Source organism: Neoarius graeffei, chromosome 17 (genome assembly GCF_027579695.1).
Source record: "Neoarius graeffei isolate fNeoGra1 chromosome 17, fNeoGra1.pri, whole genome shotgun sequence".
Taxonomy (NCBI): domain Eukaryota; kingdom Metazoa; phylum Chordata; class Actinopteri; order Siluriformes; family Ariidae; genus Neoarius; species Neoarius graeffei.
Window position 1 is genome coordinate 64,579,661 of NC_083585.1, and position 72,089 is coordinate 64,651,749.

A 72,089-nucleotide genomic window follows, 5' to 3' on the forward strand; every position below is an offset into this window, starting at 1 on the left:
CATCTCCTCGGCGAAGGCCGGGGTCTGCCGGTCAAATTCAGCTGTCCCCCACAGCCAAGCCTGGCCGGTCAGATGAGTGATGACATACCCCACCTTGGCTCCCTCCATCCTGGGCTGCAGAGAGAACTGGATACAGCAGCTGGTCAGGAATGGCCGGACCTGGTTTGGGTCACCATTGAAACATTCCAGATTACCGGGAGCCAGAGCAGGTGGGATGGTGAGAACTTGCAGGAAGCTGCTGCTGATTAAGCTGGCGTAGAGATGCAATGTCACCTGCCATCTGGTTTATTTCTCCCTCTGTATGTTCCAGCTGCTGCAGGGCAGTCACTATGCTGGTCAGGGAGGGCACTGGGTCCATGATGGTCAGATTGTTCTGTCAGGAGAAACAGACAAGGACCCAAGAGCACAAGTTAAATGTTTGAGTTTTATTGACAACAAGGGAAAGGGAGGATGTGTGAAGTTCAGTGGCAAGAAGACTGAGAGGCAGGGATGGCTGGTGGGAGCAAGGTGGTGATGTCTGTGGTCTCCCATCCAAGCACTGGCCAGGCTTGACCCTGCTTAGCTTCAGAGATCAGACAGGATCAGGTGTTGTCAAAGCAGTGAGGCTGTAAGCTAACAGCACTAGCTGTTCAGGCAGTCTCCCAGTGAGCAGTCCCTCAGCAGAAAGACAAGACAGCACAACAGGCAGGAGTAGGGAACAGGCTGGAACACAGAGTCACAGATCAGGTAGCAAGATAAGGGACAGAAATGCAGGGTCAGGTTACCAGGACGGAAGAGTTGATGGAGTCGACGTCTAGAAGACGATCTGACACTGAAGCTAGGGAGGACAGCAGCTTAAATACACACAGAGGAGGAGCAGGTGATGGGCAACAGCCAATGACAGCCACTGAGAGTTAATAAGAGGAAGTGTATGCGGGAGTGGCCGGTAATGCTGAGTGGAGAGGAGTGGAGATGTTACCTGACGAGAGGAAACCCACAGGTAGGACCATGACACTGGCACCACTCAGCCACCCGGTAGAGTGTTGGATGAGTATTCGACGAGTCAAGCTGCAGTCCACGAAAAATCAGCTGGGAGGCTTGTCATCAACTGATCTTCAGAAATGGCACTCACTCTGTCCTTAAGACTGGATCTGTTTGATTTTGCAAACAGGACTTTAAGAATTTGTCAGATCTATTTGTTGTACATCATTGGCATCGCAGTCTCGGAAGACCATGGATTTCTTGTGCCTGGAGTTAGGTTTTCACACAATGTCTGCTGTGGCTGAGAAGACCAATCCGTGAGAGGCAGACTTGGCCGCAGATGTCACATGCGTAGATCAGTTCCGTTGATGTTGGTGTCCTGTTGTTGCTTCCTCCTTGTCCTCTTTGCTTCCTGGTGACGAGCCAGGGTGGTTTCATATTCTAGCAGCCCGCTGCGGAGTGCCTGCTGCCACTGAAGGTGGTTCTGAGCTGCATTTTCCCAAGTGACAGGGCTGATGTTGAAGCACTTGAGGTCTTGCTTACAGACATCCTTGTAGCGATGCTGGGGGTGACCAGTTTATCTCTTGCCAGACGACAGTTTCGTATAGAAGACGTCCTTCGGGATTTGTCCATCGTCCATCCACTGGACATGGTCCAGCCAGCGGAGACGTCGCTGCCTCAGAATAAAGTACATGCTGGGAAGCTGCACTCTCTCCAGGACTGCTGTGTTGGTGATCCTATCCCTCCAGATGATACCCAGTATACGCCTCAGGCAGCGAAGGTGGAAGCTGTTTAACTGCCTCTCATGGTATGAGTATGGTGTCCAGGTTTCACTACCATACATGAGTGTGCTGATGACACAGGCTCTGTACACCTGCACTTTTTTATGGACAGGGAGTTTTCTGTTGTCCCATACTCTCTGTGAGCTTCCCAAAGGTAGAGGCAGCTTTTCTGATGCGGCCGCTGAGTTCAGCATCGAGTGACAGGTTGTCGGTAATGGTGGACCCGAGGTAGGTGAAGGTGTTCACGGCTTCCAGAGTGTAGTTTTTGATGGTGATAAAGGGGGGTTTTACAGTGCCTTGTCCCATTGTATTTGTTTTAGTCAGGCTGATGGTCAGGCTGAAGTCCTTACAGGCTTGGGTGAACTGGACCATGAGAGTTTGCAAGTGCTCCTGGGAGTGTGCTCCCACTGCTGCATCATCAGCAAACAGCATGTCCCAGAGGAGGAGGGAAAAGAAGATTCCAAACAAGGTGGATGCTAACACGCATCCCTGCTTGACACTACAGCAGATTTTGAAGGGGTCTGAGGTGGACCCATCGAACTGTATGGTACCTTGCATGCCAGTGTGAAAGAACTGGAGGATGCGGAGGAGTTTTGGGGGGCAGCCTATCCGTTCAACCAGCTGGAAGGGGCCATTCCTGCTCACTAGGTCGAAAGCCTTAGTCAGGTCAATGAATGCCATGTAGAGTGGTTTTCTCTGCTCTCTACACTTCTCCTGCAGCTGTCTCAGAGAGAAGATCATGTCAGTGCTAGATCTTCTTGCTCTGAACCCTGCCTGCGATTCTGGGTAGATCTTCTCCGCGAGAACCTGGAGTCTGTTCAGCACAACTCTTGCAAAGAGCTTACCGGTGGTGCTGAGTAGAGAAACACCATGGTAGTTGTTACAGTCACTCCTGTCTCCCTTATTCTTATACAGGGTGACGATGGTGGCATCCTGCATGTCCTGTGGTACAGCACCTTCACTCCAGCACAGACAGAAGAGCTTGTGGAGTTTGTCGAGAAGAGCAGACTTCCCACATTTTATGACTTCAGCCTGTTATCCCATCACTGCCTGGTGCTTTACCACAGATTAGGCTGTTGATTGCTTTGCTTAGTTCATCAGTTGTTGGCTCCATATCAAGCTTTTCCATTACAGGTTGGTGCTCTACATGACAGAGGGCAGCATCAGAGACAGTGTTGTCACTGGCATAGAGCTCAGAGTAATGCTCTACTCAGTGGTCCAGTTGTTTAGAGCGGTCAATGATGATTTCTCCTGAGGCTGATTTCAGAGGAGCGATTGCATAATGTTAGAGTCCAAGCACCTTTTTGATGCTGTCATACATGCCTTTGATGTTACCAGAGTCAGCAGCTGATTGGATGTTGCTGCAAAGCTGTAGCCAAAAACTTCACAGCATCGTGAAGTTTGCTGGAGTTTCCTCCTAGCTGTCCTGAGGGCATGCAGGGTCTTGTTAGTCGGCATGCATTTATAGTTGGTATGAGCAATACGCTTTTCTTCCAGGATCGGTGCCAAAACAGTGGCTTTGAACCAGTCATTGGACCTTCTCAACCATTTGCCAAAGACCATCAGGGCCATGCTGTGGATGGTGTCCCTGAAGCCATCCCAGAACTGCTGAGTGTTGTATAACACTCATACTAAAGCATAACAATCATGTAGAGCTGGGCGATATGGCCTAAAAATTTTTTTTGATTTTTTCACAAAAAAAACGATTTTTGATTTTAATCGATTTTTCCCCCTACTAAAAATCAAACTACAGATGACAAAGAAATGGTTCAAAGCAAGTTTTACCTTTATTTTGTTTTCACTTAAATTTCCCCTTGGGGTTAAAGTGCAACCAGAAACCAAAAAGAAGTCAAAAAACAAGCTTGTAGATGAGATAACATCGCGATAGCATCTGTGATTGCCTTCCAACGTGCCCCATTCTTATCATAAGGCACACAGTTCGAAAATGTGTCGTCAGCTGTAAAGATGGACAACAAAGCCACGTGGGTACATGCCAGCCACTGCAGAAGAGTACCTGAACCAACGGACAAGCAGCACAAGAAGGCCCTGGTACAAGAAGGCGATTAAGACAGCATCCAAGAAGCCCTCAGGGGGCCTCGTCGCACCGTGAGTGGACACTCTGCTATCAAGAGGCCCTTAGAGGGACTAACAAACACAAGAAACGACACATCAACACACACAGCCACATGACAGACTGTGCATTCCAACGCATTCTTCATTCTGTACCTAATTGTGAACCTCATACATGGTATAAGTAGTATTTGGTAGTTTGTCCAGTGACGGAGATTAATGCACATATTACAGGAGCAGTGTCTGACACCACAGGTACTCCGGGGGCAGACTTCTCAGCTGGAAAAACAAGATAGAAAGAGATCAAACTGTTAACTGGGTTCATGACATATTAACTGATAATACCAATCACATGGTGATAGCTGAAAGAATCCATTCTGACTACACATACTCTAGTGTATGATACCTAGCTGATTTAGGGGACAGGACTAAGTGCCTTAGGTGTAGAGACTTGTACGGTATAGAAAACACCCAATACCACGTAGTTCATTAAAGGTCCCATGGCATGGTGGTTTGTTGATGCTTTAAACGGGCTCGTGGAGGCTTCCGGATGTTATATCCACAGCCTTTCTCGAAATGAACCCTCGGCACATAAATATAGCCTCCTGGGAGAAAGCCCCATTTCAGCGCTTTTCCCAGTGCGTCGTTTTGCTAATGAGAAGCAGGAGGTGGGGAAGGGTAGAGGGTGGGGGCGGACCATGGGGGGAGGGGGAGGGGCTTGACCAAGCTGCGGCCATGCTAGCTGTGTGTGAACAGTAGCAATGGCAGGACAAGCAACAGTCCAAGCTTTCGCTTTTGACCCGGAGTCCGACCCCGAAGCAGAAGCGCAAGCAGTTGAACAAACTGTAAATCACCGACTTCAGCAGGACGTATCAGAATGGTGAGTTTGAAATGTTATGTCTGGAAACGGGAATTATTGGGTTGGTTATGTTTCCCGTTATAAAGTTCGCGATCAAACCGAGTCTGTGTTTACACAAAGGTAGTGATTTAGGCTATATCAGTTTAACAGAGCATGCTGCATGCTCTTTAGTTTTGTAGCGCAGATTACCTGGCTAACTGCAGGAAGTGGTTAGCTGCACAGCTAATGTAGCCATTGCTAGGCTAATGCACCGATTTTAAAACATGGCAAAATGACCAGTTATACACTTACTTGTTCGGTGTTTGTTGCTGATGTGGCAGGGATGCTTGGTATGGACCCAGGCTTCAGTGACAGTTGATGTGCAAAACCTGCCCTGTACTGTCCCAAGTTGTGGAAACATTCCTCAGGAAAATGCTTCCGACAAACATACACCGTCTTAGGTAGACTCGACGGCGTATTATTGAAGTAAATAAAATTAAGCCACTGCATCTTCAGGGGCTCTCCCGTTGGCAGTAAAAACAGACTCTTTTCTGTGTTGTCACATCCATGGACAACGCAATTTCCATGTTTCACTCGCTTAGGTGATGCTATGTTGTTGTGTCCTCTATGGTCTCCTCACTACAACTGGGCGGGCAATCCATACAGTGGGTGGGAATCCGGAGGGGGGGGGGGGGGGGGGGCGTGGGGATCATCTCCCTTGCTGACGTAGTAAAGGGAAGAGCTTATCAACGCACCGTTTTGACGCGCCATTCTCAAATGTTGGGCATAGTTTGGTTTACACATTATGAAATTTCTAGCCACTGGGGTGACTTAAGAAGGTCAGAGGAACTCATTTTAACGTTAAAAAACCTCAGAAAGTGAAAATTTCATGCCATGGGACCTTTAACTGACTACTGCCACAGACTGGACAGTAACCAGTAGGTGAACCCTGTATGACAGTATTATAGATTTAATGTTATCATTTAAATGATAAGAGGGGGAATTGTAGAGTAAATTTTAGTGTCACACTGTCTTGTAATTTTCCTTTTCACAGAGCATTTCCTCTTCAAGGACTAACGACTCAGAACATTCACCACTGCAACATGTTAATCTTATCATGCGCATTATGTGCATAGCAGATGTGCATACAAACCAGCGATTAGAGAGGATCCAATCAGCTTTCGAGCTGATCATGCTCCCGGAGCATGATCAGGGCATGTACGGTAATTGCAATAAATGTAATGCAATAGATGTCTCCTTTTTATCTAGTAAAGAGTATATATAGATTTGAGAACAAAGGGACGGTATGAGTGGTGTGCTGAACCCTCATCACTATGTGTCTGTTTCTGCAATAAACCTTCTTTAACTTACAAAAGGACAAGGCTGGTGTTGGTGTTTGTCATTTTTCAACGACATGTGTTGGAAAGATCTTCAGGAGCAGCATCAGGGCCATTTCTGATTTTAATTTTAGTATAATGTGTTAAATGGGTTTGAATGTACTTACACACACACACACACACACACACACACACACACACACACTTTTCCCCTTCTGCGTTTTCATTTTATCCTTGGGCATTTTTTGATCATTTCATTTTTACTGCTTGACCATTTGGTAGTTTATTAGATTATTATGGTTTCAGAATGGGATCAGAAATTTAAACATAATGTAAGTAAACTGTGCAAATACTACAACAAATTCAATATAAAAGATGTTTTTAATTACAGTTACAGATAATGGATGGATGGATGGTCAGATCAGTTAATCACTTCATAATCCTGTTCATGAGAGAGAGAGAGAGATGTGTTCATTGTTCATTTAAACTATCACTGGTAAGATTGTTCAAGTCTATATGCCCTGTAGGAAATACACACACACTGTTTCAAATCCCTTCACACTGAATAGCAATTTGCTAACATAGCCAGGCCCCTACTGACACATTACAAAAAAAGGGCTCTCTCTTTAAAGCCACGCCCACTCTCTCTGCCACACAGAACCAGGAAGTTCATTTCAGAGAAAACAAAACTCAGCAGAAAGTTCAGAGTCTTTCTCTCTCTCAGTACAGGAAAATGGCAGAGGCTGGTATTTCAGTAGATCAGTTCAGTTGTCCAGTGTGTCTGGATTTCCTGAAGGATCCTGTAACTATTCACTGTGAACACAGTTTCTGTAAGGTGTGTATTAATGGCTGCTGGAATCAGGAGGATGTGAAGGGCATCTACAGCTGCCCCCAGTGCAGAATGACTTTCACTCCAAGGCCTGTTCTGTGCAGGAACAACATGCTGGCTGAAGTGGTGGAGAAACTGAAGAAGACTGAACTCCAAGCTGCTTCTCCTGCTCACTGTTACGCTGGACCTGGAGATGTGGAGTGTGATTCCTGCACTGGGAGAAAATACAAAGCCGTCAAGTCCTGTCTGATGTGTCAGGCCTCCTATTGTGAAGCTCATCTTAAACCTCACTATCGGTTTCCTGCCTTGAAGAAGCACAAGTTAGTTGAAGCCTGTGCAGAGCTCCAAGACAAGATCTGCTCTGAACACGACAAACTGAATGAGATCTTCTGTCGTACTGATCAAAGCTTCATCTGTTATTTATGTATGATGGATCAGCACAGAGGCCATGATACTGTTGCAGCTAAATCAGAAACAAATGAAAAACAGGTGAGAACTGGACATCATTCTTCTTTTCCAAGTTGTTTTATAAAATTCTATTTCTAATCTAATTTCTATTCAGTGGATTTAATTGGTTCTCTGACTGTCATTCTCTGTGAAGTAAATTTTTATTTCCAGTCAAACAGTAATATGTAAAGAAATGTTAAAGAGGTCAGACCAGTCAATGTGCTTTAAATAGCCAACACCCAACAACCTTCTTCCAGCATTTTACAGCTAAAGTGCTCACGTGACTGTGTTAAAGCTCTGTAACTAGATATCATATTTCATAACATTTAATGATCTACAGATAAAAAAAAAATCTTTATCTTTCTGAATGGGGTGGCACGGTGGTGTAGTGGTTAGTGCTGTCACCTCACAGCAAGAAGGTCTGGGTTCGAGCCCCGTGGCCTGCGAGGGCCTTTCTGTGTGGAGTTTGCATGTTCTCCCCGTGTCCGCGTGGATTTCCTCGGGGTGCTTTGGTTTCTCCCACAGTCCAAAGACATGCAGGTTAGGTTAACTGGTGACTCTAAATCGACCGTAGGTGTGAATGGTTGTCTGTGTCTATGTGTCAGCCCTGTGATGACCTGGCGACTTGTCCAGGGTGTACCCTGCCTTTCACCCATAGTCAGCTGGGATAGGCTCCAGCTTGCCTGCGACCCTGTAGAACAGGATAAAGTGGCTAGAGATAATGAGATGAGAATCCAGATGTGCACTGTGCATGTCTCCCCCCTCTAAACTCACTGAGAAATAAAAGGGAACAGTGATGACGCGCACTGCTCTCAGATCAGTCTTCTTCTGTCAGGTTTTATGGCAGTTTACAAGCAAAGTGTATTACTGCCATCTACTGGACTGAGATGCAATCAAATGGATGTCATTTCAAAGAAAAAATTGAATAAAAAGGAAAAACAACACAAAACAACAAACTACATCCTATTTGCTAATTTTGTTTCTTTGATAAATGTTATCATAGCACAAGTGATGTTTTCTGATCTAGGCTCACCTAATAAGGTGTTTAAAGAAAAGGCTTTCTTGACTGCATTCACTTCCCTCTTCAGTTTTTCTCTTTGTCTGTAGAATTTTAAGCACCTTAAAAGAACATGATCTACATCCTCTCTCACTCCACAAAGTTCACATTTTCCAGATGGATGTTTGTTTACAACATATAAGCTGTTATTTAATCCAGTATGGCCTATTCTCAGTCTTGTAAACCAAACCTCCTCCTGTCTGTTTGGGTAACTAGGTTTGCTACTTGAGATATCTTTTTGTATATTATATAAGTGTCTACCTTTCTTCTCCTTATCCCATTCAGCTTGCCATATGTTAACTTTATGTTTAATGAGTACTTTAAAGTGCATATCGTGGGTAAATTCAGGAGCAAGATCAATGTAGTTCTCCTATTTTATATTAAACTTTGGTCAAATATCTGTAACATTCTGCATTCTCTGCATTTTTTTTTTAACCTTGCGCAATACCAGAAAAATTCAGTTGAAATCAAGCCATTTGAGGCGAATTGGTCTGCCTCTGAAAACTTGGCATTTGAATTTTCCGGGAAACATTGATTTTCGTGACATCATCTGCGTGACGCCTCCCTCTGAATCCTACATCAGCGCTGGTTTGTTTCTGAGAAAATGACCTGGTGGTTTTCTGCAAGTTTCTTCAACGTTATTGTGTAATTATTAAAATGGTTAACAGATGTATTGTAGAAGGGTGTAGCAACACCAGTCGTAATGGGATTAGTACTTATCGTTTTCCAAAAGCTTGGACAATGAGGGAGAAATGGGAGCGCTTGGTCTACACAGGCTGTGCACTGAAACCGCACAAGCTCTCGCAGCCTGCCGGCGCTTCCGCAGGTGACGTCATGATTCTGGCTCCAGACTCCCTTGGGATTTTTCCAGATGCATTTTGTTATTTTTTTTTTCTGCTGTAGACAGATGGCCTTGTGCAAAATTCCCCTTCTGGATGAGTGTGTAAAGGGACATACTTTCATATAAAAAAGCTAAATTGGTCCAGAATATGCACTTTAACTTCTGATCTACTGAGTGGAATACTTAACTGAACCTCCTCTTCTTTGGTTGCCTCTTTTGCCAGCTTGTCTGCTTCCTCATTGCCACCGAATCATTTATGGGCTGGAACCCATGCAAACTGGATTAATATTCCCTGTTGACTGATTGCAAATAAGATACTATTAATTTCATTCAATAAGTCCTGTCGACATGACGATTCTCCACTTTGAATGGATGTGAGAGATGACCTAGAATCAGAACAAATAACTGCTTAAGGGGGCCTAGCTTCTTCTATTCACTGTAATACAATAATAATGGCTATCATTTCAGCTGCAAATATAGATAGATGATCTGATGTTCTCTTTTTAATAGAGATTTTGTAATCAGGGATATAAACTGCAATACCTGTTTTACCCTCTGAATCTTTAGATGCATCTGTATAAACCTGTGTTGTATTATAGTACCTACTTCCTAAATATTGCGCTACGTTCTGATCCACTCTTCCAGATTTAGCCATCTCTTTGGTTTCCATGATCACCGTAGGGGAGCAAAACAACCAAGGTGGAGTTGTTACCAGGGGCACAGTCTTACTACAAATGATATCGTCTATTCCCAATTGATTTGCTAATTTGTTACCATCCCATCCAAAGCTACAAATCTGGGATCTACCATACTACCAACACTCATTCAGAACTTTTTTAGTTGGGTGTGATGCCTCATGTCCATTTAAATTAATCCAGTAAGCCATACTCAACTTAAGACGTCTGAGGCTTAAAGGCATTTCTCCTGATTCTACTTGCAACGCTGGAATGGAAGAAGTTCTAAATGCACCACAACATATCCTGAGACTTTTAGTCTGCATTCTATTGAGTTCATTAAGCAATGTCTTAGATGCTGAAAGATACACAATACAGCCACAAGATGAAACTGATCTCATCAGTGCAATATAAATTCTTTTAAGGGACATCCCTGAGGCTCCCCAGTTGTACCCTGATAAACATTTCAAAACATTAATGCCCTTTTTGCATTTTTCAATTATTTTCTGAATATGTTCCTTAAATGTTAACTTGACATCAAACCAAACTCCCAAGTACCTAACAATATTAACTTGCTCTAAGGACTGGTTATACAACTTAAGCTCTAGTGTGGGACTTACTCTTTTCTTTGAAAAACAAATAAATTGAGTCTTTTCTACAGACAAATGAAAACCCCACTCACATGCTCATTTTTATACCTTGTTGATAGCTCTAATATTGCATCTTGCATTTTAGTTCTAATATCAATATTTTGTCCTTTTATCCACAAAGCTCCATCATCAGCATATAATGCTCTATTGATTCTAATGTCATCTATTTTATTAAAAACATCATTAATCATAATGTTGAACAGTACTGGACTGCATACACTACCTTGAGATGTTCCATTTTCTATTGAATAGATGTTAGAGAAGTTAACCCCAACTCTTACTTCTTGTTACAAGCTGGTCTAGGTCAGCAAGCAACAATGGTGGTGAACAACCTCGAAAATACGCAAGGCGATTTAAAATGAGACAGTGAGGGATTTATTATTTACAAGTGCTAATAAAATAAAAGTGGTAGAATAGTAATTTTTTTCAAAACATAAATTTATTATTTAAAGTCCAAAGGTCCGAATATTAAGGTTGGCAGTCCCAAAAGCCAACCCTCATGAAAGCACCAACGGACTGACGGACGCAAGTGGCAAGACAGCAACGGTGTATGAGCGTGCGAAACCCCAAGCCCTCTCCCCCCTCTGGCAGGTGGAACTCCAGGTTTTATATAGGCATTCCTCGATTGGCAGCAGGTGGGGGAGGAGGAGCCAATTAGCCCAGGCTGCAATGCACCTGGGAAAGGCAGAGACACACAACAGGAGGAGAAAAATGCACATACATACAAACACAGACGTAACACCCCCACCACCAAAAGTTCAACCTAGGTTGAACAAAAACACTACCATTATATGGTACTAGAAAAAAAAAAACTTCACTCCATGTTAAGCAAACAACACACTAGACACGGGACAGAGCATCGGCCATAACATTTTCTTTTCCTTTCTTATATTGGATGTCCAGGTTAAAACCTTACAGGTACAGGGACCAACGCATCAGACGCTGGTTTGCATTCCGCATCCTGGACAGAAAAACAAGGGGTTGTGGTCAGTATAAATAATCAAAGGAACTGTGGTTGAGCCAACATAAATCTCAAAATGCTGTAACGAAAGTAACAGTGCTAGAGCTTCTTTTTCGATGGTACTGTAATTAAGTTGGTGTTTAGAAAACTTCTTAGAAAAATAAGAAATGGGGTGATCAATTCCATTCGCATCTTCCTGTAGAAGTACAGCTCCAGCACCGGTGGCACTGCTGTCAACCTCCAGTTTAAAAGGCAGCTGGAAATTTGGAGCAGCCAATACTGGCGCACTACACAACAAAGCCTTTGCATTTTTAAATGCCATCTCACAATCATCAGACCAATAAAAGTCACAACCATATTTCAACAGATTGGTTAAAGGCAGAACGACATCAGAAAAATTCCGACAGAAGCCATGATAGTAGCCTGCCATACCCAAAAACCTGCGCAGCTCCCGTCTCGTAGTTGGTGTGGAAAACTGCAAAATAGCTAACACTTTCACCTCTAGAGGGCGAACTTGACCCTGGCCAACCTGTTTCCCCAAGTATGTGACGGTAGCTTTGCCGAACTCGCCCTTTGCGAGATTCAAGGTTAAAGACGCATCCCTCAACCGCCCAAAGACGGTACAAACGTCTTCTAAATGTTCAACCCACGAGGATGAGTGAATTATGACGTCATCTAAATACGCTTCACAGTTAGAAACACCAGCAAGCACTTTGTTCTTCAGATGCTGGAAAGTAGAGGGAGCATTCTTTAAACCAAACGCCATTACAGAATATTGCATAAAACTGTCTGGTGTAGCGAAGGCGGAAATTTAGGCAGCTCTGGGTGTCAGCGGGACTTGCCTATATCCCTTCAAAAGGTCCAACTTCGTCACAAAAGAGGCCGAACCCACCCTATCGACACAGTCTTCCATGCGTGGTAATGGAAAGGAATCTGACTTAGTAACGGCATTGACCTTCCTATAGTCAGTGCAAAAACGAAATGTGCCATCCAACTTTGGGACTAAAAGACAGGGTGAGCTCCAGGCACTAAAACTTGGCCAAGCTAGACCATGCTCAACTAAATAGGCAACCTCGGATTTCATGACAGCACGTTTAGTGGGATTTACACGACAAGGATGTTGCTTAATTGACAGATGGCCTTGTGTATCGATGTCATGACAGTACATTTGTTAAGGAGGGCACATCAGAAAACAACTTAGGAAACTGCAAAATAAGGTGTTGCATGTCAGTCGCATAAGACACAGGCAAATAAGACAAAAAGGAAGGCAAATCAGTCAATATCTCTGAATTTTTAAACCGAGCACAAAACACAGGCACATCGCCCAGGTTGAGGCCATCCTCTTCAGACAGAGGAAGAGAGGCCACTGCTGACACTGTTGCTACGGTTACAGGAGAATCACTGCTTTCACCTTCTCGTGTCACATAAGGTTTCAACATGTTGACATGACATACCCGGGTTTTACGTCCCCTGTCGGGAGTTTTCACGACATAATCAGTTTCACTGAGTTTTTTCTCAATCTCGTAAGGGCCAGAAAATTTTGCGGACAGTGACGAACCAAACATGGGCAATAAAACTAACACTTTATACCCTTTAACAAAAGAGCGCTGCACAGCCTTGCGGTCAAAACGTTTCTTCATCTTACTCTGCGCAGAGGACAGAGCCTCCCGAGCACGCTCGCAAGCTCTGTGCAATCATTCTCGAAACAAACTCACATAATCAAGGATGTTACTCTTCTTTGTAGATACATCCGACTCCCAGTTTTCTTTAAGCAGCTTCAGAGGACTGCGAACTGTGTGACTGAACACAAAGTCTGCTGGACTAAAACCAAGAGACTCTTGCTTTGTTTTGTGAGCAGCAAACAAAAGCAAGGGCACTCCCTCATCCCATTCTTTCTCAGAACCAAAACAATAGGTGCGCAACATTGACTTCAGAGTATGGTGGAATCTTTCTAGCGCACCCTGGGACTCTGGGTGATGTGCACTAGATACTGCATGCTGGATGGACAGCTTGGTCAGCACCTGTTTGAATAAACGAGATAGAAAGTTAGAACCTTGGTCAGTTTGAATTACATTTGGGAGACCAAATGTAGAGAAAAAGCGCAGAAGTGTCTTCACAATGGGTTTTGCCTTCAACGAGCGCAAGGGGAAAGCCTCGGGATACCGAGTGGCAGCATACATTACGGTTAACAAAAAATGGTTCCCAGACTTTGTCTTGGGCAAGGGCCCGACACAATCTACAATTACCCTTTCAAACGGCTCACCAATAATTGGAATTGGACAAAGTAGTGCCGGGGGAATACACTGATTGGGCTTTCCAACCACCTGACACTTGTGACAAGAGCGACAATGTTTTACAACATCAGCTTTCATACCAGGCCAAAAGAAATAATGCAAAACACGATAGTAGGTCATCGTTACTCCTAAATGACCTGCAAAATCATGATCATGTCCCAGTGTCAACACATGTAAACGATATTTTGTAGGAACAACTGATGGACAGCATTGAATTCACCGTCTGCACGATGTGGTGGACTCCATTTTCGTTTTAGCAGACCATCTTCCCAATAGAAGCCAACCAGGGGCGATTTCTCAGAGACAACAAGGGAAGCCGAGCTTCCCCTAAAATTCTCTCCCCAAACTGCGGCGTCTACGACGCTGAATTCTCATTAAAACAATAACTTGCATAACATAATATATGCCCAAGATTGTATTTATGTTCATAACTATCCTGTAACTTATTTGAATGATGTCTGACGAACTTGCAGTTCGCTACGAGAATCACCTTTGCTACCAGGCTGTAACCTTTCTTATTTCAATGGGCTCTATGGACTGGCAGCAGTGTTGCCAGATTGGGCGGTTTTAAGTGCATTTTGGCGGGTTTTGAACATATTTTGGGATGGAAAACGTCAGCAGTATCTGGCAACACTGACTGGCAGCCGGGAATCCGTTGCAGTCTACGAGACAGCTCTGAACAGCCAATTTCGGCTAGTTGTTATTGGTTAAAATCAACAAAATCATCACTTCCAGGGAAGCCGGGCTTCTCTGGGACTAAACGAGACAGTGGGAGGGACAAGAAGCCGGGCTGATAAAGGATTATTGGAGGTAGTGTTTGAAAGACATGAGGAGGGCGGTACTTCGGCACGGAACACGGAAGTATGATCAGTCAGTCCCTAGCGGATGTCGAGAAAGTGTAGTCGTGTGCCAAAGTGCTGTCCGAATTTCTTTTCATATAAACGTTTCTTCTCATGGATGTCTCTGTACATTACTCTGTAAATAAATGTAAATATTACTCGTTGTGCTCCGTTAACTTTCATCCATTCTATCAGTTTGATCATTCGTGAATTCACTTGTTTATTTCATTTGTAGTTCAATCTGGTTGTAGGTTAGCTTGAGCCTTATTGGGATCTGCAGTGCTAGCTGCTAACAGAAATTGGTAAAGTCTCTGGAAAGCACAACCAGCTGGTATGACAGGGTCACAGACCATTTTCTGGAAAAGGAGCAGAGGGCAGAATTTGTGTATAAATAGTGTTCATGTTCATGAATCTGAAGTGTATATATTGTTCAGTAATGTTAAGAGAATGGTGGGCTCTGTGTTATAGGTTATACCTGGGTATAATATTCAAGGTTCTGTGTGTTGCATAGCCTACCTGGTTATGAATTTCCAGACTGTGTTGCAGAAGATGTTCAAGGATGTGTTGCACAGCTGGATGTTGTGTTAAAGACTCTGTGTTGCATATCAGGGTATGATGTTCAAGGCTCTTCATTGAATAGCCAGTGATTTTTGGATGTTTGATATTTTTGATTAAGGATATGAGGCACTAGCCTGGCAAGCCAGACTATAACATGAAATGTACAAGCAAAAATACTTTCTGCCACTAGGTAGGGTTGTCTAGTTCACTATGCTAATGGGGCACACCTTTCTATGCTTTGATATCCGGCCTACAGGTTTTACGATGAATGCGTAAAATGGGTTTCCCCTGTTTTAAAAACCAGCAGCCGCCACTGAAGCCAACAGACATGCTATCCACCTCATCCTTACTAACAGCAGCATCATGGCACTTGGCCAAATTAGGGTCTTTCACCTGCTCCTGCTTAATCAACTCATTGTCAACAGAGAGTGACAAATCACCCTCCACAGGCTTACCACAGTGAGTTGGGAGCGGCTCAGACACAACAGTCGCTAATTGGCTGCTGGAAGATGACTCAAGCAAGCCATCTGACATGAAGGTATCAGATAAATCAACAGCCTCACCGTATTTCCGTGCTTGAGCTCGGGTAACCACACATGCTGGAAACACCTGAGCAAGGCTTTGATCGTTATCACAGTCAGACTGAAAGGATGGGTTAGCAGTCACTTCAGGAAGCAGTACTTTCCCACCAGCTAAATCGTTCCCCAAAACAAAATCAACATCCTTCACGGGAAGTTTAGAGCGAATACCAACTTTAACAGGACCCGACACTAAGTCATTAACAATATGCACATTGTGCAATGGAACACGAGTAATCCCCAGCTCAATTCCCTGAACCAAAACATCAGAGCCACAATAAGTGAGGTCAGAAAAAGGGAGCACAGACTCACAAATAAATGACTGGGCGGCACCAGTATCTCGAAGTATTCTAATTGGGATATGATCCCCCTCCCGGCCAGTGAGTGAAACCACTCCCTTCGAAATAAACGGATCGTACAGGTTGTCATCTGCACTCTTAACATGTACAAAGCCGCAGCCTTTTGGTTGTCTCTTTGGAGAATGTTTTCTTTTCTGCAAAACTGGACACACTGCAATAAGATGACCAGACTCATGGCAATAGAAACAGTCACGTGTTTCAAATTGAGATGATTTCTTGCTGGCAATATTACTATTGCCATTGGTACCATTATTGTCAGACCTTCTAAAGGCTCGCTTCGGACTAGAAAGCTGAGAATGACGGGAGGAGCTAAAGACAGACTTGTGAGTCAATGTATATTTATCAGCACAGACAGCTGCCTGCGCCAAAGTTGTAACCTTCTGGTCATTGATGTACGTAACAATTAAATCCGACACACAATTCTTAAACTCCTCCAACAGAATAATTTCACGAAGCTGATCTTTAGTCTGAATTTGCAAGGAGGCACACCAACGATTGAAAGAGTTCTCCTTTTCTCTTGCAAACTCCACAAATGTCAAATTATCTGACTTTTTTAAACCTCGAAATTTTTGCCTATATGCCTCTGGGACCAGCTCATAGGCACGCAAAATTGCAGATTTAACAGTGTCGTAATTAGAACTTTGGTCAACAGTCAATGCAGAATAAACATCTTTGGCCTTTCCAGTCAATACGCATTGCAGCAACAGTGTCCACACAACAGAGGGCCATCTTAACATTGCTGCAACGCGTTCAAAATGTGCAAAATACTTTTCAACCTCAACTTCGCTAAATATTGGCACCATATGAATATTTTTCATGACATCGAATGCGGTGTCATGCTGAGGAGTAGGGGGAGGAACAACGGCATCCTCATAACCATCAGCAGGGAGAGTCACCTGCGCAGACCGAACAGAAGATGACGGAACAGAATGTGGAGGAGAGGCAGGAGGAGGAACCAGAGGAGTGCTGGGCTGCCTTGCAGCCAACTCCAATCTAAGTTTTTCCAATTGGAACTCATGGGCCGCTTGTTCTCTCTGATGTTGGAACTCCCTTTGCCTTTCATTCTCCATAACTTCTTGTTCCAACTTCTTAAGGCCAATCTCACGATCAACCTCTAACCGTCTAAGTTGGACTTCTTTATCAAGCTCCAGTTTTTTAAGAGCGCGTGCCTCACAGTCGGCACGAAACTTTTCCAAGCTACCCCCCTCGCTACGCAACTTTGAACCAGGTGTACCAAACGAGCGAGATGGAGAGGTTGGGGCACTAGAAATCTTAACAAAAACACCCTGCTCAACTAATGCCTTTTCCACAGCTGAAAATAAAGTGTCTTTTAATCTTTTATCATCACTGGTGAGATGCACTGAATAATGTTCCGCAATCTCCAACAGCTGATCTTTCGTACACTTTAACAAAACATCCCTTAAAGGATTTTCACAAAATTCATCTACTAAAGCCATGGTCCCAACGAAAGACCGTCAAAAGGGAACCACAGAATTACCAAAAACCTACGCCACAGCTGACTAACACTTTGCAATTACCACAACTTAATCAAACAGATTACAAAACAGGGCAGTCACCACCAAAAAATCTAAATAAATAAACAAGCGAAAAAAAAGCAAATAAACAAAATCCAAACACTAGGGAGAAATTAACCAACCACTCTTAAACAGTCAAGGCACGACTGCGGAAACTCTAGTCCTACTTACCTACCCAAGAAAATACTAATTAACCTCATCTAGTCTTCAGAGGCGTACCGTATCAACTGAAGGCGACTTTAAATGCTTAACGCATAGAAGCTGAATCAACTTGATCCAACTCCTTGCAGCGTACCTCTTCCCGGAGTAACCTCCAAAACAGAAAACAAAAAAAATAAAAATAGTACTCCGATGAAAGGATTTCAGAACCCAGCTGGAGCACACTACCTTAGAGTTCCTGAAATAAGAGCAGTTGGTTCCTCCACACAAAAAAAAAACATCGGACAAGCGCCCAATTGATAAATTGGGTGTATAGGACGAGTCCCCAGTTGGTAAATTGGGTTTAGGACGAGCCCCCAATTGTTACAAGCTGGTCTAGGTCAGCAAGCAACAATGGTGGTGAACAACCCCGAAAATACGCAAGGCGATTTAAAATGAGAAAGTGAGGGATTTATTATTTACAAGTGCTAATAAAATAAAAGTGGTAGAATAGTAATTTTTTTCAAAACATAAATTTATTATTTAAAGTCCAAAGGTCCGAATATTAAGGTTGGCAGTCCCAAAAGTCAACCCTCACAAAAAGCACTGACGGACACAAGTGGCAAGCCAGCAACGGTGTACGAGCGTGCGAAACCCCAAGCCCTCTCCCCCCTCTGGCAGGTGGAACTCCAGGTTTTATATAGGCACTCCTTGATTGGCAGCAGGTGGGGGAGGAGGAGCCAATTAGCCCAGGCTGCAATGCACCTGGGAAAGGCAGAGACACACAACAGGAGGAGAAAAATGCACACACATACAAACACAGACGTAACACTTCTATTGTTCTGTACTTTAGGAAGTCTCTAATCCAGTTAAACATCTTGCCACCAATACCCATCCTATTCAGCTTAATTAACAACCCCTCCTTCCATAGCATATCATATGCTTTCTCTATATCAAAGAATGTTGCTAAAACTGATTCTTTATTGACTTGTGCTTTCCTTATTTCATTTTCTAAACATACAATAGGGTCCACTGTAGTACGTCCACTACGGAACCCACTCTGGTGTGGGGAGACAAGACCTCTTTTTTTCAATTTCATACACTAGCCTTCTAGTGATCATTCTTTCCATAATCTTGCATAAATTAGATGTTAATGCTATTGGCCTATAACTTTTAACTTCAGTTTTATCCTTCCCAGGTTTTCCAATCGGAACCACTACAGAATGTTTCCAACACAAAGGCAATCTACCTTGCTCCCAAATCTTTTTAATAAGACGTAAAATTACATATATGCTCCTCCTCTCCTAGAACTGCCACCTTATTGTGGTGGAGGGGTTTGTGTGCTTGAATGATCCTAGGAGCTATGTTGTCGGGGGCATTATGCCCCTGTCAGGGTTTCCCAAGGCAGACAGGTCCTAGGTGACAGGCGAGACCAAGAGCAGTTCACCAAAAACCCCGATGGAGAAAAAAGCAAGGACCGTGACGTCGCCCGGTATGACGCAGCCGGGGCCCCACCCTGGAGCCAGGCCCGGGGTTGGGGCTCGTATGCGAGCGCTTGGTGGCCGGGCCTTTGCCCATGGGGCCCGGCCAGGCTCAGCCTGAAGAGGTGACGTGGGCCCGACCTCCTGTGGGTTCACCACCCACAGAGGTAGCAGTAGGGGTTTGGTGCAGTGTGGATTGGGTGGCAGTAGAAGGCAGGGGCCTCGACGACCTGATCCCCGGACACAGCGGCTGGCTGTTGGGACATGGAATGTCACTTCGCTGGGGGGGAAAGAGCCTGAGCTTGTGCGGGAGGTTGAGAGGTACCGGCTAGAGATAGTCGGGCTCACCTCCACGCACAGCTTGGGCTCTGGAACCCAGCTCCTCGAGAGGGGCTGGACTTTCCACTTCTCTGGAGTCGCCCGTGGTGAGCGGCGGCAGGCTGGTGTGGGCTTGCTTATAGCTCCCCAGCTCAGCCGCCATGTGTTGGAGTTTACCCCAGTGAATGAGAGGGTCGCCTCTCTGCGCCTTCGGATTGGGGAGAGGGCTCTTGCTGTTGTTTGTGCCTACGGGCCAAATAGCAGTATAGAGTATCCGGCCTTCTTGGAGTCCCTGGGAGAGGTACTGAGGGGTGCTCAGACTGGGGACTCCATTGTGCTACTGGGGGACTTCAATGCTCACATGGGTGACGACAGTGACACCTGGAGGGGCGTGGTTGGGAGGAACGGCCTCCCCGATCTGAACCCGAGTGGTGTTTTGTTATTGGACTTCTGTGCTAGTCACGGTTTGTCCATAACGAACACCATGTTCGAGCATAGGGGTGTCCATAAGTGCACGTGGCACCAGGACACCTTAGGTCAGAGGTCGATGATCGACTTTGTAGTCGTTTCATCTGATCTCCGGCCCTATGTCTTGGACACTCGGGTGAAGAGAGGGGCTGAGCTGTCAACTGATCACCACCTGGTGGTGAGTTGGATCTGCTGGCGGAGGAGGAAGCTGGACAGACCTGGCAGGCCCAAACGTATGGTGAGGGTCTGCTGGGAACGTCTGGCCGAGCACTCTGTTGGGGAGGTCTTTAACTCCCACCTCCGGGAGAGCTTTTCCCAGCTTCCGAGGGAGGCGGGGGACATTGAGTCTGAGTGGACCATGTTCTCTACCTCCATTGTGGACGCAGCTGTTCGGAGCTGTGGCCGCAAGGTCTCCGGTGCCTGTCATGGCGGCAATCCCCGAACCCGGTGGTGGACACCGGAAGTAAGGGATGCCGTCAAGCTGAAGAAGGAGTCCTATCGGGCCATGTTGACCTCCGGGACTCCTGAGGCAGCTGACGGGTATCGGCAGGCCAGGCGTACTGCAGCTCAGGCAGTTGCGGAGGCAAAAACTCGGAACTGGGAGGAGTTCGGGGAGGCCATGGAGAAGGACTATCGGTCGGCCTCGAAGAAATTCTGGCAAACCGTCCGGCGCCTCAGGAGGGGGAAGCAGTACTCCGCCAACACTGTTTACAGTGCGGGTGGGGAGCTGTTGACCTCGACTGGGGAAGTTGTCGGGCGGTGGAAGGAATACTTTGAGGATCTCCTCAATCCCACCGTCATGTCTTCCACTGAGGAGACTGAGGCTGATGACTCAGAGGTGGACTCATCCATTACCCAAGCCGAAGTCACTGAGGTGGTTTGCAAGCTCCTCGGTGGCAAGGCACCGGGGGTGGATGAGATCCGCCCTGAGTATCTCAAGTCTCTGGATGTTGTGGGGCTGTCTTGGTTGACACGCCTCTGCAACATCGCGTGGCGCTCGGGGACAGTGCCTCTGGAGTGGCAGACTGGGGTGGTGGTCCCTCTTTTTAAGAAAGTGGACTGGAGAGTGTGCTCCAATTATAGGGGAATCACACTTCTCAGCCTCCCAGGGAAAGTTTACTCCAGGGTACTGGAGAGGAGAATTCGACCAATAGTCGAACCTCGGATCCAGGAGGAACAATGCGGTTTTCGTCCTGGTCGTGGAACACTGGACCAGCTCTATACCCTTCATAGGGTGCTCGAGGGTTCATGGGAGTTTGCCCAACCAGTCCACATGTGCTTTGTGGATTTGGAGAAGGCATTCAACCATGTCCCCCGTGGTATTCTGTGGGGGGTGCTTCGGGAGTATGGGGTTCAGGGCTCTTTGCTAAGGGCTGTCCGGTCCCTGTACGAATGGAGCAGGAGTCTGGTTCGCATTGCCGGCAGTAAGTCAGACCTGTTCCCAGTGCATGTTGGACTCCGGCAGGGCTGCCCTTTGTCACCAGTTCTGTTCATAATTTTTATGGACAGAATTTCTAGGCGCAGCCAGGGGCCGGAAGGAATCCTGTTTGGGAACCACAGGATTTCATCTCTGCTTTTTGCGGATGATGTTGTCCTGTTGGCTTCTTCAAACCAGGACCTTCAGCATGCACTGGGGCGGTTTGCAGTCAAGTGTGAAGCGGCTGGGATGAGAATCAGCACCTCCAAGTCCGAGGCCATGGTTCTCGACCAGAAAAGGGTGGCTTGCCCTCTCCAGGTTGGTGGAGAAGTCCTGCTTCAAGTGGAGGAGTTTAAGTATCTCGGGATCTTGTTCACGAGTGAGGGAAGGATGGAGCGTGAGATCGGCAGGCGGATCGGTGCAGCCTCCGCAGTGATGCGGTCGCTTTACCGATCCGTCATGGTGAAGAAGGAGCTGAGCCAAAAGGCGAAGCTCTCAATTTACCGGTCGATCTATGTTCCGACTCTTACCTCTGGTCATGAGCTTTGGGTAATGACAGAAAGAACAAGATCGCGGATACAAGCGGCCGAAAGGAGTTTCCTTCGCAGGGTGGCTGGGCGCTCCCTTAGAGATGGGGTGAGAAGCACAGTCACTCGGGAGGAGCTCGGAGTAGAGCTGCTGCTCCTCCACATCGAGAGGAATCAGCTGAGGTGGCTCGGGCATCTTTTTCGGATGCCTCCTGGATGCCTCCCTGGGGAAGTGTTCCAGGCATGTCCCCCCGGGAGGAGGCCCCGGGGAAGACCCAGGACATGCTGGAGGGACTATGTTTCTCGGCTGGCCTGGGAACGCCTCGGTGTTCTTCCTGAGGAGCTGGCCGAGGTGTCTGGGGAAAGGGAAGTTTGGGCTTCCATGCTTAGACTGCTGCCTCCACGACCCGGTCCCGGATAAGCGGAAGAAGACGAGACGAGAAAATTACATATTTAGCCACGTCATTGACTTCATTAATCATTTTATAACATATACCATCATGATTAGTGACTGCCTCCACATAATTGTTTTTAATCACAGGTAAGGAAAACTCCCTTCTAATGCCTCCCATCTTTTTAATCACGCTCCACATATCATCCACTTTGACTTCTGCCCCTATTTTAGAACAGAAATCACGCCAATATTTCCTTTTAGCTTCTCTTATAATTCTTTTAACCTTTGAATGTGATTTTTTTTGTATTCCATTAAATTGGTATAGGAATGGTTTGATTTAACAGTTTTGAAAGCTTTATTTCTAGCTTTAATTGCTTCCTTACAATCATCTGACCACCAAGGTACCATTCTCTTTTTCCTCATCCCAGAAGATTTGCCAAGAACCTCTTCTGCTGACTCACATAATATATTTGTAATGATTGAGTTTAACTCATCAACATCATTACTCATATCTGACATTATTCCCATCAGCCTACCGCTTGCCTTCATGCTATATAACCCCCAATTTGCTTCTCTCATTTTCCATCTTGGAAACCAATTTTCTTCAAGGAACACATTTTGATTTCTAATACTTAACCAAACAATATAGCGATCACTACCAAGAGACTTTTCATTAACCTCCCACTCACTTACCCCTGCTATCTGATCAGATACTATTGTAAGATCTATTGCTGATTCTGTTCCATGAGATGCATCAAAGCTAGTGTTCCTTCCATCATTTAAACAAACCAACTTGTAATCATCCAGAAACTCCTCAATAGCACTCCCATTTTCATCCACCTTAGTACCTCCCCACAGAGTGTTATGTGCATTAAAATCTCCACACAATACTAACTTTCCATTTATCCCCTCACACATACCATATAGCGCATCTCTCAAGAGTCTTTTACCAGGGTTATAAAAGTTGATAATTTTAATCTTAGTTTTACTGACCCAAATCTCAAGCAGAACTACTTCAACCTTTTTATCTATATTTAAAGCTCTGTAATTAATCCCCTGCTGAATAAATGTGGCCACTCCACCTCCTGCAGTATCCCTGTCTTTACGCACTGCTATGTATCCATATATTATTAAATCAAGTGATGGTTTTTGTGGTGTAATCTAATAAATATTGTATTGTTTTTGGATTTGACCTGTGGAGGTTATGGGTAATAGGTTTCCAGGTCACTAGAGGGCAACCTCATGTAGATAACTAGCGAGCTAACTAGCTAGCAGCGTCAGCAATACAACGCAGTAAAAACGGGATTTGATAAATATTTCGTACCGAAGAAAAATGTGATTTACGAATGGGCCAGGTTTAACAAAAGGGTGCAGCAGCCCACAGAAACCAAGGATGCATTCCTCACATCACTTTATGCACTAGCAGAGAGCTGTGAGTATGGTGAATTGCATGACGAACTTTTGAGAGACCAATTAGTGGTTGGACTAAAGGATTCAACACTGTCAGAGAAAATGCAACTCGACCAGGAACTCACTCTCACGAAAGCGATCACCATGGCTAAGCAGTCAGAGGAAGTAAAGAGGCAACAAACTGACTTGAGGGGAGAGTTGAGTACTGTTAAAGCAACTGTAGATGCACTGCACAAAAACAGAGGGAAACTGCCCAATGCTAAGCAAATGAAAGGAAAAGGACAGACTCCGGGAAATCTGAAAGCTAAGAAAATGGCACAGAGTGCAACTGAAAGCAAAGCATGCCACAAATGTGGTAAATCTCCATCCCATCCAGCTGTTCAGTGTCCTGCTAAAAACACTGAATGCCACAACTGTGGCAAAAGAGGACACTATGGGAGAGTGTGTAGACTATCCACCACAGTGAATGAACTTGCAGAGGACATGGATGGACTGTTCCTAGGAGTGGTGTCTTCTGGTGAGGAGCCATGGATGGCGGACATAAACTTACGAGGCAGCAAGGTAACTTTTAAAATAGATACCAGTGCCGATGTAACAGCCATACCCGAGCAGGTATATAAAACAGTCATGCACAGAGATGAAAAGCTACAGGAAGACCCAAAACAGCTGTATGGTCCTGGTGGTGCGAAACTGATGGTCCTGGGGTCAGCCACCGAAACACTCACGTATAAGGAGAGGAACACCACAGAGAAAATCTACGTGGTTAGAGACCTATGTTGGTCTTTTGAGCAGGCCAGCTTCAGTGAGACTTAAACTGGTAACTAGAGTCGACAGTATAGACCAAGAGACAGTTAGGAAGACATATCCTAAACTCTGTGATGGACTGGGGCTGGTCCAGAAGCCCTACACGATAAGACTCAAGCCAGATGCCAAACCTTTCTCTCTTAAAGTCCCACGGCGAGTACCATTGCCTCTCATGGGCAAGGTGAAGCAGGAATTAGAGAGGATGGAAAAACTAGGGGTCATCAGCCATGTCGAGGCACCAACAGAGTGGTGTTGTGGAATGGTGGTAGCTCCAAAAAAGAATAAAGATGAAGTCCGAATTTGTGTGGACATGACACCCCTGAATCAGTCAGTATGCAGGGAAAAGTTCATTTTGCCATCCGTTGAACACACCCTATGTATGCTGACAGGGGCACGGTACTTTTCCAAGCTCGACGCCAACATGGGCTTTTGGCAGATACCCCTGTCTAAAGAATCAGCTCGCTTCACCACCTTTATTATGCCATTTGGGCATTACCACTTTAACAGACCACCCTTTGGAATAAACTCTGCCCCCGAGCATTTCCAGAATAGGATGACATCTGAAGTCACAGCAGGCTTGAACGGTGTGGTCTGCCATGTGGACAACATCCTTATCTGGGGAGCTACAAAGGAGCAGCACGACGCTATAGTACATGCAGTCCTGGATCGAGCAGAAAAAGCTGGTGTCACGCTCAACATGTCGAAGTATGAGTTTGGGAGAAGAGAGGTGAAGTTTTTAGGGCACATCATCCCAGCAGACAGGGTGAAACCTGATCCAGATAAAACAAAAGCCATACAAGACATGAGAGAGCCAACGAACATAAGTGAGCTGAGGAGCTTTCTTGGAATGATGAACCAGCTTGGGAAGTTCATCCCAAACCTGTCTGAAAAGGACAAGCCACTAAGAGACCTCCTATCCAAGAAGAACCTATGGTGCTGGGGTCACGAACAGCAGGTGTTCTGCAGTCTGAAGCGTGACCTCTCCATTGCACCAGTTCTCCAACTGTATGATCCCAGCAAACCACTGAAGATCTCAGCAGATGCCTCATCCTATGGCCTAGGGGCAGTACTGCTACAGAAGGATGCAGAGATGTGGTTTCCAGTCGCTTATGTTTCCAGGTCACTGACTGGGACAGAACAGCGATACGCCCAGCTAGAGAAGGAAGCGCTAGCCTTGACATGGGCCTGCGAGAGATTTAGTGACTTTATATTCGGACTACACTTTGAACTCGAAACTGACCATAAACCTCTGGTGAGCCTACTTGGAGGTCAGGCTCTGGATGCATTGCCACCACGAATTCAGAGGTTCAAGATGCGTCAGATTGAGTAGCAGTGCCTCATCAATCACAAACCTGGAAAAAGCCTCACCACAGCTGATACTCTTTCATGTTCCCCACTGAAAAATGCAGTTACCAGAAGTGATACTGACTTAATGGAGGACACAAATATCTATGTGGAGTCTTTGCTGGAAAACCTCCCGACCAGCAACAGATACCTGACAGAGCTCCGTGAACAGTTACAGGATGATGATGTCTGCGCACAAGTCATGAAATATTGTGTAGAAGGTTGGCCGGACAGGAACCATCTACAGGGGCCAGTCAAACACTACTGGCACAAGAGAGCAGCCCTAAGCGTGCATAATGGACTACTCCTGCGTGGCTCAAGGTTAGTCATACCCGCTAATATGAGAGATGGGGTTCTTGAGAAAGTACACGAAGGCCACCAGGGTGTAGTAAAATGCAGGGAGAGGGCAAGCCAGACTGTATGGTGGCCTGGACTGAGTAGTCAGATAAGGGAGATGGTACTCAAATGCAGAGAATGCATCAAAGAGAGGGTTAATTCAAAAGAGCCCCTGATGCCAACCAAACTTCCAGATAGGCCTTGGCAAAAACTAGGTGCAGACCTTTTCATCTTAAAAGAAAAGACTTACCTGCTAGTGGTTGACTACTTTTCTAGATATATAGAGATAGCCCTACAAGGTCCATGGATGTTATCGTTCATCTGAAGTCAATGTTTGCATGCCATGGTATCCCAGAGACCTTTATAAGTGACAATGGCCCATAGTTCTCTGGACATGAGATGAAGGCATTTGCAACCAACTATTGCTTTTAGCAGTCCTAAATATCCATAGAGTAACGGTGAAGCCGAACGTGCTGTGCAAATGGTCAAAAGCTTGCTTAAGAAAGCCACAGACCCCTATCAAGCCCTGTTAGCATACAGAGCAACACCATTGAGCAATGGTTACAGCCCTGCTGAATTACTCATGGGACGACGCTTGCGCACCACATTGCCTATCTTACCTGAGAGGCTGCAGCCGGCGCTTCCAGACCTCCAAGTGCTTCAGCATAAGGAGAGGGAGAAGAGGTGGGCAGGTGCAAAATGCTTCAACAGCAGACACAGGGTACGAGATCTGGGTAAGCTGTCACCTGGAGACAATGTCTGGATTTCAGATGCAGCGGAAGAGGATAAAGTGACATCCGTACACAGCAGTCCACGATCCTACCTGGTCAAAGGACCACAAGGGACACTGAGGCGGAATCGTTGGCACCCGATTCCAATGCCGGAGTCAGGGTCACAGTGTGAGCAACAACCTGACCAGACTCCAGAATCAGACGCTGGTGTAGAGACTCCTCCATTAGTCACAAAGTCCGTGAACACACCTGACATTATAAGATCAAGGTCAGCCAGAAAAATAAAGAAACCAGATAGATTAAATCTGTGAAAAAAATGTATGAGGAAAAAACAAAGGCACAAGTTTGAATTATATAAAATGCCAAGGTTATAAGGTTAGCAATGTGGTTTAAATGTTATGTTTAAATAAGAGACCAATGTTATGGAATGCTATGTGATTTTATTTGAACATGTGAAAGGGAAAAGTTTTGTAGGCTAGTTTAAGGAAAATACTGATTGTGATTACCTTATGTTGAGAGGAACTTTAAGGAGACACAACTAATGTTCTCATCAACTTTAAGGGGGATGTGGTGTAATCTAATAAATATTGTTTTTGGATTTGACCTGTGGAGGTTACGGGTAATAGGTTTCCGGGTCACTCGAGGGCGATCTCATGTAGATATGCGGAAGTTGAATTGAAACATTGTTCAGTAAAGCTTATGGAATGAGAACCAATGGCTCTTTTCCACTACCCTTTTTCAGCTCACTTCAGCTCGCTTCAGCTCGCTTCAGCCCGACACGGCTCGCGTTTCGACTACCAAAAACCAGCACGACTCAGCTCGCTTCAGCCCTGCTTAGCCCCTAAAACTCGCACCGTTTTGGAGTGGGGCTGAAGCGAGCCAAACCGTGCCGACTGAGGTTGGGGGCGTGAGCAGACACTCCCCTGTGCACTGATTGGTGAGGAGGAGTGTCCTCACATGCCCACACACGCCCCGTGAGCGCGCTGGGATCTGTAAACACCGCAAACCCGGAAGGAGAATAATTACGAATTACGAGAATTTCTGAAGCCTTATGCGCCTCGCCTCATCTATACGCTCTTGCCAGTATCTGTCCGCGTTGTCGGTGACAACAAGCCACAGCACCAAGACCAGCAACACTAACGACTCCATGTCCTCCATGTTTATTGTTTACTCTCCGGGTCGTGAGACTACCGCTTAAAAGATCACTGAATCAGTGACATACAGAGCATCGTGGACGAGTTCGCGGAGCGCAAGGCTCGCCGTATGCCCTTCAAATAATGCGCGCAGTAGGCTATTGATGTTTTATTATGAGCCATGTACAGTATCCTAATGTTTTTTGTTTCTGAGTTACATGTTCGTTTGAAGGACTTGATGTACTAAATAACATAGTTGCACCCGGTAGTGTTGAAATTGGTAAACACCGCAGCTGCGGACATTTTGTAGCCTAAAATGATGTTATGATGAGCTTTAATAAAGGGCCCGGTCATTTGCCCCGCCCCCGGCCCGGCTCTGACTTGTTCCGCCACTGTCACTGATGTCACTGTTTGCGCTGCTTAACGACATCACGTGACGTCCACCCACTTTCACTAACTCCACCCAATGTGTCCACCCACTTCCAGCCAGCACGGTTCAGCGCGGTTGTAGTCGAAATGCAACTCCAACAGCCCCGCTCAGCTCGACTCAGCTCAACTCAGCACGGCATGGCTCAGCCGCGTTTGTAGTGGAAAAGCGGCACAAGTCATCATCATTATTGTCTTGAACAACACAACAGTTTTAACCAGGTTTCCTGTATACAGATAGATAATGTTTGGTTTAACAACTTGTTCCTCAATAAAGTGTTTTAGTTTCTGACCATTAGCAATTAAGCTCCTGGCATTCCACTGTAGAATAGATAGTCATTATAAACTGCCACATGGTGCTTGACTATCAGATACCCCTAATACCATATTGTGAATGGAATCAACTGACAATTCATGAATCTCTAGATACTTTTCTGCTGCTTTTATAATTATTTTAATTCTGTCAATTCTACTTGGGCTGAGCAATTAACCACTTCCACCATAACGGCAATTAAATTTTTCTTCTCCACAATTAAAGTCTCTTCAGTTACTTTACAGCATTTCAGAGTTGTTTGAGTTTGACTCGGGGTAAAACTACAGGAGTCATACTTCCTTTAACCCTTGATTTTGCTTGGTTTTCTTTGTCAACCTTTTTAATAGCTTCCTTTTTAAAAGCTTTAATGGCTTTAATAAGTCCACTATCGACACATGCACACCTGCAGTATGTAGTAGCAACGACTTTGTAGCGCGAATAGCGTGTGGGTGGAGCACAGAGGACGGCAGGACAGAGATCAAGGTTTTCCAGATGGCTTTATTGCCGAACTTTTCAGTCTAACAATGTTTTTAAATCACGCAGGCAGAGAGAGACACACACACTGTCGGCTCTGCCGGGGAAGAAGCTCCCTTCCGCTCTCCCTTTCCCTCCTTAAGTAGGGCGGTTTACTGGGGAGAACACACACAAAACACAGGTTAATGACACTCAGGTGAAGCGATTCTGCCACTTACCTTCCCCAACTCCGCCCTCCTGTCACAGACCGGTGCTTGACCACGCCCCCGCTGCCACAGACTTCATGAATTTTTTTAATGACAAAATTGAGAATATCCGACAAAAAATTCAAACTACTAATTTAAGGTCAGACAATGAAAGTGACCTTGTAGTTAACTATATAACTGTATCGGATCATCAGTTAGAATGTTTCACTCCCCTAAAAGAAACTGAATTACTTTCATTAATCTCTACATCAAAAGCCTCAACTTGCATACTAGATCCCTTACCTACACATCTATTCAAACAGATAATGCCTGGAGTAATTGAACCGCTTCTAAAAATAATAAATTCTTCTCTTATGATTGTCTATGTACCCAAATCCTTTAAACTAGCAGTTATCAAACCCCTGATTAAAAAACCTGACCATGATCCCTGTCAGCTGTCCAATTATCGGCCAATATCAAACCTCCCCTTTATCTCCAAGATCCTTGAAAAAGCTGTGGCACAGCAGTTATGCTCATATTTACATAGGAATAACATCCATGAAATGTATTAGTCAGGATTTAGACCTCATCATAGCACAGAGACAGCACTGGTTAAAGTAGTAAACGACCTACTGTTGGCGTCTGATCAGGGCTGTGTCTCGCTACTTGTGTTGCTTGACCTTAGTGCAGCATTTGATACCACTGATCATTCCATTCTTCTGGATAGACTAGAAAATGTTGTGGGAGTTAAGGGACTGGCCCTCTCCTGACTCAGGTCTTATCTAACTGATCGTTATCAGTATGTTGATATAAATGGTGATATTTCTAGACGTACCAAGGTAAAGTTTGGTGTTCCACAAGGTTCTGTCTTGGGTCCACTGCTTTTTTCTCTATATATGTTACCTCTGGGTGATATTATTCGTAAACATTGTATTAGTTTCCACTGTTATGCTGATGACACACAGTTGTATGTCTCTGCAAAACCTGATGAGAGACACCAGCTTAATAGAATTGAGGAATGTGTTAAGGACAATAGACACTGGATGCTTATTAATTTCCTTCTGCTTAACTCTGACAAGACTGAAGTACTTGTGCTAGGACCACATACAGCTAGAAGTAAGTTTTCTGATTACACAGTGACTCTGGATGGCCTTTCTGTTTCTTCATGTTCAGCAGTAAAAGACCTCAGAGTGATTATTGACCCCAGTCTTTCATTCAAAACTCACATTGATAACATCACCTGGATAGCTTTCTTTCATCTCAGAAATATTGCAAAGATAAGAAATTTAATGTCATTGCATGACGCAGAAAAACTAGTCCATGCTTTCGTTACCTCCAGGTTGGATTATTGTAATGCCTCACTGTCTGGATGTTCCAATAAGTGCATAAATAAGCTCCAGTTAGTTCAAAATGCAGCAGCAAGAGTCCTTACTAGAACTAGAAAATATGACCACATCACGCCTGTCTTATCCACACTGCATTGGCTCCCAATCAAATTTCATATTGATTATAAAATACTAATATTGACCTTTAAAGCACTAAATGGTCTTGCACCACAGTACCTGAGTGAACTTCTGCTCCTCTATGACCCGCCACGCCTACTTAGATCAAAAGGTGCAGGCTATCTGCTGGTACCTCGTATAGTGAAGGTTACATCAGGGGGCAGAGCCTTTTCTTACAAAGCCCCACAGTTATGGAACAGCCTTCCAAGTAATGTTTGGGAATCAGACACAGTCTCAGCATTTAAGTCTAGGCTGAAAACATATCTGTTTAGTCAAGCCTTTTGTTAATGGTGTTTATGAGGTAAAGGTGTCGATCTAGAGGGTCCTCAGACATAGAGTGTTTTGGTAAACTGGGATGTATGGATGCTGTCAGTCCCCACTTGCTTGCTCACTCGAGTTTGTTGATGGTGTAGTGGCTGGCTGCTTTATGTCCCGGGGCTCCCTCATGCCTGTGTTACCTTCTGGCTCTCTCCTTTTAGTTATGCTGTCTTAGTTAGTTGCCGGAGTCCCTGCTTGTACTCGGTGCAATATGTATACTGCTCCTACTTATTCAGGTGACATTGGGCATACCTAACAACCTGGGTTTTCTTTCCCTCCCCCCTCCCCCACCCCAAATCTGTCCCTCTGAGTTACATGGAGTCAACAGGAAATCTTTTGGTGGAGAGGGTGGAGACCTCGACTGGCTATCGTAGCCTGCAGGGAATCGGCCGTCAGACTTCTGTCGCATGTCCCAGACCCGGTGAAATATAACTGAATTGTCTTGGCCAGCCCTAAGGGTCCCATCTGCATCTCATCATTGCTGAGGAGTGTGCTCCCATCACCCAATCAAGCATCCAGTCAGAGCAGGTCATGATATATTTTTTACCATATTAACATGCCATTGTTGTGTGTTATGCCTGATGTCAAGACTCTCATCTCTGTGAGCCTACCACACAGATTTAATACTTGTCATTTTTAGGGCATACCTAACAACATGTGTTTTCTTTCTCTCTCTCTCTTCCCCCCAATCTGTCCCTCTGAGTTACATGTTGGTCCTGGGATTGAGATGCTGGCCTCTTCTGCCCCTCGGACCAGCTTGATCCATCATGGTGCCCTGTGTCTGGTCAGAGTTTTATCGCATCGCTCCTGTGAAGGATGGCCCCATGAGGATAGTTGAGGGTTATACCTGGAGGATGCTCTTGACTCTTACAATAATGCTTTTATGGCTGAGGACTACAGTTGTCTTGCTAACTTTAGGACTGCAGTTATCATGAATCAATTTTGCACTCAAGTTTCCATCAATGGAGAGTTATAACATCAACGAAACTGTCCTCATGTTAAAACTGTTAATATTATAGTCAGGCTGTCTGTTGTTGCCCAAATGAGGATGGGTTTCCTTTTGAGTCTGGTTCCTCTCGAGGTTTCTTCCTCATGTCGTCTGAGGGAGTTTTTCCTTGCCACCGTCGCCACAGGCTTGCTCATTGGGGACAGATTAGGGATAAAATTAGCTCATGTTTTAAGTTGTTCAAATTCTGTAAAGCTGCTTTGCAACAATGTTTATTGTTAAAAGCGCTATACAAATAAACTTGACTTGACTTGACTTAATAGCTTGGGCATAAGTAACGCTCTCTTTCACCTTAACACTTTGCACTTGAATTGCTCTTTTATACATCTCGCACCCTTTATAGGCCACACTGTGTTCACCTCCACAGTTTTGTTCCTTCCTCACATTTACCATATTCATGTTCACCTCCACATCTAGCACACCTAGGTTTTGACTTGCACGCAGAAGAAATGTGTCCATATCGCTGACATTTAAAGCATCTAATTGGTGGGGGGATGTAAGGCCTCGTTATATAACTTAAATATCCAATCATGATCTGCTCAGGCATCTTAACCTCATCCAACACTAACAAGACAGACAAACTTGGTCCTTTAGTTCCATTCCTAATTACTGGCAAATGCTTGACTTTGTTGATTTTAACTCCTTTAACATTGCTTTTAATATCATCCTCTAACAAGTCAGTCGATACACCTGATATCACCGCCATTACTTTACCTCTTTCTTCCCAGTCTTGGGCTTTAACGTGTTTCCCCAGTAAAGTTTTAAGCTTCATTAATCCCATTCTCTGATCTCTATCTTGACAAACAACTAACAGGTTACCATCTTTTAACGTTGTGACGGAGCGAACTTCACCTACTTGCCTATAAATGGCTTCACTGACTTTCAGTGGGTTCGTTATACAAGGGGTTTGAAATCGGATCACAACTTTAACATCAGTCCTCGATCTTTTCGCTTCATCTTGTTTAGCTTTCACCTTTCTTTTCTTCGATGCTCTTTGAACCAAATTCCATTTACCTGACTTATCTTCTCCTTCACTTTTATAGTACTCTCACTGTCATTCTCTTCTGAAAACTCCTCCAAATCATTAGTTTCACACTCATCTAGAACTCCTTTCAATCCATGATCACACCCCAGTCCACCAAGCGCCAGTTGCAATGAATCTGGCGGCTCTTTCGCGTTCCTGGAAGCACTCATCACGTTTTTTCTCAGATCAGTCTGTCTGTGAATCCCATTGAAAGTCACAGCTGCCTTTTGAACAGTTTCACTCCAGAGAATATTGCTGAACTACTTTGATGTTTCTGTCACACAAATAACATTGAAATAACAATCAGTTGACATTTTCACAGAAAACTAAACTTATAATATCATAAGTGTTGCAAACATATGAAGATAGAAGTTACGTCATTTTGGGTGTCTTTTAATTTTAGTTAGTTCTAGAGGCGATATTTCCAGTTTTCATTGAAATGTTTTTATTGACTTATTTAGTTGTTTTTTTTTTCTTTTTGGTTATAATTGTGTAGATGATTATGCCATGTATTTAAATGTATTTTATTTGGTCTCAGAATGAGCTAAAGGAGGAGCAGATGAAATCCCAGCAGAGGATCCAGGAGAAGCAGAAGGAGGTGCAGGAGCTGAAACAGACTGTGGATACTATTAAGGTGAGGAGTGAAGAGTAGCTGTGTTTCAATTAACCTGCTTAAAGGAGATACTCAGAACCATGGCCTCATTTTTTGTTTATAAATGCCTTGAGACCAGTGGCGGTTGGCCCATAGGGGGTGCTCAGGCGCCGCCCTCCCAGATGTGGAGGGAAAAAATATATATATAATATATATATATATATAAACAAATGTTATTATCAATGTCAGTTTTACTTAATAGTGTGTGCCTACATGCAATCTGAATTATTTAAACAACATTTCCACCAACTGACTCTCATTCAACAGTGAATTTCCACCGACAGACTTGTATCATTTCTCTTCTTGGACACTCGTCAAAGCGCCCCAGAAGTGCAGCGAAATAGCCAATCATGTATGGTTGCTTGGGAAAAATAATAAATATTTGGCCAATCAGCATCACCGGATTTAATGGTTTTGGGGCGCTGGAAATTTCGCCCCTGCTACAGAAAATGTGGGAAAGTTTTGGTTGCTATGGTGATAAACTTGAGGTCTCAGGTCAGTCAGTAAGAGAGATGATGGCGATGATGACAGTTGAGGGGTAGCTTCCACCAAATTCAGTGTGATCTTTGTTGAACTACCCTTTCGCGAGAAGGACGATGGTGGAAAAAATCCATGTTAAGGAGCTGTGACCCAACAAGCCCGAAATAAACATCACCCAGCCAACCAAGGAGAAAGTTAAAGCCTACAACAGGACTTTTTGCAGGAGTTGGTTCCAGCGTAAGTCGTGGCTGACAGGCTGTGGAACAGCCAATGCACTTTTTTGTTTCCCCTGCATCCTTTTCAAAAGTAACAGGTGTGATTTGACGTGGACACAGTCTGGACAAACTGACTTAAAGCAGCTCTCTGAACGCATCAAGAAGCAGGAAAGATCAAGAGTTCACATGGGAAACTGCGTAAAGCTAGCTGTGCTTGGAATGATTAGCATAGCGGCGCAGCTAGATGATGGGCACCGCATTGCTGTAAGAAGGCACAACGAAGAGGTCGAAAAAAAACGTCATATTTTATCTAAGATCATCGATTGTGTTAAATTTTGTGGTGCTTTTGAACTAGCAATGCGGGGACAGACAGACGAGCAAAGTTCTTGTACAAATAAGAACTCTCCACCCCATTCACTCACTTCATCAACTCTCTCTCTCACACTTGCATACAGACATACAAATACCCACCTACTCAGACTCGCACTCACCCACTTAAAAATCACATCATACTCTCTCTCCTCACTCACTCAGTCACTCACTACACAGTCCAACTTCACAAACACACACACTGACTCAAAGTAGGAACATCACTCTCTCCCTTTGGAGTTTGGACAGAGGAGATGCAAGGACTAAATCTGCCGAGTGTAAACATAACGCCACTGTTGAATCAGAACTTGTCTTTGTTATTAACCCCGCCGACAGTAGTCGGAGGGGTTATTATTTTCACCTGCGTCAGTCTGTGTGTGTGTGTATCTGTCTGTCTGTCTGTGTGTCTGCAAGATATCTCAAGAACCAATGGATCGATTTGGACCAAATTTTGTACATGTGTTGCCAATCACCCAGGAAGGAAACCATTAAATTTTGGAGGTCAAAGGTCAAGGTCATGGCAGAACTTCGAAATTTTCGCCCAATGTATTTTAATAGGGAAAAGGCGGGGTTTGCACTCGTTAGAGTGTCCCTGTCTAGTTATTGTTAGTTTTGGTTCGTCAAGTCAAGTCAAGTTTATTTGTATAGCGCTTTTAACAATAAACATTGTCACAAAGCAGTTCGTGTTGTCTCTCAGTTCTGAACTGGACAGTAACTTCAAATCCTTCACTCTCTCACACAGAAATCTTACCCTCATCTCAGAAACACACACACACACACACACACACACACACACACACACACACACACACACACACACACACACACACACACATCTCTCTCTCTCTCTCTCTCTCTCTCTCTCTCTGTCTTTGGTTAGAGGTGATGTTCAAAACTAGACCTTTTGGTTCAATACAATATTGTCAAAAATTTGACAATAATCACACATCTTTCTTGTCATAGTTTGTATTCACAACAAGAGTGTCAACACTGTGTTTCACTCCCCCTCTCTCTCTCGTTTCACAGAAATACACCTAGCTCAGAACACACACACACACACACACACACACACACACACACACACACACACACACCACATCTCTCTCTTTCTTTTGAATGACCTTGACGTCTGTAAGGTCACAGCAGGAAGGCTATCGGTCTCATCACCATTTCCGCTATACTAAAACACAGAGGTAACTGCAACTTCCAGCTTCCATTTTGAGCTAATTTATCGCCATGTCACGTCGATGTGTTGCTGGCTGGTGCAGCAACATGACAGAAGGTGGATTTATGTTGCATTCATGGCCCAAGAATGTTCAAACTGCAAAGATTTGGACACATTTTGCGAGAAGTTCACAGGCACATTGGGCGCCTACGAAGTGGTCCCTCCTCTGCTCTGCACATTTTACTGAAGACTCGTACGAAACCTCTGATCTGTTGAGGAGCGTTTGCTATAAGCCTGTTTTGAAAGAGGGTGCAGTACCATTAATTAAATAAAACTACAAGAAAAGGAAAACATTGTATTTATTATTTTTTTAAAAGGAAAGTAAGTTCAGTGGCACCAGCTCTCCCACAGTTTGAGCCGAGGGTTGTTGGTAAAACCCAGGATGGAACGGGACGTCACTTATTATCGCTCAGGCAGTGACCTCCCTGTGGTTGTTGCTAAAACCGGCGATGTCTCGTCCCGGGTTTTAGTAATTGGCTGAGCCGAGCAGTAATGGTGGAGTACTCAGTATGGAGAAAATGGAGAATGAGTGGACCAGCCGTCTGATTTCTAAACTGGATATTGCTGCCATCTCGCCCTTGCGTGGAAGAAGCGAATGAACGGAGAACTGAATGAACAACTGAACGTCAGATTGTTTCAAAACAATCGGCCACAAGATCGGCCTTCAAGAAGCGAGAACGCAGACGGGCAAGCTCCGACTCTCATTTGGATACAAAACAACAGAAACAACACGTTGTTTACCTGCATTTAGATTAATACATGTAACTTGTATTGTGTGTTTTAAGGTATCGGGATAAGATTGATTTAATTTGCTTCAGAATGTGATTGTCTCAGTTCATCTGATTATTTAATGAGCCTTTTACATTTTATCAGTGAAAATGCATGCATGTACATGTATGTTGCATAAGTTATAACACCTATCCTGTTTTAATGAGAGTCAACCCACAATCAATGAAGTCAAGTCAGTAACGGTATTTCTTACTTTCACCATAAATTTTTATTTATGTGACTTTGGTCTATAGCTGTCAAAGGCCGCGGCCTTAAAACCGGTTCCCACAGTGATGTCACACGCTCAGGGCTGGCTGGCTCAGCGGGGCAGCTCCAATGCCAAATTTGCGGTCGAGCTAAGTTGTTTTTTATTCCCATTTATGCACCATACAAGAGTCAAGGATGGAGATACTATCCACTCAGAAATGTATTTTAAAATAAAGGTTCTGCGTATCTCCTTAAAATGGTGAACTAAAAAAACAAGGAATGAAAACCCAGGGTTTAACAAAAACAACTCAAATATCTCGAGAGAGAGTTTATTTTTACAGAGTGTCCCATTTGACCTCCTTTTTTTTGTGTGTGTGTGTGTGTGTGTGTGTGTGTGTGTGTACTAACAGATGCGTTATCAGTCAGCAGTAGATGACAGTGAGAGGATCTTTACTCAGATGATCAGCTCCATGGAGAAAAAGCGCTCGGAGATGACGGAGCTGATCAGAGCTCAGGAGAAAGCTGAACTGAATCAAGCGGAGCGACTCCTGAAGCAACTGGAGCAGGAGATTGCTGATCTTCAGAGGAGAGTCACTGAGCTGGAGCAGCTTTCACACACACACAATCACATCCACTTCCTCCAGGTAACACTCACTGTCTGATCTACAGAGGGCGCTGTTCCTCACAAAGTTTCCTCCTAAAAGCTCATTACAGCAACAATAAATGTTCCTGTCTGAGATCTCAAGTGTGTCTTTGGTCTGATTCAGTCTGAGATTCATTTGTTCCTCTCCTACACTTTTCTCCTTCTCTGTTCTGTGTTTCCTCTCTGTAGAGTTTCCCGTCTCTCTGTGTTTCTCCTGGATGTGACGACTCACCCAGCTTCACTGTCAATCAACATCTCTCATTTGATGGAGTGAGGAAATCTCTCTCAGATCTGAAAAAACGAGTTAAGAAAATCTGTGAGAAGGAATTCAACAAAATCCATCCACAAGGTAAACAAACAAACATTTGTTCTGTATCACAGTAAAGAGAGCCATAAAATTAATGTAACGGAAATAAAACATAAGCAGGAACAAAACTGCATCAAATCACAAAGCATTAGTATTAGCCTCAGAAATTACATGTGCAAATTACAAATAAATTTCCCAGATAAACAGGACCTTAATCACAAATCCACAAACTCATCTTATTGAACTTTACACATAACAAATATGATGAACATTAGATCAGAACCGAGGCCTTAATTCCTCCATAAAATCCATCAGAAAGTAAAAACACACACATTGTCAGAGCTTCAGCTGGGAAAAGTTTTTGCTTCTTCTCATGATTCTTACATTCAAATGCTGCACAGTGTGATGCCATTTTGGCCGATCTCTAAATCGTGTCTGACTGAGAGCAGTGAGGAATCTAATTTTTCATTTTCATGCTTTAAACTGTTTTCGTGTCATTTTTCAGTCTCCATTTTGTCTCTGTGTCTCTACAGCTGCAGCAGTTCACATGATTTTACCCTCAAAACCAAAGAGCAGAGAAGATTTCCTGCAGTGTAGGTGTAAAACACACACACACACACACACACACACACTCACTTCAACTCAGAGGAGGACCGCCCACATGATGGTCTTTCTTTCTTTCTTTCTTTCTTTCTTTCTTTCTTTCGACCTACAACACACAGAATGTGTATCAATAATAGTTTATTTATATCACACACAGAAATCGAATACATACGAAGGATAAAATTCTGCCTAGAAATAACTAGTAATCTAATCTCACTCTGCAGAAAAAAATAATGGATTACTGTTATAAAGAAGAAAGCTAGTCGCACAGAGGCACAATGATAAAATACAATATTTCAACAAATACAATAAAACAATAAAAAGAGGGAAAAAATGAAATGACAGTGTGAGGAAAAGAGAAAGGAATGCTGATCTGAAGTGATAATCGTACTTTTGATAGAACGCTTGAAATTGCTGAAGCTAAGACTCTGGAAAGATTCTTTTGGGGTGGATTAAAAAAGAACAAAATTTTTGTCGACATTCAGAGAGAATTTATTTGCACAAAGCCATGCGATGATATCAGAATCAAAATTACTTTATTAATCCCCGGAGGGAAATTAAAATTTGCAACCAAGCTCCCGAATATCGACTAATTCAGAATTTACCCTGGCTTCTAGAGAATCTAAAGATGAATCTGCCAGGAATAAATTTGAGTCACCTGCAAAAAGATGAAAATCAAATATATTGGAGCAGTTCCTAAAATCGGGCGGCACGGTGGTGTAGTGGTTAGCGCTGTCGCCTCACAGCAAGAAGGTCCTGGGTTCGAGCCCCGGGGCCGGCGAGGGCCTTTCTGTGTGGAGTTTGCATGTTCTCCCCGTGTCCGCGTGGGTTTCCTCCGGGTGCTCCGGTTTCCCCCACAGTCCAAAGACATGCAGGTTAGGTTAACTGGTGACTCTAAATTGACCATAGGTGTGAATGTGAGTGTGAATGGTTGTCTGTGTCTATGTGTCAGCCCTGTGATGACCTGGCGACTTGTCCAGGGTGTACCCTGCCTTTCGCCCGTAGTCAGCTGGGATAGGCTCCAGCTTGCCTGCGACCCTGTAGAAGGATAAAGTGGCTAGAGATAATGAGATGAGATGAGTTCCTAAAATCATTTATGTATAAGAGAAATAGAAGGGGGCCATGAAGCGAATCCTGTGGTACTCCACATGAAATTGGTAAATAGCTGGATGAAATATTACCAACTGAAACAAACTGATGTCTATTTGATAGATATGAGGCAAACCAATCATGGACAATCCTACGGATGCCATAAGGATATAACTTTGCTTACAAAATATCATGATCTATGGCATCAACGGCTTTACTCAGACAAAGAATGATACCACAGGAAAATTTGCCATCTTCAATTGCTCTTTGGATTTTTTCAGTGATTTAGTAAAAGTGCATGTTCTGTAGATCTGTTGTCACGGAAACCAAACTGACCAGAATATATTAAATCAAACTTCTCTCGATATGTATTCAGCCTATTTTACATGAGTTTTTCTAATATTTTTGATAAAAAATTGACAAAAGAGAAATTGGTCTATGATTAGAAGTTAACAGTTGAGCTCCTGCTTTAAACACGGCTCTGACACGAGCAAGTTTAAAAGAATCAGGAACAGTACCAGAAGTAAAGGAGAAGTGATGTAGGATCTCCACAGGCTTTGAGATTGAATTTAATATATTGAACAGGGCTACAGAAATACTAAATGGGCCACAAGCCTCTCCAGACTTGAGCCAGAGAAAAATGTCTTGAATTTCTTGTGTCCATGTAGGGCTAAGAAGAAAGCTGTCACTTGTCAGAGAAGCAAGAAAATCTGAAAATATTTTGTTGACCTTTGGTATTGCTTGGCTGATACTTTTACCAATGTCTGCAAAATAAACATTGAACTCATTTGCTAGATCCTTTTACCTATAGGAGTCAAATGATTTAGCTTATTTCTCTACACTTTGTACTTAGCATACAGGCACTGATTTCTCGTCTTGATAGATTTTTCTATACAATTTGATTTAATAATTTATTGTTCTAAGACTGAAGGGAAATCCAAGGTTCAGATTTGAGTTTGATTTCCTTCCTTGACATGGTTTTTCAGAGGAACATGAGTGGTAATAATTTCATCAGAGTTTTCAAGAAAGCTGGAGAATGTCATGAATATCAGGCTCACCATCGGACTGGCTAGAGCAGTCAATTTGTTGAAAACCATAAATAAATGCATCTTCATTGAACCATATGAAATCCATCCATTATCCATAACCGCTTATCCTGTGCAGGGTTGCAGGCAAGCTGGAGCCTATCCCAGCTGACTATGGGCGAGAGGTGGGGTACACCCTGGACAAATCACCAGGTCATCACAGGGCTGACACATAGAGACAAACAACACTCACATTCTCACCTACAGTCAATTTAGAACCAACAATTAGCCTAACTTGCATGTCTTTGGACTGTGAAGAAAACCCACACAGACACAGGGAGAACATGCAAACTCCACACAGAAAGGCCCCCATTGGCCACTGGGCTTGAACCCAGAACCTTCTTGCTGTGAGGTAACAGTGCTAACCACTACACCACTGTGCCACCTGCCGTAGGAACTCTCTTCTCTAAACTTGCTTATTCAATGGGGAGGGTGAATTGAGTCAATAGAGAAAAAGTTGGGAAAATGGTTAGTTAGGTCATTATAAAATATTCCCATTAGATGTAGCATATTTAAGTCAGGCGGCACGGTGGTGTAGTGGTTAGCGCTGTCGCCTCACAGCAAGAAGGTCCTGGGTTCGAGCCCCGGGGCCGGCGAGGGCCTTTCTGTGCGGAGTTTGCATGTTCTCCCCGTGTCCGCGTGGGTTTCCTCCGGGTGCTCCGGTTTCCCCCACAGTCCAAAGACATGCAGGTTAGGTTAACTGGTGACTCTAAATTGACCGTAGGTGTGAATGTGAGTGTGAATGGTTGTCTGTGTCTATGTGTCAGCCCTGTGATGACCTGGCGACTTGTCCAGGGTGTACCCTGCCTTTCGCCCGTAGTCAGCTGGGATAGGCTCCAGCTTGCCTGCGACCCTGTAGAAGGATAAAGCGGCTAGAGATAATGTGAAATGTGAGATATTTAAGTCATCCGACCATCCATTATCCTTAACCGCTTATCTTGTGCAGGGTCAGCTGGGATAGGCTCCAGCTTGCCTGTGACCCTGCACAGGATATTTAAGTGAATTAAAATATATATCGTCAATAAACATGGTTGAAAAGAATAGGAAGATGAAGTATTGATAAATTGACCTGTAGGTATCCGAGTGTCTGAATTCATCAGATTTAAGTTTAGGTTGCTCACAAAAATACAAAGCTTTGACTCCTCATGGATTTTATCAGTTATTATTGAAAGCTTATCCAGAAATGGCTGAAAAGAACTGTTTCGGTGTCTGTATCTCACACCACAAACTATGTTCTTCCAGCCTTCATTATGGAGCTCAACAGAAACTGATTCATCTTGATCAGAAGTATTAAGGTCATCTCTTAGATTATAACTTCAGGAATTTATGAAGAGTCCAGTTTAGAGTGTTGGGAAATGTAATTAAAGTCAGGTAAGTAAAAATTGACAAAACTATCTTTGAGTTGAATGCCAGGTTTCTGAAAGGCAAAGGATCTTCAATAGATGATCTAAAATACTGAGTATGTCTTGAAATTCATCAAATTTAGCTGAGAGGCTCCTGGTAATATAGTGAAGGAAAAAGAACAACTTGTCAGATAAACAAGAAGATAGAGTCATCTTTATCCCCTGCCCTACATACCAACTATATACCAAGTTTCAAGATATTGTCATGTTTTTCAAGTTCTGCTGCAGGAAACCAACCGTACCTCTTTACACTGACCTCAGCAGCCCATGACATAAACCCACTGGACCTTTGGTCCAGGTGAGCTAAAAATTAAAATTTCATGTCTTAGTATCAAAAGGCACATCTACATTACGTCATCAACACATATACCACCTTTCAAGACCAAACCACTCATAGTTTTCAAGTTCTGCCCTGAAAACCAAACCTACCCTAGAGACTAAGTCTGAAATTGTTTCCATGGAAACATGAAAAATTAAAATTTCTCAAATTTCTTAGTATGAAAAGGCACATCTACATCACCTTGTTAACATGTATACCAAGTTTCAGATCCGTATCCTCAATAGTTTTGGATATATGCTCCAGAAACGACCTTTGCTCAAAGTCAAAATCAATTACTGTGTAAAAATTTGAAAAATACTTTTTTCCAAAAATCGAAAATAGCAAAAGGCACCAGTTCACATGTTGCTTGATATGTATACAAAGGTTCATGAAGATATCTTCAGTAGTTTTAAAGATATGGCCCAGAAACGAAAACGTGACCAGACGGACAGATGGTGTAGTGTGTTAGGAATCACACGAGAGGAATATCCATTTTGTTGGTTTTTAATGAACACGCTCAACTCTAACACACATTTCCATCATGTTTGCCTCGCTATCATCCTATTCTACTCTGTTCTCGCGTGTCTCTCTCGCGAGATTTGTATTATGAGAACACTACATCTTCCCTCTTTTTAATAATGAAGTTCCTAGAGGTAAACTTAAAAAAAAAACAAATCATATCTCCATCAATGTAGCTAGACTGTGTTGAAACTTAACTTGTATGACATCAGCACTGTATGCTAAACCAATCTCATTTCAACATGTTAACATAAGTGTTTTTTTCTTTTCCTAAATCAGAATGAAAAATAAATATCTGTTTTAAACAAAACTTAAAATAATTCACCCTTCCCTCTTTTTAAACAACAAAATCATTCTTTTTTCTTTTTCTTTTTTTTAGTAAAGTCAGAGTTCAGGTAGACATCACATAGTCCTTCTGCCATACAAGTGGGGACCTGACACGAGTCGACTTCACCGGTGCATCAGGTGACGGTACTGCTGTCATGGGTTCTGGATCTATGATAGGGGGGGAATGGGTGGGCATGGAAGTGGCGACCAGGACAGACTCAGCTGGTGTGAGGACTGGATCTGGGATGGAGGGGGTGCTGAGACTGACATCACCGTCAAACTTCTTTACATGAGTGGCATTTCTCATTTTGGGTGGGCTGTTGGGTTGTTGAACTATGACTGCATTTCCTTGTTTGCTGATGACTTCATATGGCTGTGATTTGAAGTTTGGGTCTAGCTTGTTGGACTTGTGTAGATTCTTGCAAAGAACTGTGTCTCCTGGTTTTATTTCCTGATCCTTGGCTCCTCTTCTCTGATTAGCGGCAATGTTCCGTTTCAACTTGTGCAGAGCATCCTTGTCATGAATTTCCTCTGAAGCGGCAGCATGGGGTTCTTCATTGGCAGCTGGCATACCGGTGAAGCTGAGCAGTTTGTCACGGAGCTCTCTGTTCATCAACAGCTTTGCTGGGGACACTCCTGTGACTGCATGAGGAGTGGTCCGGTAGTGGAACAGAAAACTCTTCAGTGCGACCTTCCAGTCTTTCTTTTCAATCTTGGCTATTTTCACTGATTTCAGAATTGTTCTGTTAAATCTTTCCACTTCTCCATTGGACTGAGGCCAGTATGGTACTCCTTTCAGCTGCATGATGCCATGAACAGTGAGGTAATCATGGAACTCTCTGGATGCAAACGGTTGTCCATTATCACTTCTCAGATACTTGGGATAGCCATGAATTTGGAACATCATTTCTAGAGCATTAATCACATTTGTGGCATTTGTGACTTTCATGTAGGCAACTTCAGGCCACCTGGAGTAATGGTCAATTACAGCAAGCAGGTAGTTACCTTCAGAGATGCTTAGTAGATCAACTGCCAGGTAAGTCCAGGGCTGGTCTGGCAATGGTGTACGCTCGAACTCTTCTGGTGGAGCGTTCTTGCCAATCACTTGACATGGATAGCACTGCTTTATTTTCTTTTCGACCATTTTGTCAATTTCCGGCCACCAGACTTTGGATTGCAGTCGATTCTTTGTTCATACAATCCCTTGATGTCCTTCATGTCCTAACTCCAGTACATGCTCCTGCAGAGCTTCGGGAATCACAATCCTATTTCCACGCATGACCATCTGTCCAGCCATCCAAAGTTCATCCTTGACCGCCTGGAATGCTGTGCCTTTAAAGTAGGTCCAGTCATTTTTCAGTATGGCTTGGCATAGCTTGGAGATGATCGGATCATCCTTTGAAGCTTGCTCAATCTCACGAGGGGTTAGAGCATGAGGTGTTGAATCTTTAACGATGCTGTAGATCAGTGGCGGCTGCTGGTTTTTAAAACGGGGGAAGCCCATTTTACGCATTCATCGTAAAACCTGTAGGCCGGATATCAAAGCATAGAAAGGTGTGCCCCATTAGCATAGTGAACTAGACAACCCTACCTAGTGGCAGAAAGTATTTTTGCTTGTACATTTCATGTTATAGTCTGGCTTGCCAGGCTAGTGCCTCATATCCTTAATCAAAAATATCAAACATCCAAAAATCACTGGTTATTCAATGAAGAGCCTTGAACATCATACCCTGATATGCAACGCAGAGTCTTTAACACAACACCCAGCTGTGCAACACATCCTTGAACATCTTCTGCAACACAGTCTGGAAAGTCATAACCAGGTAGGCTATGCAACACACAGAACCTTGAATATCATACCCAGGTATAAACTATAACACAGAGCCCACCATTCTCTTAACATTACTGAACAATATACACACTTCAGATTCATGAACATGAACACTATTTATACACAAATTCTGCCCTCCGCTCCTTTTCCAGAAAATGGTCTGTGACCCTGTCATACCAGCTGGTTGTGCTTTCCAGTGACTTCACCAATTTCTGTTAGCAGCTAGCACTGCAGATCCCAATAAAGCTCAAGCTAGCCTACAACCAGATTGAACTACAAATGAAATAAACGAGTGAATTCGTGAATGATCAAACTGATAGAATGGATGAAAGTTAACGGAGCACAACGAGTAATATTTACATTTATTTACAGAGTAATGTACAGAGACATCAATGAGAAGAAACGTTTATATGAAAAGAAATTCGGACAGCACTTTGGCACACGACTGCACTTTCTCGACATCCGCTAGGGACTGACTGATCATACTTCCGTGTTCCTCGCCGAAGTACCGCCCTCCTCATGTCTTTCAAACACTACCTCCAATAATCCTTTATCAGCCCGGCTTCTTGTCCCTCCCACTGTCTCATTTAGTCCCAGAGAAGCCTGGCTTCCCTGGAAGTGACGATTTTGTTGATTTTAACCAATAACAACTAGCCGAAATTGGCTGTTCAGAGCCGTCTCGTAGACTGCAACGGATACCCGGCTGCCAGTCAGTGTTGCCAGATACTGCTGACGTTTTCCATCCCAAAATATGTTCAAAACCCGCCAAAATGCACTTAAAACCGCCCAATCTGGCAACACTGCTGCCAGTCCATAGAGCCCATTGAAATAAGAAAGGTTACAGCCTGGCAGCAAAGGTGATTCTCATAGCGAACTACAAGTTCGTCAGACATCACTCAAATAAGTTACAGGATAGTTATGAACATAAATACAATCTTGGGCATATATTATGTTATGCAAGTTATTGTTTTAATGAGAATTCAACGTCGTAGATGCCGCAGTTTGGGGAGAGAATTTTAGGGGAAGCTCGGCTTCCCTTGTTGTCTCTGAGAAATCGCCCCTGCTGTAGATGTACTCATCGGTTTCTCTTTCCTCAGCTTTGTCGCAGTGACCAATGGGTTGACGACTCAGGGGGTTGGCCTTGTTGGTCTTGCCAGGAATGTGGACTACTTGGTAAGTGAACTGTTGCAGGTACAGCAACCACCGTTCCACTCTCGCTGATGGAGGGAGTGAGTTGGGTGACAGTACTTTTACAAGTGCCTTGTGATCTGTGAGGATCTTGAATTCACATCCAATGAGAAACAAGCTGAATTTTCGACAGGCCCAGAATACTCAGAGCTTCTCTTTCGAACTGAGAATAGCATGTCTCAGTGGGTGTAAGCTTCCTACTGGCATAGTACACTGGCTTCCAGACTCCGTTTGTCTGTTGTTGCTCTAAGATAGCACCTACGCCAATGGGGGAAGCGTCACAGGTGATTCTGGTTGGTCTTCCAACTGTGTAGTATGCCATGATGGGGGCGTCGATCAAAGCGTCCTTGAGCTGGTCAAACGCATGCTGTTCCTCCTCTTCCCATTTCCACTCAGCATCTTGCTTTGTGAGTTCCCAGAGAGGCGCAGTTATTGTGGTGAACTGTGGGATGAACTTTGCACAGAACTGGGTCAATCCAAGGAAGCTACGCATTTGTGACACATCAGTTGGTGGGGGGGCATGCGCGATGGCTTTGACTTTTTCATCTGACACTTTCAGGCCGTCTTGTGACAGAACATGACCCATATACTTGATAGATGTCAGTTTGACCTGACACTTCTTCTCATTGACTGTCAGTCCTCTTTCTGGTAGCTGTTGGACCATGGTAGCCAGCCTTGAGTCATGTTCTGCTTCGGTGCTGCCAACTACCACTATGTCGTCAGACATGTTGTAGGCTCCTGGGCAGTCTTTGATAACTTGGCTGATTATCTGTTGGAATTTTTCTGAGGCCATGTTTACTCCAAACAAGAGCCTTTTGTACCTGTAGAGTCCCCCCGGTGCAGCGAATGTTGTGATTTCTCTGGAATCAGGGTGGAGCTCTACTTGGTGATATGCCATGTTGAGGTCAATTTTCGAAAAGTATTTCCCTCCGGCCATTTCCTGGATGGTCTCGTCGATCGTAGGCACTGGATGACGCTCATGGACGATGGCTACATTGGCTCTTCGCATGTCAATGCAGATTCGCACATCTCCGTGTTTGCAGTCATTTTCTGGCCTTTTCTCCACAGTGACTAGTGGATTCACCCAATGAGCTGGTTCTGTCACTCGCTCAATGACGTCTAGGTCCACTAGCTCTTGTAATTTTTCAATAATGCGCTGCCTTCGATTGAATGGAATTCTCCGCACTGGCTGAATGACTGGAGTGACGTCTGGGTCAATTTTCAGTCTGATCTGGTAGTTTTTTAGTTTCCCTAGCCCAGTGAAGACTTTTGGGTACTGTGTGCATAGGCTTGACCATATGTCGGCTCCAGAACAGCTCAGGATGTTTGATCAATGCCAACTCTCAACAGTCCTAGCTCTTTGCTGGTTCTGCTGCTTAAGAGTGATGCCTGTGCTTGTGGCACCACGAAGAACAAAGCAGTGGCACATCGTGTTGTGTTTGGGACTTCAACTTCAAGTGTGCATTTACCTACAACCCCGATTCCAAAAAAGTTGGGACAAAGTACAAATTGTAAATAAAAACGGAATGCAATGATGTGGAAGTTTAAAAATTCCATATTTTATTCAGAATAGAACATAGATGACATATCAAATGTTTAAACTGAGAAAATGTATCATTTAAAGAGAAAAATTAGGTGATTTTAAATTTCATGACAACACTGCATCTCAAAGTTGGGACAAGGCCATGTGTACCACTGTGAGACATCCCCTTTTCTCTTTACAACAGTCTGTAAACGTCTGGGGACTGAGGAGACAAGTTGCTCAAGTTTAGGGATAGGAATGTTAACCCATTCTTGTCTAATGTAGGATTCTAGTTACTCAACTGTCTTAGGTCTTTTTTGTCATATCTTCCATTTTATGATGTGCCAAATGTTTTCTATGGGTGAAAGATCTGGACTGCAGGCTGGCCAATTCAGTACCCGGACCCTTCTTCTACGCAGCCATGATGCTGTAATTGATGCAGTATGTGGTTTGGCATTGCCATGTTGGAAAATGCAAGGTCTTCCCTGAAAGAGACGTCATCTGGATGGGAGCATATGTTGCTCTAGAACCTGGATATACCTTTCAGCATTGATGGTGTCTTTCCAGATGTGTAAGCTGCCCATGCCACACACACTAATGCAACCCCATACCATCAGAGATGCAGGCTTCTGACCTGAGTGCTGATAACAACTCGGGTCGTCCTTCTCCTCTTTAGTCCAAATGACATGGCGTCCCTGATTTCCATAAAGAACTTCAAATTTTGATTCGTCTGACCACAGAACAGTTTTCTACTTTGCCACAGTCCATTTTAAATGAGCCTTGGCCCAGAGAAGATGTCTGCACTTCTGGATCATGTTTAGATATGGCTTCTTCTTTGAACTATAGAGTTTTAGCTGGCAACAGTGGAAGGCACAGTGAATTGTGTTCACAGATAATGTTCTCTGGAAATATCCCTGAGCCCATTTTGTGATTTCCAATACAGAAGCATGCCTGTATGTGATGCAGTGCCGTCTAAGGGCCCGAAGATCACGGGCACCCAGTATGGTTTTCCGGCCTTGACCCTTACGCACAGAGATTCTTCCAGATTCTCTGAATCTTTTGATGATGATATGCACTGTAGATGATGATATGTTCAAACTCCTTTCTGATACTGCTCCACTATTTGTCGGCGCAGAATTAGGGGGATTGGTGATCCTCTTCCCATCTTTGCTCCTGAGAGCTGCTGCCACTCCAAGATGCTCTTTTTATACCCAGTCATGTTAATGACCTATTGCCAGTTGACCTAATGAATTGCAATTTGGTCCTCCAGCTGTTCCTTTTTTGTACCTTTAACTTTTTTCCAGCCTCTTATTGCCCTGTCCCAAGTTTTTTGAGATGTGTTGCTGTCATGAAATTTCAAATGAGCCAATATTTAGCATGAAATTTCAAAATGTCTCACTTTTGACATTTGATATGTTGTCTAAGTTCTATTGTGAATACAATAGCAGTATTTGAGATTTGTAAATTATTGCATTCTGTTTTTATTTACAATTTGTACTTTGTCCCAACTTTTTTGGAATCGGGGTTGTAGAAGCGTGAGGGCTTGTTTGCTGGCATATGGATACAGTTTTGTAGAGGTGGGTTGCAGACTAACTTCAGGTCTGGCCTTCTGTAACTTTTTAAAATCATGCACAGACAGCGTGTTGTGGTGAGCACCAGAGTCCATCACCATGGATAAGGTGAAACCGTTCAGGCGCAGATCTAAGGTGTCCTCTGCTTTAGATATCTTGAATAGGTAGAGATCTTCAGATTCACTCCACGAGTCATTGCTTTCTCCTTCTTCTACCCTATGTTGGCCCTTTTTGTTTCCACCTTTACTTTGCTTTGGATCATCCTGGCTGCGACCTGAGGCTCTGCCACGACCCTGTGAGCTCGGCATGTCTTCTTGGTTTGACTTGCATTTATCTTTGTGGAAGCAGAGATCATCAAAGTGACCCTTTTTGCCACAGTGGCTGCACTTTTGGTTCTTGGATCGGATGCATTCGCGACCTGTGTCCTTGTGCACCACACTTGTAGCACCCAGACTGTGATGGTGCCTTGGGCTTTGGTTTGGGCCTTGTTCTGCCAGTGACATGGTTTGTATTGGCTGGAGAACTGAGAATTAGCGCCTCCTTGTGGTGGTATGAGCCAATTACTTGGATAAGGCGATCCAGTGTGAGATTGTCTTCTCGATATAATTTGGCCTTTAACTCAGAATTTTTAATGTGCAGTAGTACTTTATCTCTCACATGGTTATCAGTTTCAGCAGCGAAGTTGCATGTTTTAACTAGTACTTTGAGGCGAGTGATGAAGTTGTTTATTGTCTCACCAGCATTGGGCTCTGTTTCCCAGAATTTTGTATGGGCCTTTGGTATGTTCTCCTTTAATGCAAAGGTGTTGTCGAATAGCCGGATGGCTACTTGATATACATCTACTGCAGGCCGCTGATCATTGCCGGGTTGGTGGGCTTTTTGCTCGTCTGTGAAATTTTTCCATATCTCACGCAGTCCTTCTCCCCCTGTTAGCAATAACACAGCTCTCTTTTGTGCAGCATTTACGACTCCTGAGGCTATGATGTATATTTCAAGCTCATTCCGCCACATTTCCCACCTTTGATGTAAAGTTTCAGGCTCGCCAACCGTGTCTAATGGTTTCGGTGGAGTGAGTCCACCAAGCGGGACAGCTTGAGCCATTTTTACTTTCGTTTTCAGACGTGGAGTGTTCGTTTAAAAGTTGGCTTCTAACAGGCTTCGTGAGCAGTAATTCTGGCATATGCACGCTCAATTTCGAGTATTAAACGTTTTGGAATCACACAGAAAACTTATTTCACTTCCCTGAAAGAATGGCGTCGAATTTTCCAGTGAAGGTCCTGAATTGTAGCTCCGACATTCGTTGCCAATGTTGTTGCGAGGTCATGAATTGCAGATTTATTTTTTCTGCTCCGGGTCCGTCGACAGCCGAGAGGGCTTTCTTTTCTGTCCTGCTATGCTGTCGGGCACATCCTCGTCGCCAGTTGTAGTGTGTTAGGAATCACACGAGAGAAATATCCGTTTTGTTGGTTTTTAATGAACACGCTCAACTCTTACACACATTTCCATCATGCTTGCCTCGCTATCATCCTATTCTACTCTGTTCTCGCGTGTCTCTCTCGCGAGATTTGTATTATGAGAACACTACAGATGGATGGACAGAACCTGTTTCTATATCCTTCTCCAACCTTCGTTTGGGTGTGGAATAATTACGAAGTTCTTGAGAAGAATGAAATTCATGTGGGGAATAGTATCTAGAATTAATATGATGAGTATTCACGTCAGGATTGAAATCATTTAGGTTTGGTGATAATTCTAATCATCATAATTAATCTCATAATAATTCTAAGCAGGAACAACGTCAGCTTGATTCACGCACAATTATACTGACAAAGTTAAGGTCAAAACAGAAAAAGATGCCACGATACAACACTAAAGATTGAAGTATTTTGTGTGTACAGAATGCTGAGGGAAAAGGGAGGAAAAGAAAAAAATGGCTGAATGTGAAAGCTGTTTGGAGTGGTTCCATCAGGAATGTGAAGCGACCCCAGGGCATGTTTTTCACGATGGGGGGCAGCAACTGCAGAATCTAAAGGGGATGAGGTGCAGTGGGTGAAGACGGACCACCAAAAGCAAGATTTTGTTCATTAACTTGGTTATTAATGCATAAACCCCATTTGATTTTTTTTTCTTTCTTTCGCCTCGACTGTCGTGACATGCGTGGATTAAATGTATACATTATCCTCGATGCATCAAGTTGGAGCTTAATCTTATTTTTATGTAATGAAAAAGGGCTTCATATTTAACAACAAATGCACTGGACTTGGAAAACTGATCTACATTCCTCGCCACAGTTTATTAACACATCAGCACCATCTTTTAAACTTGAATGGTCTTCAGAAGTCACAAATCTAAGCTTGAAGGTTGATTTTATAGACATGGTATCTACATTTTAAGCTGGGATTTTATAAAGCTCATGAGCTGACATCGTTATTGCTGACAATTATGGCGATGACACGATCAATCTCAGAATTCCAGACATGATAAACAAAAGTACAACACTTATTCAGAAAGTCATTAAAGAAACCGCCTCGATCGAGACAAGTGAAGCCATCTGGACGTCATCTTACCACTCACATCGCGTGGATTTGGTTTGTGTGTTCAACCGTCGTCTCATCTCATTATCTCTAGCCACTTTATCCTGTTCTACAGGGTCGCAGGCGAGCTGGAGCCTATCCCAGCTGACTACGGGCGAAAGGCGGGGTACACCCTGGACAAGTCGCCAGGTCATCACAGGGCTGACACATAGACACAGACAACCATTCACACTCACATTCACACCTACGGTCAATTTAGAGTCACCAGTTAACCTAACCTGCATGTCTTTGGACTGTGGGGGAAACCGGAGCACCCGGAGGAAACCCACGCGGACACGGGGAGAACATGCAAACTCTGCACAGAAAGGCCCTCGCCGGCCATGGGGCTCAAACCCGGACCTTCTTGCTGTGAGGCGACAGCGCTAACCACTACACCACCGTGCCGCCATGAGAGATGATAATAATAATAATAATAACACAAAAGGCTGTACAATACTTCCTTTCTATTTAGGACAGCTGTTGAAACAGGATTATTTTCTCATGTTATTTGCCATTTTCACTTCATTCTCACAGTCATGTCTTAACAGTATTTATTCATCACATAATTCACTGTCATTTTAGACACAAACGATTCAATTTTTATGCTTTTTCTTTTTAAGACGACACAGTGTTTTAGCAAATAGGGTAACTTTTAATGTGGTAAACAAATGTAATAAGAAATACAGAGTCTGACAGTATGGATGCCGGATGCGCCATCTGGCCAAATGCTTCAGTGAGATGACGACTGGACTGAACCCACACTCCACAAGCAGTTAACAAAACTCATCTTGCATAGGCGTGAATTATTTTATTTTCCAATGCATACATCATTCATAATTCTGATTAAAGTTGCATTTGTTTACCACATTAAAAGTTACCCCATTTGCTGAACAGTGCGTGGGCTTAAAAAGAAAAAGCTTCGTTCTCACATGTTTTAACAGTATTTATTGGTCACAATTTTGCTAATTGAATCTTTTGTGTCTAAAATGTGACCAATAAATACTGTTAAAACAGAGGGGAATGGGTTCAGAGCCCTCCAGATTTTATATCGAGCCGAGGCCTCTTTCGTCATCAGTCACGTGGTTTCGTCTGTCACGCCCCCTTCTACTCCATATGCGCTTCGGAGCCTCACGACAGACAGGTGTCTTACACACACTTCTTATAAATCCTGTGATTAACATGTAACCCAGTGAAGAGCAAATGGGTTGGAGGTGGTGTTATGTAGCCTGGGCCCGCTCATCCTAAGCGTGACGCAACACGAGGGCCTGTTGCGAGCTTAGTCTGGCCAGGCAAGCTATCTACAGCTCTTCCAAGCTCCGGAAAAATCGGGAGCCAATCAACTTTGAGCATCTCCAACGGCCCTGGGTAGAGGCGTGTTCAAGGCAGTGACGTAGTAGAACTGCGACCGGAAGCCATAGATTGTTTACAGAATCATGCTGTATTGAAAGCATTCAACGGGAAGTTCTCATTGAAAATGGAGCAAAGAGCAGCCCTGGAGGTATTTATTGAAAGGAAGGACGTTTTCGCATTGCTCCCGACCGGCTTCGGTAAGAGTTTAATCTACCAGTTAGCCCCGCTAGTAGCCAAATCAATGGGGCTCAGCGAGAATCCTATCGTCGCGTCACATACGTCAGAGGAAAGAGTGATGTGATTGGTTTAAGCTTCGTCACAGCCTTTTCTGGCTTCGACCAGTAGCAAACTGAGGCATTTCAGGGAGGCGGGTCAACCACGGGCTCTGGGAAACGGTTGGGCTTAATATCTTGGCCAGACCAATAGCTCGTAGAGCTTTGAAGTCGGGTTAGCCAGACTAGGTGTTATGCAGATCTAGGTGTGCTATTTCTATGCTCTGCCTCCGTCTGAGCGTGATAGACAGGTCACGACATGATCCGATGTGTGTCTCTGTGTGTGAAAGAAACGAGGAGAAGAGAAGAAAATTATGTTTATGGTTGCTAAAACTCATAGATACCAGTGAATCTGTATGGAAAATTAGCGAATTACCTGAAGAGGGTCCAGAGGGGGAAAGTCTTGTTTTTTTTTTTTCCTCAGTCGGTCTCGGTAAGATAGCAGCATTGTTAATTGTGTATGCTATGCTAAGCAGCCTGGCTGTTGTGAATTGGTCGATGCTAGCGGCCTAGTTGCTAATATCAAACAAAATGCTAATGCTGCTAATTAGTCAACTTTAGAGTATTATATGAGAAGAGGGTATTGAAATACCATAACGTTCATTTTATTGTGTTATTGTTGGAATGTGTGAATGTTTAAACAATTTCTTGTGAGGAATGTGAGTTATTTAAATGTATTTGTATTTTCACTTGAAAGTGGGTATTGCAAATGTCAGCAGAGCCATATTTGCCAGTATACAGCTACAATCGTTACGGTAAAATACAGTAATGTATGCTGATTATATAATATTACTGAGCAATGATTCAGATGTTGATTGAGATTTAAAGTTATTGAACTGAAGTGTAATGAAAGGCCTTAAAATGTAATAATTAAGTATTATACTGTATGTTATGCTTAGTGTTACATTGTTGTTATGCTTTGGTTATAGTTGTACAACAAATAGATTAGATAAGATGTTAAATTCCTGTTTGTAAACAAACAGGTCAGGTCTTATGGATGGAGTGAGAGTTCTGCAGGAGATCCATTCAAATTGATGGCGAGCCTCCCAGCATGATCCTGATTGGAGCTCAGAACTGATTCTCTTGAATATTCCACCTGGTGCTAGGGTGGTGCCAGTCGCCAGGACTGTCATACATTTACATACATTCACTCATATCCCAGGAACATTCATGAGAACACTGGACACTTGAATAATAAATCTTCAGAGGATGGATTTGAAAGACACTTTACTGTGACAGTCACCACAGTACACACAGACTTTATTGACTTTTTTTTTTTTGACAGACCAGACTAATTACTTTGAAGGGCCCATTTTATTTTATTGTCATTCATCTGTATCCTGTATCTTAGTTCACTATACTAAAACATACCAGTTGCAACTTACCTTGTCATCCGTGTGTTTTCCTGTGTGGTTATTACAGTCTTTTCCCTTAGCTCCTTATGAACCTAGATTATTAGTGTATAAACCAGGAGTGGGTTACACACACTACAACTTGGCGAGCCAGCCAGGAGCTTTGTGGACAGACTGAAATCACTCATGAAGGTCACCTGTAACTTGAGTCACAGATCAACAATTTGATTTGAATTTGCAGTATTTTGTTGCATATGTTTTTTGGTAAAAAAAAAAATCTAAACATCAGATTTAAATAGAGGTTTTGAGTGATGTACTTTAAAAAATGGAGATTGTTGAAACAGAGAATATCAAAGTACCAAACTCCCTGAGTGACTCTAGTGCCTGCTTTACCGCTGTAGACACTAGACAGGGTTCGCACATGATGAATGATCTTAGGGTCTGCAGAACTGGGCCTATCTAATGGTAATATGGCTGCAAGTGTCTGTACTGCTTCATCTGATTCAAACTCAACAATAGCCTGCTTGTGAAATTCAGAATCAGGGTTATCAATACGAACTATCCTTGTAATTAACCCATACTGCTTTAGGTAATCAGCAATCTCCTCATCTGCAGAGGTGTGAGACAGCCCACTAATGATGAGGGAGTTTGGTACTTTGATATTCTCTGTTTCAACAATCTCCATTTTTTAAAGTATATCACTCAAAACCTCTATTTAAATCTGATGTTTAGATTTTTTTTTTTACCAAAAAACATATGCAACAAAATACTGCAAATTCAAATCAAATTGTTGATCTGTGACTCAAGTTACAGGTGACCTTCATGTGTGATTTCAGTCTGTCCACAAAGCGCCTGGCTGGCTCGCCAAGTTGTAGTGTGTGTAACCCACTCCTGGTTTATACACTAATAATCTAGGTTCATAAGGAGCTAAGGGAAAGGACTGTAACAACCACACAGGAAAACACACGGATGACAAGGTAAGTTGCAACTGGTATGTTTTAGTATAGTGAACTAAGATACAGGATACAGATGAATGACAATAAAATAAAATGGGCCCTTCAAAGTAATTAGTCTGGTCTGTCAAAAAAAAAAAAGTCAATAAAGTCTGTGTGTACTGTGGTGACTGTCACAGTAAAGTGTCTTTCAAATCCATCCTCTGAAGATTTATTATTCAAGTGTCCAGTGTTCTCATGAATGTTCCTGGGATATGAGTGAATGTATGTAAATGTATGACAGTCCTGGCGACTGGCACCACCCTAGCACCAGGTGGAATATTCAAGAGAATCAGTTCTGAGCTCCAATCAGGATCACGCTGGGAGGCTCGCCATCAATTTGAATGGATCTCCTGCAGAACTCTCACTCCATCCATAAGACCTGACCTGTTTGTTTACAAACAGGAATTTAACATCTTATCTAATCTATTTGTTGTGCAACTATAACCAAAGCATAACAACAATGTAACACTAAGCAGTACAGTATAATAATTATTACATTTTAAGGCCTTTCATTACACTTCAGTTCAATAACTTTAAATCTCAATCAACATCTGAATCATTGCTCAGTAATATTATATAATCAGCATACATTACTGTATTTTACCGTAACGATTGTAGCTGTATACTGGCAAATATGGCTCTGCTGACATTTGCAATACCCACTTTCAAGTGAAAATACAAATACATTTAAATAACTCACATTCCTCACAAGAAATTGTTTAAACATTCACACATTCCAACAATAACACAATAAAATGAACGTTATGGTATTTCAATACCCTCTTCTCATATAATACTCTAAAGTTGACTAATTAGCAGCATTAGCATTTTGTTTGATATTAGCAACTAGGCCGCTAGCATCGGCCAATTCACAACAGCCAGGCTGCTTAGCATAGCATACACAATTAACAATGCTGCTATCTTACCGAGACCGACTGAGGAAAAAAAAAAAAAAACAAGACTTTCCCCCTCTGGACCCTTTTCAGGTAATTCGCTAATTTTCCATACAGATTCACTGGTAACTATGAGTTTTAGCAACCATAAACATAACAATTTTCTTCTCTTCTCCTCGTTTCTTTCACACACACAGACACACATCGGATCATGTCGTGACCTGTCTATCACGCTCAGACGGAGGCAGAGCATAGAAATAGCACACCTAGATCTGCATAACACCACCTCCAACCCATTTTCTCCTCACTGGGTTACAAACATCTAACCTGTGGATATTTTGTTTTAGATTTCTGTTATCTGACTCTGGATCCAAACACAGCACATCCTGACCTCATTCTGTCTGAGAAGAACAGAGCGGTGACACGCAGTGAGACAGAACAGAGATACTCTGATCATCCAGAGAGATTTGGCTACTGGGAGCAGGTGTTGTGTAAGGAGAGTGTGTGTGGACGCTGTTACTGGGAGGTGGAGTGGAGGGGTGATGGTGTGGACATATCAGTCTCATATAAAGAGATCAGCAGGAACGGATGGGGTTGTGAGTGTGTGTTTGGACGCAACAGTCAGTCCTGGAGTCTGCAGTGTTTTTCTTCCTCTGTCTCTTTCTGGCACAACAACATTAAGACTGATCTCCGAGGTGCATCACCCTCCAGAATAGGAGTGTATGTGGATCACAGTGCAGGAACTCTGTCCTTCTACAGCGTCTCTGACACGATGAGGCTCCTCCACAGAGTCCACACCACATTCACTCAGCCTCTATACGCTGGGTTCTGGATTGGTTCTGACTCATCTGTGAGGTTTTGTGATCCAATGAAAAAATGAAATGTTGGTAAAAGTTGAAATGTTGAGTAAAATTATAACTGAGGTGTCAGATTGAATTTCTCCCTGAAATACAAAGACACTTTTGTGTGCAGAAACTGTGGCACGAATGAATTATTTTCAGAGTGCATCTGTTTTATAGATTAATAAGAAAATAAGTTACATAAATGTCTTAATGCAGAATATAAGATGTTTCTAGAAAAAAATTCAGACTATTTTAAATGTCTGCACTATTATGAGATTTATTACACTGATATGAAAGTTTAGAATGTCTCAAATTCTGTTTTTTCTTTGGCAAAATCTGTTTCTTCAGAAATAAAACTTCCTCAAACTACTGCGTCTTTCTGTCCTGCTGCTGGTGGAAACACACCCTACTGTGTGTAAGAACACTTAATTTTGTGTCTTGAACCATTTTCTGTTCAAAAATTACACTCACTATTCAGACCCCTTCAAAAAATAATATTTAAAATATGGAATAAATACAGAGTTATTTTGCAGGTTTTGGAATCTATCCATATAAAGATTGTTTACAAATCATTGTTTTCAGTTTTAATTTCAATTTCCACATACAATATCACCTTTTTCTGATTTGGGGCTGTTTTTCCTCTCAGATGCCTGATTTAATGTCAGTGATGTGTCTCTCACCATGTTCTAAACTCATTTGTAGTAGTTTATTGTACTTTAAAACTAACAGATGATGTAAATAATTAAAACAATAAAATAGTGTCAATTTTAATTACCAGGGCATAAAAACTCCCTTTGTGTTTCTACTTTTCTATTTCCATTTAAAGGCCAAATGACGACTATTAATCTATAATTAAACTATAATTATAATTATATAACTATAATTAAACTCAGGGTTATCAAAGATGCTTCATAAACTCAAGATCCAAACACTGTGTCAAAACAAAACTTTATTAAACAGAGGTCAGTTTAAATCCCAGAGGGAGCGCTCACGTCTCTCTCCATCACTACACACTGGGAACTGCACACACTTCAGGCCTCACACACCACACACTGGTTTCCTGTGAGGCCTTCACTAATGTGCAGCTCCACACGTGCGCTAGCGTACGGGGAAAAACCACAAACACCACCGATCCAGTATCGTCAGGATTCTCTGTTCAGACACAAATATACAGTACAAAACAACAAAAAGCAAAATAAAACTACAGTTTCAGATGGAACAGCTGGAAAAGGGCTGATGATCAGGAGAAGGACGCCTGGGATCCAGTCCTGTTCTAAAGGAATGCCATAATTAGGTGTAAATCATGATACGATGATGAGACTTAAGATCGGCCCACGCCTAGTCGAAACCTGAAGAGGTGAATTAAACAACAAGGTGGAAAAGGATGAAGTCATTTCATTATGAACTTTGTTTGGATGACTATAACATTAATTCTTCTTATACCATAAGTCTTCTGTAACTGTTCAGGTATTTATAGATTTTATTTTTAGAATGTAGTTCACACACACACACACACACACACACACACACACACTCTGTCTCTCCCTCTTCTGCTGTTTTATTTTATCCTTGGGCATTTTTCTGATCTTTTTTTTTTTACTGCTTGACTATTTTGTAGTTTATTAGATTGTTATGGTTTCAGAATGGGATCAGAAATTTAAACATAATGTAAGTAAACTATGTGCAAACATTACAACAAATTCAATATAAAATATATTTTTTAATTGTGGGGCGGCACGGTGGTGTAGTGGTTAGCGCTGTTGCCTCACAGCAAGAAGGTCCTGGGTTCGAGCCCCGGGGCCGGCGAGGGCCTTTCTGTGTGGAGTTTGCATGTTCTCCCCGTGTCCGCGTGGGTTTCCTCCGGGTGCTCCGGTTTCCCCCACAGTCCCAAGACATGCAGGTTAGGTTAACTGGTGACTCTAAATTGACCGTAGGTGTGAATGTGAGTGTGAATGGTTGTCTATGTGTCAGCCCTGTGATGACCTGGCGACTTGTCCAGGGTGTACCCCGCCTTTCGCCCGTAGTCAGCTGGGATAGGCTCCAGCTTGCCTGCGACCCTGTAGAAGGATAAAGCGGCTTGAGATAATGAGATGAGATGAGATTTTTTAATTGTCCAGTCATATGTGACATAACAAATAAAATAAATGACAAAAGAAAAGTACACATGGGGGAAAAGTGTAAAGGAATAGCAGTGTTTGGTCAGATCAATCCCACAGTCCAAAGACATGCAGGTTAGGTTAACTGGTGACTCTAAATTGACTGGAGGTGTGAATGTGAGTGTGAACGGTTGTGTGTCTCTGTGTGTCGCCCTGTGATGATCCGGTGACTTGTCCAGGGTGAACCACGCCTCTCACCCATAGTCAGCTGGGATAGAATCCAGCTTACCCACGACCCTGCACAGGATAAGCGGCTACAGAGAATGGATGGATGGATGGTCAGATCAATTAAATCACTTCAGAATCCTGTTCCTAAGAGAGAGAGAGAGATGCATTCATTGCTCACTGAAAGGAATAGAAAATGTAAAGTAAATACATGCATGGGTTGGTAGCTTGTAATATTGAGAGCCTGTAAGAGAAGTTTCAGGCATGTTTGACCATTTATAAGAAAGTTGTGAGCGTTTTTGTATCACTGCTCTAATGCCACCAGGAGGCCGCCATGTTGCCTGTTGGAAGGGCGATGCGTGACGTCATTTGGGTGCAAGGCTGAGTGCAGCTCTTCAGTACTGAAGGAGCAAAGCGAAAGGTCTGCTAAGGTGAGAATGTTGATTTTTTCACTATACATCTGAAATAGTGTATTAATGAGCTGCAACCCTGACTTTTGGACAAACCTGAACTCTTTACCTGTAAAACGAGGCTGAAACTGCATTATACTACTCGTTAGTACGCTTAGCATGCGCTCGACTCATTCATGAAAAACTTCATCAAGACGTCCCCAGGCTGGCCGACCGTAATTACCGTGGTAGACAGTCCAACTCCTGCAGCAACGCACAAAGAGGGTAAACAAGCACTGCTTTACTATACAGGATTCATCTGAACATTACAGCAGGATGCACTTGTACGAGAAAAGGCAAAAATATTGCCAGAAACCCCCGAGCTGCTGGTATGGGATGGATTTATCTGGTAAAATTCATACATGTAAAGGATACAGTATAAATAGCACCGAGGACAACACAAAGTATAAAATACACTTATTTCCAATGTGGTCCTCTTGATGACAGCAGGAAACAATAAAATATACCAGACAATAATAAATTGACAAAATTCTATCAACAATGATGAAAGTCATAAACAAAAATATGCTAACTGTAATTATCACAGAGTACAACTAGATTACAGAAATAGCACCAAAATGATTAAAAATTAGTTACACACACAAAACTGGGTTTGGAATTTACTCCATAAAATTTAAGAAACAGGTGAAACAGTTATCACGTGTTTGACGTCATTTACAATCCACGGCCGCATTCGATAAAATGGACCACAGCACCAGCGACATTTCTTCACTGATTTCCTCGAGTATTTCAGATAATGACACGAATAATGATGAGGATCATGATAAACAAGCATTACCGTATCAATTAGTTACACACAAGTGAACAATATTTATAGAGTTGTTTTAGTCAGTCATTACTGAGGCTTTTCTGAGAACACTGAATCAAAGCAAGACACCCAACAAACATCGAGCTGCTTAGCTGCATCAGCAATTATTACGTTTATGCCCAAAGGAACTCAAAATAACATCACGCTTAATAAAAACTTAGGGAAGCCATAAAGTGTTTTCTTACCCTTTGAATTTCTCTTTTGCGGACTACTGACCGTGTTGTCTCGTTTGTAAGCTTCAAGTCTTACTCGCTATGCGGAGCTTCCGTGTCTTGCACCCAAATGACGTCAGAATTGCCGGAAACGATCGGGGGGAATTTTCTGATTGCTTAAAATATTTTCAATGGCGGTATCCATGAATTCATCCATTCTGCATAGGAACTGACTTTCGGAGATGGAGATCTTTGTTGTGTGAGCTCCTAATTTTCAATTATTCACATGAATCGTTAGATTATGATATAAACTATCTTCATAATTGTATTTTAAAAATGGATTTTCTTTTCTTTTAAACTATCACTGGCAAGATTGTTCAAGTTTATATGCCCTGCAGGAAACACACACACTGTTTCAAATCTCTTCACACTGAATAGCAATTTGCTAACATAGCCAGGCCACGCCTTCTTCTTCTTCGGTGTTTTTTATTGGCAGCTTGCATACGACGTGCACTACCGCCATCTACAGGGCTGAGGTGTGATCCTTGAGGGAGTTATAATACTGCTTTATCAAACTGATATTAAAAAAAAATGGAGCAGTGAAAACTTCAGATTCTATTGGCTAATCCTGTTTCCATCAGGTACCTGACTATAGCTGCTGTCTGTCTGTTGGGTGCACTAAGCAAGGTACTCAGTGATATGGGTGTCTTAATTGCCCTTTGCATCTTCTCCCTCTCATTAGAGTATGCTGAACAGTGAACTAAAACATGTCCCACTCCCTCCCTTTCTCCACAATGCATACAGGCTCCTGTCTGGTGCTTTCCCACAATGTGTAACCCACTATTCAGACCTGTATGTCCAATCCTCAGCCTTGTAATCCACACCTCCTCTCTATGTTTCAGTTCCCCACTCCATCTAATGCCAACCTTCTTCTGTAAGCTGTACAGATGTCTTCCCCTTTCCTCTTGGTCCCATCGATCCTGCCACAATTTGTTAATGTTTTCCTTAAGTATAATTTTCATTTCTGATCTACTTAAAGGAACTTCAAGTTCTACGTGCTCAGCCCCAGTTGCTTCTTTTGCCAACTTATCTGCTGCCTCATTACCCTGAATTCCTCTATGGGCAGGAACCCAAAAAAACTGCAGAAATGTTTTTTGCTGTGTTATCTTGTATATTATCTGATGTATTTCTTCCAAAAGATCCTGACGGCTTGAAGACCTTCCGCTAAGAATACTAGTTAATGAAGACATTGAGTCTGAACATACTACCACTTTACTGGGTTTTGTCTCCTCTACCCATTGCAGGGCCAATATTATCGCTATCATTTCAGCTGAAAAAAATTGAAAGAAAATCTGATGTCCTTTTTGGAATTTGAACATTAAATTGAGGGACGTGTACTGCTGCACCTGTTTTGCCATCTTGGTCCTTTGAAGCATCAGTATAAATTTGGACTGTGTCATCAAACATTATATCGATATAATGTTGTACAGTCTGATAAACACCTTCAGGTTTAACAATCTCCTTTGCTTCCATGTTGACTTGGGGAAAACAAAAAAACCAAGGGGGAATGATAGGTCTGGCAGAAGTTTTACATACAAGGATACCACCAAACCCCACCTGATTTGCCTGCTGGTTTCCCTCCCACCCAAAGCTATGTACAGAATGTCCATATTCCCAACAATCTATAAGTACTCTTTTTGTAGGGTGACTGTTTTTGTGTCCCTTCACAGGACACCATGAACTGTGCAGAACAAGTCTACCTCAAGGACTATGGACACGGCGATGATACGATACGGTGCTCTCAGTGCTACGACTCTGTCATACCCCTGAGACCAAAAGGGGGAATGTAGGTATCATGCCGCCATTCGGTGTCTAAGAACTACAACGCCCAGTCATCTTCTGTGTGACCTATGTCACGTGTGGGCGGGATCATCTACGTCAGTCCGCCATGCGCGCATAAGTCCCGGTGGAAGCTCCGCTCTTCCTCTCTCGCGTCCGGATTCCCAGGAGTCTAGACGCATAAAAGAGATGCTCTCAAACCCAAAAACACCTCTTTCTTGCAAGATCCATCATTCAGCACGATTTCTTACCCTTGGCCAAGGTAAACTCTAGAGTCGCGCGATCTTTAAACTCAACCTGAGTTACAACCGGTTTATTCATATTAGAAGTGACGTCACGACTGCAGCCCAGGCAGTTAAAAGTTAAGAAGCGATTGAATCCTTTTTAACTCAAAAGCGCTGTGCATCTTATTCTGATCAGAGACTTTTCCTCACGAACGTTGAAGTTCGGACCAAGAGTCCTCTGCTTTCCACGGGAACCACCCAAGTGCTCCGCCGGACCCAAGAAGACTCTGCACTTTCTACATGGGCGGCTCACGTGCTTCATGAACAGCGAAGCTCTGCAATGGCGAACATCTTCATATCTTGCTAAAGGCAGGATTAAGTAAGATTTTGGCATTTGGGCATAATTAAGATAGTCTTAGGAATTTAGTTTTATTGAAATAGTGTGAATTTAAACCCAGGTTTATTGTTACACTGTTAAAACACGCAGCGTGTTGATTTATTTTGTTAATCTCTCAATTGTTTTTAATAGATAGGCTGTGCATGCTTTTCTTTCTATTATTCTTCTTACTAACATTTTAATTTCATTATTATACATCTTGATCTCATCAAGATTTCAGTGGATTCAGTATGGTTATGAGCTAGTGGGTTAGCTACAGCTTCCCTTTGTCTGCTTAGCAACACAAAGCTAATCTAGGCCTACCTCATGCTTAGTAGGCCTCACCAGGTCTAACAAACACCCTTTAGCTAGGCCATAGGGCCTTTCACAAACACACAATAGCAACACAAGGCTAATCTAGGCCTCCACCACGTGTAGTTAGCTACACGAGGCTAAACACAAGGTCAAGTCCTTCCCACACACACACACACACAAGCACACATTAGCAACAGAGCTAATCCTTTGTTCTATTTAGATGACATTCCTTTGTTTTAGCTAGCAACAAGCTAGGCCATACACACACACCATATCATATTTGTATTGATTATCCATTTTTATCTTTGTATAATAAATTCATTTATCAAATATTCATCTTGTTGGTGTGAACAATATCTGAAGTCCCCAATCTCTCAAAGAATTAAAAAAAAAGGTGCATATAAGTTATGTAATATGGTAAGTGATCGTAATAATTTGGAAATATACCATAATTTAGCTGTTTGGTAATTTATTAATAAGCACCAGGATTAATGGTATGATTCACTAAATGATTCATTGAACGATTCACTAAATGATTCACTAAATGATTCACTTCAAATGAGACTGATTCTATGGTATGATTCAATTCAAATGAGTCAAAGTAAATGATTCAATGGGATTGATTCATTTTAATTATTAACCTTCAAATTTAATGAGACTGATTTAATGAGATTGATCACTTAATTTCAATAATTAACTGATTGCACCCACACTGCTATATATGAACGTGACCAACCAGTGGGTTTCCTTGCTGTCTTACAGGCAATAAAAGTGCATTCAAACAGTGAGAAAGTGTCGGCCTTTGTCACAGAAACGCAACACAACGCAGACAGCGGTTACAATCTTTTACTTAAATCGGAATAACATTTGACCAGTGGGATCTGTACTTTCACTTCAGTAATGAAGTTGGGTACTCTGTCCACCTCTGCTAAAAATGCAATAATTGCATGAAATGCTAACAGTTTTTGATCAGTGTCATTTTGTACTAATGACAAGAAATGTAGCTCTTTAGAAAAATGAAACTCTTCACTGGTTGTGGAGAATATTATCATGAGAACATTATGTTTATGTTGAATTAGGAAATAATGGCATCATATTGGCAGAGTGGTTTCATGTTGAGATAATATCAGCAGTTAGGCGTTTAACGTGACTTGTGATGTGGTTTAACCAGTGTGTGGGGTTGTATAGTCGATGAAAGACAGGTTTTTGTTTTGAGGAGAGGACGTGTGTGACACTGTGCATAAGAAGCTGCACAGAAGTACAGAGCAGTGTGCAGCACTTGGGTTGCTTTAGGGATGTGTAGAGAAGCTGATGATGTTCCATCTCCATCCACTGTAAAACTGCCTTCATAATCTTTCTCAACTTGTTTAGTACTGCTATAATAAACATATGCAATAAGTTTCAAACTGGTGTCACCATGTGTTTTCTGATACCACAATATTGTCTTGTAGTCTGTGATGCTGTGGTTGCAGGTTAGAGTTACACTCTTTTCAGGCAAACGCAACACAACGCAGACAGCAGTTACAGAAGCTTTTTAAACCTAGGATCTAGTAATGTGGTTTCTGAGAGGACAGTGTTGAACTCCATACGCAGAAATTTTCGGTCCATGGCTGAACAAAGAGCCGCAACCCATTCCTTTACTTTCTGCACGGTTACTGTCAGTTGGTGTTGGGCTGTCACAGGCTGAAGACCTTTGCAAAGCAGGAGCATTTTGGAGGCTGTGACATAGCTGAAGGAGAGAAAACAGCAACTTTTAAAATTAGCCTTTTTAAAAATTATGCAGCATATTGCTTTTTCCAATTTAGTTTTGTTAATCATATGTGTTGTTTCTGCAATGTATAATAGTGACTGAATAGTAGTAGAGAAAAAACAATTGTCCAAGGTACCTGTCTGCACTTATCTCCACAGTCACCTCCTCAAATGGTTGCAGGATGTTGCAGACCTCTTTCACCAGCTCCCATTCCTCTTGACTGAACGTATCAACAGGTGCGTTGATGAGGGCCAGGGTGGAGATCAAGTCAAGTCAAGCTTATTTGTATAGCGCTTTTAACAATAAACATTGTCGCAAAGCAGCTTTACAGAATTTGAACGACTTAAAATATGAGATAATTTTATCCCTAATCTATCCCCAATGAGCACGCCTGTGGCGACAGTGGCAAGGAAAAACTCCCTCAGACGACATGAGGAAGAAACCTCAAGAGGAACCAGACTCAAAAGGAAACCCATCCTCATTTGGGCAACAACAGACAACATGACTATAACATTAACAGTCCTAACATAAAGTCAGCTTCGTTGATGCTATAAACCCCCCACCGACAGAAATCCGAGCACAAAACCGTTCACGACAACCACAGTCCCCAGCCACAAAAGCACCACTAAGAGTCCAGAGCGTCCTCCAGGCGCGACCCCCAACTGTCCACATGGGGCCGCCCTCCACAGGAGTGATGCGATGAGACTCCAACCAGACACAGGGCACCAGGATGGATCAGGCAGGTCCGAGGAGTAGAATAGGTCAGCATCTCAATCCCAAGACCGACATGTAACTCAAAGGGACAGATTTTTTTTGGGGGGGGGAAACCTGGCATCTGCAGATGATGGTATCTTTTGTTTCAAGAATGCGTTTCAACATATAAAATGTTGAGTTCCACCTGGTAGCACATTCTTGTTTGGGGCTCAGTTTGGGCAACTCCATCTGGCACTGTGTGGACTTCAGCCTTTCTGCAGCTACTGTGCTTCTGTGGAAAAACTCCACAATAGCCTTTACCTTGTCCACGGTTGTTTTCACCACCTTCAGGGAATCTCTTATCAGGTTTAATGTATGCGCCAGACATGGGTGGTGGGTCCACTTCAGATTTTTTATGGCTTTGGTGATGTTTGCAGCATTACCACTCACACAGCACACCACTTTGTCCTGTACTTGCCACTCATTTACCACTCTTAATAGCTCCTCTACCAAGTTTTCTGCAGTGTGTCTGTCAGTGAACTCGAAGCAGTCCAGCAGGCAAGATGTCATCTTGTAATTTTCAATAAAGTGGCAAGTGACGGACATGAAAGAGCAGGTGGTTCTAGAGGTCCAGCAGTCAGTTGTCAGGCAAACTGATGGAGCTTTTTTCACCCTGTCTTGCCATAATGCACGTTCTGTGTCATATAGTTTTGGGATCATTGATAGGGACAGTGTTTTTCTACTGGGTAGAGTGTACGTGGGATTTAAGGCTTTGACAAAACTTTTAAAACCTTTGTCCTCCACAATGGAAAAGGGCTGGAAATCAGTGGCAATCATTTTAGCCAACTCCTCATCAATACGGTGCTGTTTGGCTGGGGTCATCTGCTTTGGTATAAACTGACTTATTTTGCTTTGAGTTGCAGTAGGAGGGGTTATTATACTTGCACTACTAGTAGGGCCATTATTAAAAAATGTTCTGTTTCCGGTCCACCGGCCGGGTGAGTGCTGTTTGTGCGGTTGAATTTTTTTTTTTTAACGCCGGTTTTTCGACATTTTTTTTTTCAGGTTCATAAATCTAAAATTGAACTTGACATTTACGCATTCCCAGGGCTTTCCACTAAGGCTCATACTCGCCAGCCATGACAAATAAGTAGCCAGCCCGGGGGGGAGTAAACACAAAACTAGAGACGATTCCCAGGCTGTGTGAAATGGTGAGAGTGCTGCAGGGCGCATATCGCAGGCTATGAGGCTCCGATGTTCTGAGCCTGTGTGTGTGAGAGAGAGAGAGAGAGCAGCCCCGCCCCTCTCTGCTCCCTGAGTGGAGCTTGTCGCCTTGTTAACGGTGCTCAGGTGCAGGGAAGAGACAATATGACAAGCAAAGAGCGCTTTTTCTCAGAGTTCCCTCTCCTCGAACAACGCGGATTTACACGGAAACGAAAGGAGCTATTCACAAAATTCTTTCACATTGAGTGCTACAAGGCTCTCATGAACACATTGATGTAATTTTTTTTTGTCTCTAGTGTAAAAAAAATGTGGACAATAGAGCGAGTTGAAAACAAATGATTTTGCAGTCACAGCGCTGCCAGGTTTATAATGGGAGTCTATGGGGCAGCGCACCTGTCCTCTCCTTACTTTCAGGCTTCTCATTCAAAAACTGTAAATCCCATCGGTTAGGTAGACATTGTGTGAATCAAGACAAGTGTGACTCCCACTTTTGAGAAAATTATGTGTGTAGAGTGAAATTTGTGGCTGAAAACACAGTTTAAATGAGAAAGTTTGAGCTACTTTTTCAAGCTCTCTAACGAGCTCCACTGAAGTGTAACGCCATAGACACCCATTATAAAGCCGGAATTTCTCCAGAACTGATCGGGAGTAAACACAAAAACTCCTGTGCACGCAGTTCCCAGGATTAAATGTATTTTCCACAGACCATTTATTTATTTATTCACTTTACTCAAATACAAAGTAAAATGGCAGTAAATCTTCTTTCCTTTCTTGCGTATTGCATCATGAGGCGTTCCTGGCTTGTAAATCTCTTATTTTCGGTGCATGACACATTCACGCAGCTGAGCATGCTATGAATTAACAACGACAACAGTCTGCAGTGGGGCTACACAATTAAACACTCAGCGAACATTTCTCCATTTGTGTATGAAAATACACTCCAACCACTCAGTTTGGTTTCATTTACAACCAACGGTGTCTTTTGATGCCAGCACGTAATTGAACGAGAGAAGACTGGTTTACCGGAGACAAAATAAGTGTTATCTCTGCTTCTGTTCCCTCTGACACACTACTGCCTCCGCCGAGTGCGCACGCACACACCGCATGTCGGGGCCGCGGATGAGTTACTCTCCCCTGATCAACGAAGTAGGTGGGGAATTTGTGGTTATTATCGGTACAAACAGCACAAATCACAACTTAAATGAGTGCGGTTCAGTTTGACATTGTCCGTTAGATAAACATTTAATTTTATTAAAATCGAAAATTAATATTTGGAGTTTGTGGGCTACAAAAATAATAGTCATTAAAGTAGCCGGCTGGACTTAATTGTGTAGTCGGCTGTATGGCCGGCAGCCGGCGCTTGTGGAAAGCTCTGCATTCCGCGTAGAATATAGAATTGAATCAGCTCTGCGCATGCGCCGTGTGGCACAAAAAATGGCAGCCACCATGAAGGAAGGAGATCTGGAGTTTTCAAACATTTGCTTAAGTGTGAAATCGCAAAATGGTATTCTAGCGAACAACATAACAGTAAAGATTCAGAAAAACAAATCATTCAGTGATCATTTTAATAGTGTAATTTCATCCGAACTAGGCCTAACGGTCGATTTAGAACTACAAAAAGTCCGTGTGTCTGACATTTTAAGTACCTTTGTAAAAGTTTTGCAAATGTTGCAGTCAGCATTTAAAATGCTAACTTAAAGTTTTTGTACAAGTTTCAGTTGATTAAACTGTCATATTTTATTAAATGTGTCTGCTTTTGTAATAAAAAAGTACTGAAAGAAAAAGCAAACACAGCATTGCGATTTCTTATCCATCCATATATATATATATATATATATATATATATATATATATATATATATATATATATATAAATCCCTCCCTCTCGACTGAATTTTTTTGCTCACCCGGTGGACAGGAAATGGATTTTTTTAAGGATGGCCTCAGCTGGGATAGGCTCCAGCTTGCCTGCAACCCTGTAGAACAGGATAAAGCGGCTAGAGATAATGAGATGAGATTCAGCTCTCCTTAGAATATAAACTAGTCCCTTGCACCTTCAGACCATTAAATTAAACTTTCAAGTAGAACAGTCTACTCGGTTAAAAATTGTTCAAATCATGTACAATTCATTAATGCAGATACAGTGGGGGAAAATAAATTTAACAAAAACTATTAATCATTCAGTATGCCTTAAAATATTAAAGTGCAGCACACTGTCACTCTGTACACATCTGTAAGAACACAGAAATGCTGGACTGCCATATACAATAAGCCATGAAGCAGCACATCCCTTCCTCAGAAGCTTACCTGTAACAGACTTGGCATTAGCAACAGTCATTATTTCTAGACCTTCGGTCGAGTCACAGCTTAAACAAAACTTGTGGGAGTCTTCAGAATGAGATCAGCACACTTAGAGGACTGGAAGGAAACAAAACCTCTACATGAGCAAAGGTTACAGAAGTGAACATTACTGTTACAGTAAGGTAAAGCATAATTGTTTACTACAGGCCTACACTTGGCATCATAAGAAAACACTAAGAAATAAGCCTAAGAAATCATAAGTACACTTTTATTACTTGTACAAGGAATTTGTCTTAGTGTTGGAGTCAACAACATCGAATTTGTTCATTCAATATACTATAATTTACAAAACACGCAATCATTTACAGCAGTGTTTCTCAACCACTGGGGTGCAGCCCATTAGCGGGCAGTGAAGCGCTATCTAGTGGACCACAAATTCCCCACCCCCCTGAGTTGAAGCTAATTTTTACAACCCCGATTCCAAAAAAGTTGGGACAAAGTACAAATTGTAAATAAAAACGGAATGCAATGATGTGGAAGTTTCAAAATTCCATTTTTTATTCAGAATAGAACATAGATGACACATCAAATGTTTAAACTGAGAAAATGTCTCATCTCATTATCTGTAGCCACTTTATCCTGTTCTACAGGGTCGCAGGCAAGCTGGAGCCTATCCCAGCTGACTACGGGCGAAAGGCGGGGTACACCCTGGACAAGTCGCCAGGTCATCACAGGGCTGACACATAGACACAGACAACCATTCACACTCACATTCACACCTACAGTCAATTTAGAGTCACCAGTTAACCTAACCTGCATGTCTTTGGACTGTGAGGGAAACCAGAGCACCCGGAGGAAACCCACACGGACACGGGGAGAACATGCAAACTCCGCACAGAAAGGCCCTCGCCAATCACGGGGCTCGAACCCGGACCTTCTTGCTGTGAGGCGACAGCGCTAACCACTACACCACCGTGACGCCCAAAATGTATCATTTAAAGAGAAAAATTAGGTGATTTTAAATTTCATGACAACAACACATCTCAAAAAAGTTGGGACAAGGCCATGTTTACCACTATGAGACATCCCCTTTTCTCTTTACAACAGTCTGTAAACGTCTGGGGACTGAGGAGACAAGTTGCTCGAGTTTAGGGATAGGAATGTTAACCCATTCTTGTCTAATGTAGGATTCTAGTTGCTCAACTGTCTTAGGTCTTTTTTGTCGTATCTTCCGTTTTATGATGCACCAAATGTTTTCTATGGGTGAAAGATCTGGACTGCAGGCTGGCCGGTTCAGTACCCGGACCCTTCTTCTACGCCACCATGATGCTGTAATTGATGCAGTATGTGGTTTGGCATTGTCATGTTGGAAAATGCAAGGTCTTCCCTGAAAGAGACGTCGCCTGGATGGGAGCATATGTTGCTCTAGAACCTGGATATACCTTTCAGCATTGATGGTGTCTTTCCAGATGTGTAAACTGCCCATGCCACACGCAGTAATGCAACCCCATACCATCAGAGATGCAGGCTTCTGAACTGAGCGCTGATAACAACTTGGGTCGTCCTTCTCCTCTTTAGTCCGAATGACACGGCGTCCCTGATTTCCATAAAGAACTTCAAATTTTGATTCGTCTGACCACAGATCAGTTTTCCACTTT

At 43.1% G+C, this 72,089-nt stretch overlaps 1 protein-coding gene across 1 annotated transcript; it reads left to right on the top strand.

The window, feature by feature from the left end:
- Window positions 1–6,720: 6,720 nt before the first annotated feature.
- LOC132901270 (E3 ubiquitin/ISG15 ligase TRIM25-like) lies at window positions 6,721–57,996 on the top strand. Its single transcript, XM_060943586.1, has 6 exons — window positions 6,721–7,305; window positions 33,897–33,992; window positions 37,685–37,918; window positions 38,107–38,220; window positions 38,778–38,817; window positions 57,464–57,996. The coding sequence occupies exons 1-6, from the start codon at window positions 6,721–6,723 to the stop codon at window positions 57,994–57,996; spliced, it is 1,602 nt and encodes a 533-aa protein (XP_060799569.1).
- The last annotated feature ends 14,093 nt before the right edge of the window (window positions 57,997–72,089 follow it).

Coding starts and splice junctions, on each gene's coding strand:
- LOC132901270 (XM_060943586.1), top strand. CDS start 6,721: ATGGCAGAGGCTGGTATTTCAGTAGATCAGTTCAGTTGTCCAGTGTGT. Junction 7,306..33,896: donor CAGAAACAAATGAAAAACAG/GTGAGAACTGGA, acceptor ATTTGGTCTCAG/AATGAGCTAAAGGAGGAGCA. Junction 33,993..37,684: donor AGACTGTGGATACTATTAAG/GTGAGGAGTGAA, acceptor GTGTACTAACAG/ATGCGTTATCAGTCAGCAGT.